The 71633-nt window shown below is 44.9% G+C and overlaps 3 protein-coding genes across 3 annotated transcripts in view; all 3 read right to left on the bottom strand.

Annotated features, from left to right (window-relative positions):
- Positions 1-3493: 3493 nt before the first annotated feature.
- Positions 3494-29960, bottom strand: LOC117495039 (nesprin-1-like; the record flags this gene model as incomplete). The annotated part of the gene is given in 29 exon segments (XM_034146102.1): positions 3494-3516; positions 4864-5181; positions 5716-5880; positions 6215-6358; positions 7738-7891; positions 9461-9633; positions 10003-10167; positions 10633-10788; positions 11594-11737; positions 12263-12445; positions 13356-13533; positions 14821-14957; positions 15377-15637; positions 15639-15734; positions 15855-16019; positions 16164-16473; positions 16788-16960; positions 18070-18361; positions 19199-19348; positions 19797-20002; positions 20318-20430; positions 21087-21294; positions 21407-21610; positions 23018-23119; positions 25464-25646; positions 26424-26582; positions 28813-28963; positions 29289-29468; positions 29619-29960. Coding segments are annotated over 29 exon segments (5225 nt in total), but the record flags the coding sequence as incomplete, so codon positions are not given.
- Positions 29961-30029: 69 nt separating this feature from the next.
- Positions 30030-42933, bottom strand: LOC117495032 (nesprin-1-like; the record flags this gene model as incomplete). The annotated part of the gene is made up of 15 exons (XM_034146095.1): positions 42922-42933; positions 42605-42769; positions 41060-41227; positions 40375-40587; positions 38547-38573; positions 38047-38187; positions 35931-36091; positions 34641-34791; positions 33794-34021; positions 33578-33676; positions 33267-33454; positions 32367-32490; positions 31316-31482; positions 30570-30723; positions 30030-30326 (listed from the first exon to the last, which is right to left on the bottom strand). Coding segments are annotated over exons 1-15 (2295 nt in total), but the record flags the coding sequence as incomplete, so codon positions are not given.
- Positions 42934-48950: 6017 nt separating this feature from the next.
- The window catches only part of LOC117495040 (nesprin-1-like), a 44030-nt gene continuing 21347 nt past the window's right edge, over positions 48951-71633 (bottom strand). The window contains exons 6-24 of the mRNA XM_034146103.1: positions 71124-71216; positions 70412-70584; positions 69875-70071; positions 66580-66689; positions 63404-63511; positions 63041-63178; positions 62472-62636; positions 59573-59685; positions 58955-59123; positions 57958-58054; positions 56330-56532; positions 55796-55960; positions 54459-54611; positions 53958-54101; positions 53357-53521; positions 52473-52631; positions 51485-51649; positions 50318-50453; positions 48951-49040 (exon numbers count right to left, since the gene is read on the bottom strand). Of these exons, the coding sequence (XP_034001994.1) occupies positions 50397-50453; positions 51485-51649; positions 52473-52631; positions 53357-53521; positions 53958-54101; positions 54459-54611; positions 55796-55960; positions 56330-56532; positions 57958-58054; positions 58955-59123; positions 59573-59685; positions 62472-62636; positions 63041-63178; positions 63404-63511; positions 66580-66689; positions 69875-70071; positions 70412-70584; positions 71124-71216 (2574 nt within the window). The 3' untranslated portion in view covers positions 48951-49040; positions 50318-50396. The remainder of the gene's footprint in view (positions 49041-50317; positions 50454-51484; positions 51650-52472; positions 52632-53356; positions 53522-53957; positions 54102-54458; positions 54612-55795; positions 55961-56329; positions 56533-57957; positions 58055-58954; positions 59124-59572; positions 59686-62471; positions 62637-63040; positions 63179-63403; positions 63512-66579; positions 66690-69874; positions 70072-70411; positions 70585-71123; positions 71217-71633) is intronic.

Consider the following 71633-nt stretch of genomic DNA (forward strand, 5'->3'; position numbering starts at 1 on the left):
GCGTCACAGAGCAGCAAGTAGTCCTCCTGCAGCGTCCTCATGTTAGTATCTAACATGTTATATGATATGTACCTGAGCAGCGTCACAGAGCAGCAGGTAGTCCTCCTGCAGCGTCCTCAGGTTGTCTCTGATGGACGGGTCGTGCACAGAGTCCAGCAGAACCTCTCCTTTCTCCAGAACCGACTTCAGAGCAGAGTCATGAGACTGCACTGTCTGCAGGATCGTCTGCACAACAACAACAACAACAATCATATCAGAAACAAACATTTGAAAGTATTTCCTCCCTTCCTCAATTTGCATTTTGCTAACTGACCCTTCTTCTGGTACAGATACCAGAGTTTAATATAATAAATAAAGATGTTTCTTCACCTTGTATTTGGCCAGTTGAGCCTTCTTCTGGTACAGCTCGGCCTTGGGCTCCACGCTGGAGGCCAGCAGGGTCCTGGTCTCGCTCAGCCACTGGTTCTGGGACCTGTATTTGTCGGAGAAGTCTTTGGAGAGAGCGATGCATTTCTCTGTGGAGGTGTGCTGAACCCTCAGAGCCTCCATCAGCTGCTCCATCTGCAGCAGGCCCTCCTCCACCTCCTCCTGCAGCCTGCCAGCCTCCTCCTCCTCCAGGAAGCCCAGCGCCCGCTGAGTCTTCTCCCTGAGGGTCTTCATCAGAGAGAGGCCCTGCTCACAGTCCGCCTGCAGGGTCTGGGGGGTAAGATATCAAATATGAAATAGATTGACTGACAGGCTGATAGTAATGCTGCTGGTTGCACTGATAACACACGGTAAAGCCTAGCAATGTCTCAGAGCTCCTGCAGGTTAATGCAAACTTAGGACCTTTTAATGCAACCAACTTTACCTTTACAGAGTTAGGGACAACATTAGCCAATTAGTTAGCTAGTTTGTTAGTACATGTTCTGGCTAGTTAGTTAGTTAGTTGGTTAGTAAGCTGGCTACTTTGTTGGCTAAATGGCCAGTTTGTCAACTAACACACAAGCTAGCCATTTATTAATTTGGTTAGTTATAAGATATACAATTACAAACATTGAAGTAAAAACTGATTTCTCAGGGGACAAAATTGCCTAATTGGCTAGTTGGTTGGTTGGTTAGTTAGTTAGTTAGTTAGTCGGTCGGTCAGTCAGTCAGTTAGCTGGTTAGTTAGTTGGTTAGTTAGTTAGTCAGCCAGTTAGCTGGTTAGTTAGTTGGTTAGTTAGTTAGTCAGCCAGTTAGCTGGTTAGTTAGTTGGTTAGTTAGTCAGTCAGTCAGTTAGCTGGTTAGTTAGTTGGTTAGTTAGTTACTCAGTCAGTTAGCTGGTTAGTTAGTTGATTAGTTAGTTACTCAGTCAGTTAGCTGGTTAGTTAGTTGGTTAGTGAGTTACTCAGTCAGTTAGCTGGTTAGTTAGTTGATTAGTTAGTTACTCAGTCAGTTAGCTGGTTAGTTAGTTGGTTAGTTAGTTAGTCAGTCAGTTAGTTGGTTAGTTAGTTGGTTAGTTAGTCAGTCAGTTAGTTGGTTGGTTAGTTAGTTGGTGAGTTAGTTACTCAGTTAGTTGGTTAGTTAGTTAGTCAGTCAGTTAGTTGGTTAGTTAGTTGGTTAGTTAGTTACTCAGTCAGTTAGTTGGTTAGTTAGTTGGTTAGTTAGTCAGTCAGTTAGTTGGTTAGTTAGTTAGTTAGTCTGTTAGCTGGTTAGTTAGTTGGTTAGTTAGTTACTCAGTCAGTTAGTTAGTTAGTTAGCTAGTTAGCTGGTTAGTTAGTTGGTTAGTTAGTTGGTTAGTTAGTTAGTCAGTCAGTTAGCTGGTTAGTTAGTTGGTTAGTTAGTTACTCAGTCAGTTAGTTGGTTAGTTAGTTAGTCAGTCAGTTAGCTGGTTAGTTAGTTGGTTAGTTAGTTACTCAGTCAGTTAGTTGGTTAGTTAGTTAGCTAGTTAGCTGGTTAGTTAGTTGGTTAGTTAGTCACTCAGTTAGTTGGTTAGTTAGTCAGTCAGTCAGTTAGTTAGTTAGTTAGTTGGTTAGTTAGTTACTCAGCCAGTTAGCTGGTTAGTTAGTTTGGTTAGTTAGTCAGTCAGTTAGCTGGTTAGTTAGTTAGTTGGTTAGTTAGTTACTCAGCCAGTTAGCTGGTTAGTTAGTTGGTTAGTTAGTCAGTCAGTCAACTACTGGTTAGTTAGTTGGTTAGTTAGTCAGTCAGTTACTGGTTAGTTAGTTGGTTAGTTAGTTAGTCAGTCAGTTAGCTGGTTAATCAGTTGGTTAGTTAGTTAGTCAGTCAGTTAGCTGGTTAATCAGTTGGTTAGTTCGTTAGTCAGTCAGTTAGCTGGTTAGTTAGTTGGTTAGTTAGTTAGTCAGTTTGTTAGCTGGTTAGTTAGTTGGTTAGTTAGTTACTCAGTCAGTTAGCTGGTTAGTTAGTTGGTTAGTTAGTTAGTCAGTCAGTCAGTTAGCTGGTTAGTTAGTTGGTTAGTTAGTTACTCAGCCAGTTAGCTGGTTAGTTAGTTGGTTAGTTAGTCAGTCAGTTAGCTGGTTAGTTAGTTGGTTAGTTAGTTACTCAGTCAGTTAGCTGGTTAGTTAGTTGGTTAGTTAGTTAGTCAGTCAGTTAGCTGGTTAGTTAGTTAGTTACTCAGTCAGTTAGCTGGTTAGTTAGTTGGTTAGTTAGTTACTCAGTCAGTTAGCTGGTTAGTTAGTTGGTTAGTTAGTTAGTCAGTCAGTTAGCTGGTTAGTTAGTTGGTTAGTTAGTTACTCAGTCAGTTAGCTGGTTAGTTAGTTGGTTAGTTAGTTACTCAGTCAGTTAGCTGGTTAGTTGGTTAGTTAGCTAGTTAGTTATTTTTCAAGTGTTGATAGACATTTTAAACTAGTTTTAGTAACAGTTTTATAGTTTCTTTACTGATCTGTTTAAGGGGTCCAGAGTGTTGGAGGTGAGGTGATATTAACTGGTCTGCAGAGCAGCCTGTGGTAGGTTAACCACTGGTTATTAAACTGGTCATTAAACTGGTTAGTGGCTCACCTCCAGCCTCTTCATCTTCCTCTCCATGGGCAGAGCGGTCCACAGCCTCCAGGCTGCAGGAGGAGCTGAAGTTACTCTGAGCCGCTCTGAGCCACTCTGAGAAGCTGATGGAGACACTCTGAGCCTCCTCCATCAGCAGCACCTCCTCCGTCAGCTGCTTGATCAGATCCTGAACCAGGAGGACACAACAGAGTTACAAACTACACACAACAAACTATACACAACAAACTACACACATGAGGGGAGGCTCTGCAACCCAGACCTGAACTGGGATCCTTGCAGCTCCTATAAATCACATCTGTGAGTGTGAGTGTGAGTGTGAGTGTGAGTGTGAGTGTGAGTGTGAGTGTGTGTGTGTGTGTGTGTGTGTGTGTGTGTGTTACCATGAGGTGCAGCAGCAGCTCGTGGTACCGGGCTGTGATCTGAGTGGCTCTGGTGCTGATCCGCTGCTGATGTGAGTCTCGTCCAGAACCTGCTGAGCCAGCAGAGAGAGGCCCCCTCAAATCTCCTCCTGTACACCAGAACCTCCTCCTGCCAGCCCTGAGACAACCAGTAGAAACCAGACACGTTTTACGCTGCTATGGACAGTCTTCACACAAACACCGTCACTAAGACAGCTCCACAGCGGCTCTTCTTCCTCCGCAGGCTGAGGAGGTTCAACATGGACTCCAGGATACTCTGCAACTTCTACAGGTGCTCCATAGAGAGCATCCTGACCTTCTACAGGTGCACCATAGAGAGGATCCTGACCTTCTACAGGTGCACCATAGAGAGCATCCTGACCTTCTACAGGTGCACCATAGAGAGGATCCTGACCTTCTACAGGTGCACCATAGAGAGCATCCTGACCTTCTACAGGTGCTCCATAGAGAGGATCCTGACCTTCTACAGGTGCACCATAGAGAGCATCCTGACCTTCTATAGGTGCACCATAGAGAGTATCCTGACCTTCTACAGGTGCACCATAGAGAGGATCCTGACCTTCTACAGGTGCACCATAGAGAGTATCCTGACCTTCTACAGGTGCTCCATAGAGAGGGTCCTGACCTTCTACAGGTGCACCATAGAGAGGATCCTGACCTTCTACAGGTGCACCATAGAGAGTATCCTGACCTTCTACAGGTGCACCATAGAGAGCATCCTGACCTTCTACAGGTGCTCCATAGAGAGGGTCCTGACCTTCTACAGGTGCACCATAGAGAGCATCCAGACCTTCTACAGGTGCACCATAGAGAGGGTCCTGAGCTTCTATAGGTGCACCATAGAGAGCATCCTGACCTTCTACAGGTGCACCATAGAGAGCATTCTGACCTTCTACAGGAGCACCATAGAGAGCATTCTGACCTTCTACAGGTGCACCATAGAGAGGATCCTGACCTTTCTACGGTGCACCATAGAGAGGATCCTGACCTTCTACAGGTGTCACGCATAAGAGAGCATCCTGACCTCCTACGGTGCACCATAGAGAGGATCCTGACCTTCTAACAGGTGCACCATAGAGAGCAATCCTGACCTCCTACAGGTGCACCATAGAGAGGATCCTGACCTTCTACAGGTGCACCATAGAGAGGATCCTGACCTTCTACAGGTGCACCATAGAGAGGATCCTGACCTTCTACAGGTGCACCATAGAGAGGATCTGACCTTCTACAGGTGCACCATAGAGAGTATCCTGACCTTCTAACAGGTGCACCATAGAGAGGATCCTGACCTTCTACAGGTGCACCATAGAGAGTATCCTGACCTTCTACAGGTGCACCATAGAGAGGGTCCTGACCTCCTACAGTTGCACCATAGAGAGGGTCCTGACCTTCTACAGGTGCACCATAGAGAGGGTCCTGACCTTCTACAGGTGCCTCCTTGGTGTCTCTCTCTCTTTCTCTTTACCTTAACGAGCAGCAGCTGGGCCTCCTTGGTGTCCCTCTCCCCCCTGCGGTGAGTCCTGATCTGGGCTTTGGCCTCCATGCTCCTCAGCCAGCTGTCCAGCCTCTGGAACTTCTGCTCCATCTGCCTCAGTTTGGCCAGGGTGCTGTTGAGCTGTGAGCGGGTGTCCCCCAGCCGAGCCTGGTACCCCCCCCACTGCTGCTGCAGGGTCTCCAGGACACGGTCCTCCGTCTGAGGGACCCCCCAGGGGACCACATGCCCCCTGCTGAGCAGCAGCATGTTGAGCAGGGCCTGGCCCTCCGAGCACCGCAGCTGCAGCTCCTGGAGGACATCAGGGGGGGTTAAGATAAGATAAGATAAGATAAGACTTTATTTATCCGAAGGAGTGAATCAGACTCTCTCAGGCTGCCTGGAGAATTAACCAGCAGTTTCTTTACGATGTAGGAACGCTGCAGTAACTGATGAAGTGTAGAAATACTCCGTTACACTAAAGGTCCTGCATTCAGAAGCTAAAGTATTGGCCTAGTAATCTACCTTAAGCATTATGCTGACAAATATAAAGGATATTGTATTAAATGATATGAGTCTTGAAGTCTTAGAGAACTTAGAGTTAGGGGGGGGGGGGGGGGTAGCACTCTCTTTTCAAACTTTAAAACAATATATAACAGTTTCTGGTGAGATTTGGCTGAACTCTTAGAGGGTTAAAGTTAGCTTGTTCTCACAATATAGTTCACGATCCCATCATTGCATGTGTCCACAAAGAACTACAGTTACTACATTCTTAGTCAAATTCTCAAACTTTTCCCATCTGTCAGACAAGGTAAAGACGTTCTGCTTTAAAGAGTCCTCTCTGACCTGCAGCCTCTGCAGAGTGTCCTCCAGGATCTCCACGTCTCCCTCCAGCTGGGTGTAGCAGCCCAGCGTCTCCTGCTCCTCCTCCAGCCAATCCTCGAAACTCTGGAGGTCCCGCTGGTACTCCAGGTGGGACTCCACCAGCTCCTCGGCTCTGCACACCGCACTCTGAGCACCACAGGGAGCACAGGATATCAATTATTTTCCAGCAACTTCTGTGTTTACTGCAGCCAATGCTTTGGAAAGATTAAACTGCAATATTTTACTTTGTATTTCAATGACTCTAATGCTATGCACTTACAGTATTCCTTGTTTGTAAAAACTACCCGACAAAACTGTTTTAAATGTGATCTAATTTAATATCCTGCTGATGGATCTCACCTGCCTTCTGTCAACATGTGTTTACACCCTGTGTTGTTGTGTAAATATATGATTTTAAAACAGCTGCACAACACTTTATCTAACACTGAACATGTTGTATATGATATATATATATGTGTACTCTGGCGTTGTCCCTGGCGGCCTCGTAGCGCTCCTGCAGCTCCTGCAGCTCCAGCTGGTTCACGTAGTTCTCAGAGAGGTTCCCACTCTTCACAGAGATGGTGTCCAGCAGAGCGCTGTGACTCAGAACCTCCTCGTGCAGCAGCTGCAAACACACAGACATAAGATCACAAATGAAATTCTCTGCCACCAACTTCTGAATGACTGAAAATGGTGACGATTCATATTCTTGTGTTTAAGTGTTTTTGAGGATATCATGAAGAAGAAGAAGAAGAAGATGGACCTTTATTAATCCCCCGAGGGGGAAATTCAGTTTCCACTCTGTCGTACACACACATGCGTTTTTATACAGGTCATACAGTACACACAGTACACACTTTTTACAACATGCACATACAAATACACACACAGTTATATGCACACATGCACATGCAGTTGAGAGGTCAGAGCGGTCTAGCCGGCGCCAGTGAGCAGTTGGGGGTTAGGTGCCTTGCTCAAGGGCACTTCGGCAGTGGCCCAGGAGATGAACTGGCCCCTCTCCAGTACCAGTCCACACTCCGTATTTTTTGGCCCGATCGGGACGTGAACCGGCAACCCTTCGGTCCAAAGTCCAATCCCCTACAGACTGAACCACTGCCGCCCCTTGAAGCCTTGTTCCAGTAAAAGGAAACTAAATGATACTTATTAAATATTACGGAACTTAGTGGACTTGAAACGGGTGGCCCATTCTGAGGGTTTTAATAGAATCACGCATCCAAAATATTGGATTTTACAATTATGTAATCATGGTATTGCAATTAGGGCAAGTCCAATGGATTTCTAGGCCCCCGAAACATAAGTTTAGACAACAAAGATGACTTGTCTAGAATAAATGATGAAGGAGTTAGGGTATTTCTCTATCTTAATAATACATATACCTTTCTTTCACAGTTTACATTTTTACTTTACAGTTTAAAAAAGACATTTCTCACACAATGCATTCAAGAAAATGTGATGAAACTGGCTTGGCCTTATAGAGGAAGGACCAACATGGCAGGCATATCTATCAAAGTCTACAGGCTGCTGGGGCTAAACCATCGCCAGCTGGAGGTGAGTAAAGTATAAACTTATCAAAGTGAGAAATAAAAGCTGTTTATTTAAAAGGATGTTCTTTGGGGACACCAAGCTAATCAACTCTTCCTCCTGGGTGAAAGGATGCATGCGGTAGAGAGTGACGTGATTACAGTACGAGTGAAAGTGTATTCATTCAGCACCTTTCAACACGAGGCAATTCAAAGTGCTTTACACACATGAAAGACAGAGCATGAAGAAAGAGTGCAGCTGAAACATATCATAAAATGGCATTAAAAAGCAAAGATAATGAAAACATGAATAGTTACAGTGCAGTGTGAGATGTGAATAGTTCAATTCAAAGCAGCGGCAAAAAGAAAAGTCTTCAGCCTGGATTTCAAAGTAGTGAGAGTTGCAGCGGACCTGAGTTTGATATTTGGAGCATCATAACTGAATGAGTGAGGGTTGCAGTACCTTTGCTTTGCTCAGGTTGGCAGTCTTATCTCTCATCTCGGGACACAGTTTGTCCACGGGGTCCAGACTGTCCTCCACCCGCTCCACCCAGCTCACAAACTGCTGCACGTCCTCCTGGTAGCTGGTCCACTGAGACAGGGAGCCCTCCAGCTGGCTGTGGGTTACAGTACAGTGTGATCTTCAACATTCAATTCAAGGCTCTATCAGCGTGTGCTCAGCAGCTCCAGTGGAGATATGGCAATGAAAAACGTAGCTTCTATAACTTTAAATGGAACCTGAAACGGTATCTTAACGGTTAAAAACTGTCCCTTGAAGGAGTCTTTCTGACAGGTTGCCCATCTCTGTCTCTTTTAGAGAAGGGACTGTGGGAATTGTAGTCTTTTATGTAGTTGACTACAGATGTCACGACCAGGTGGCCTTTTTTATCAAAACTAAATACAAGCTCTAACAACTTCATTACTTTAAAGTGGACCTATCATGCTATATTTGAATAATATAGTGTAGGACCATACCTATATAAGGCATATTTATACTTTTTTTTTTTCAAAATACCAAACAGATCATGCATTTTAGCCATGCCTCATTTCGCTCAATTTGACATTTTTTATCCCTGTTTTAGCAAGGGCAGATTCAGTGAGAACAGCACCATCAACAGGCCTGGCATATGTACTACAGCGTCTCCAGCGCTTTCGAACGGCAATGGCCGTCGCTGTCTCCTCCTGATTGGTGGAGTTGGCCCAATAGCCGTAGCGCCACCGTCCTGACGTCAGGACAGTGTTCAAATCTGGATCAGTTTTTATCAGATCCGTTGCAGCCCCTTTTTTAGAGATTTGGGTATGGAGGAAAATAGAGAGGGTTGTGTTTTCTGACACTTGGAACACCGGGGACACATATTCATGTATAAAAGACGTACAAAAGTGCATTTTGCATGATAGGTCCCCTTTAAATGATCCGTTGGTCCACACACAGTTATAAGAGATAGTTGAGATTTTCTTTATCTGATGACGGCTCTAATTCAAGATCCAAGTCTCTCTCACCATGAGCTCAGCAGCTTCAGTGGAGATGCGTCAATGACAAACTGAAGTCCTCCTCCAACAGAGCAACATGAATATATATAGGACAAAGAACTAATGAAACAGATCAAATAGTGTAAGAGAATGTTTTGAGATGTGCACGTTAATATAAATAAAATAGAAATAGTGCAAGAGAGTCTATAAACAAGTAAATGGAATCTGATATTAGATAAATAAGCCAGATGAATGTTTATGGATGATCTTCACATAGTTCATGTGTTTAACAGTCTCATGGCCTGTGGGATGAAACTGTCTCTGAGTCTGGGGGTTCATCGTTCATATCAATAGCTTTCTAAAATAAAAACGACTGTGAAGACCTGGCGAGACAGAGCAGCATTTAGACGCTGTGGAACTGTGGTTTTTAGACTAGTTAAACAGTGTAGGAGATATTTCCTTAGTTTATTCATTTATCATTTTAGAGTAGATTTATAGCATGAGATTGTGTGTATTTGCAGGTCGGGTTTTGCAGCATAAAAGGAGAGATGCTGCAATATTTTACTTTTCAATCGCATCTGGACATTCCTTTATTTCTCTCTCAGCAACACGCGTCTCTTCATCGGTCAGCCCACGAGTGAATCACAGACTAAAGGATACAACAAATGGATATGGTGGTCACTACAGACAGTGCTGTCAGTATCTTCAGCGCTCACCTCTTGCAGTGGATGGAGGCGCACAGCAGGTGGTCCCAGGACTCCTTCAGCTCCCGGAGGTTCTCCTGCAGGACAGGAACCCCCTCAGCTGAGGTGTTCCTCTGCACGGACTCTCCTCGAGTGATCAGCATCTTCAGCTGGATCTCCTTCTCCTGACGGGCACTCAGCAGCGCCTGCACATTCACTGCATGTCACTACTTACAGTACATTTTCCAGATTATACTTACATAATGTTACCTAGGGACCAGTTTCAATGAGGACTTGTACAGGTAACGGATTGGTGTTGGTAGAGTTAAATTAATGATATGGGTGTTAAACGTTATGTACTGTACATCGGGTGCAGTACATAAGAAAAGAAAACAGAGGAGGCAGTTTGTTTTGTTCCTATAGTGTTGATATAACTTTATTATAGAAACTGTTGATGCACTGCAGTCAGAAAGAGTGTGTGTGTGTGGTTTGTGTGTGTGTGTGTGTGTGTGTGTGTGTGTGTGTGTGTGTGTGTGTGTGTGTGTGTGTGTGTGTGTGTGTGTGTGTGTGTGTACCTCCAGCTTGATCACCCTGCTGTCCAGCAGCTGCTTGTCTGCAGTGGGGGTGCAGTAGGTGGTCAGAGTGTGTCTGGTGTCAGAGATCCAGTCCTGAAGCCCCTCCAGACCCTCAGAGAACATGTGGTGCTCTGAGGAGATACGCTCGATACGGGAGGCCTTCTCCTGCACACACACACACACACACACACACACACACACACACACACACACACACACACACACACACACACACACACACACACACACACACACACACACACACACACACACACACACACACACACACACACAGTTATTCCTGTTTATACATACAGTTATTGGCTGTGAGTTTTTGGTGTCATTTTGGTGATTTTTTAAGACGTGCAGTGAGAAATCAGTGTCGTTATTCTACAGGTGCTTTTTACAGTTAGTGTCTCAATCTCCTGCAGCTCTATCCCCAGAGAAGCAGTAGAAGAACCCCCCCCCGTGCACAGCAGGCTGCAGGTTGCATGCTGCAGGTTGCAGGCTACAGGTTGCAGGTTGCATGCTGCAGGTTGCAGGCTGTAGGCTGCAGGTTCCAGGCTACAGGTTGCAGGTTGCAGGTTGCAGGCTGCAGGCTACAGGTTGCATGCTGCAGCAGAATTGTACCTTGGTGAGGCTGGTCAGCGCCAGGTACTGAGCAGAGAGCTGAGACGCTCGGTGGATGAAAGCCTTCCCCGCAGCGTGGTCGTCCCACAGCCGCTGGGCCTTCTCTCTGAGAGACCTGAGCTGAAGATCCACGGAGGACAGATCCTCCAGGACACTCTGATCAAAGCAAGCAGAGGAGGAGAGCAGACAGCAGGTTACACAGAGCAGACAGCACAGAGCAGACAGCAAGTTACACAGAGCAGACAGAGAGCAGACAGCAGGTTACACAGAGCAGACAGAGAGCAGACAGCAGAGCAGACAGAGAGCAGACAGCAGAGCAGACACAGAGCAGACAGAGAGCAGACAGCAGAGCAGACACAGAGCAGACAGAGAGCAGACAGCAGAGCAGACACAGAGCAGACAGCAGAGCAGACACAGAGCAGACAGAGAGCAGACAGAGAGCAGACCGAGAGCAGACAGAGAGAAGACAGACAGAAGACAGCAGGTTACACAGAGCAGTCAGCAGGTTACACAGAGCAGACAGAGAGCAGACAGCAGGTTACACAGAGCAGACCGAGAGCAGACAGAGAGCAGACAGAGAGCAGACAGAGAGAAGACAGAGAGAAGACAGACAGAAGACAGCAGGTTACACAGAGCAGTCATTTAAAATATTTAATTTGAAAGATGAAGCAGGAGCTATAGACACAGTTAGAGGTACATGAGAGCAGCAGACAGATGGCAGCGTGTCAACAGGAAGCACATGGCTGTTAGTCAGCTGATGGCAGAGCTTTCTAAAGATTAGCAGTGATTCTCTAACACTGAAACAGCTGGATGGAGACTCTGCAGATGTGGGCACTCTGTGGTTTCTGCAAGCTGAATCTGGCATTTTAAACTTGCAGAAACCGTTCACTGATGATCTGAGGTTCTGATGATCTGAGGGTCTGCTGCACCTGAACATGATGATGATGGGGGGGGTTATTACCTGCAGTTTGTGCAGCTCCTGCTTCTTGGCGCTCAGGTCGTGCAGCCGGCTGCAGCTCTGATGCACCGACAGCTCTGTGGCGTCCAGGCTCTCCTGCAGAGGCTCCGCACTCTCCTCGAAATCCCTCATCTGAGACAAGACAGTCTGAGAGACACAACACAACGTTAAGATACCAACTAGGGAAATCATCTCGGGATTAATTGAGGATGGATAATCATGCAGCTCTTTAATATCCTGCATGTGACCAAATACATCAGAATAAACCCTGGATATTTACAGTAGAACAACGTTTACACCTTCACAATCAGGGATCTTATGAAAAATGGACAAAGATTTAATTTGACAAGACTCAATGTATGCCAAGATCTGCAATAACAGGCACAGCTAATCCTAAAATCCTACTCTAGTCTCTCATTCCACGTGTATAAGAAATAGTCAAATGTGCAATGGACTCTGAAGTGAACAGTCGCCTGAAAGCTGACGACAGGAACATTGCAAAGAAGTATTTAGTTTAAAGAAATAGATGTTTCCCTGACTTAAACTGTATAAAAAAAATGCTTTTATTCATATCGACAGGTGTGTATTCAGGTGTGTATTCAGGTTTGTATTCAGGTGTGTATTCAGGTGTGTATTCAGGTTTGTATTCAGGTGTGTATTCAGGTATATTACCTGCAGGCTGTTCTCCCGGTGGTGCAGGCTGCTCATCATGTTCCTCCAGTCCTCTCTGAAGGAGCTCATCTTCCCTCGGACCGCGTCCACCCTCTCCTTCTCTGCAGTGCTGCAAAGGAGCTCCCCGCTGCGCTGCACGGCCCCCAGCTGCTGCTGCCCCGCATCCCTGTCGCTCAGGAACTCCTGGAGCATGGGGAGGAACACACAGATGAAGCATGGGGAGGAACACACAGATGAAGCATGGGGAGGAACACACAGATGGAGCATGGGGAGGAACACACAGATGAAGCATGGGGAGGAACACACAGATGGAGCATGGGGAGGAACGTACAGATGGAGCATGGGGAGGAACACACAGATGAAGCATGGGGAGGAACACACAGATGGAGCATGGGGAGGAACGCACAGATGGAGCATGGGGAGGAACACACAGATGGAGCATGGGGAGGGACACACAGATGGAGCATGGGGAGGAACACACAGATGAAGCATGGGGAGGAACACACAGATGGAGCATGGGGAGGAACACACAGATGGAGCATGGGGAGGAACACACAGATGGAGCATGGGGAGGAACACACAGATGAAGCATGGGGAGGAACACACAGATGGAGCATGGGGAGGAACACAGGTGGAACAGGAAGGTAAACATCTCTGAGGTCAGGACAGAGGTCGAGGCTTTACGAGGCTGCAGTTAGCGCCTCGTTCACAGCATGAATCAATCCTCCAGGTTGATCCATACCTCCAACACTAACAGTATGAAACAGATGCAGGAACCAGGGCCTGGATGCATGAATGAAACATGTGAAACACGAGGCTCCACTAAAGTCATTCTCAGTTATATTCTGGAAGGATCGCACACTGACTGATCTGTTGGCTTTCTTCACAAAGACATCCTGCCTCTGATATAATGAGATTAGAGCAGTTCTGCAGCTAGGGGAACATTGGATCAGTGGTGACACACCTGTGGTTCCTGCAGAGGGTCTGAGTTGTGTACCTGGATCTTCTGCAGAGTGTGTGTGTGTGTGTGTGTGTTGTCTCTGAGTTACCTGGATCTTCTGCAGAGTGTGTGTGTGTGTTGTCTCTGAGTTACCTGGATCTTCTGGAGGCTGGCGATCGCCTCGCTGAGGTTCTGGGGAACGTCGAAGCACTTTGCCGTGTTGATCTTGGCGTTGACGAGCCACTGCTGGAAGTCTCTGCAGGCGGAGCGGAAACCCTGATCCAGAAGCTTCTGTTTGCTCTGACACTCCCTGCCCGCCTGCAGACTCACACTGCGCACACACAGCAGCAAGCAAAGTTACACACACACACACAGTTACACACACCACTGGGAATCCATATGAAATCATACATCTGTGTTCTGGTAGCTGTAGCATTTTCCTTAAATATGCCTCTTTCACACCAACCTGGTTCCCGTTGTAGCTCCTCTAGAGCTTTTCTGGTTCGGAACCGTTTTTTCTTTTCAGCCCCCGTTTTGTTCCCACCACCCAGAGCCCGACTGGAGCTGCCGCTGCTGCGTCATGACGTCACCGTTTACGTCGCTGATTTTCTCCCCAACGGCGTTATGGCGCTCACAACAACAACAATAACAACTGGGGACTGCGTCGGGTCGATGATCGTGTTGCTTTTAATCATACGAAGCCAGATTAAATTAAATAATGACTTCTCCAACCTTATACTTTTCTCCAGAGTGCCGTGGTTCATTGTTTATTAATGTGTTTCAGCGGCATTTATCGACCGCTGCAGTGCTGGCTGCTCTTCCACGGGAGTGTATTCTCCCGTTAGCTCCGGGTTAGCTCACACGGCTCTAAAGTATTCACTGTCTGACTGTCACACAAGCAGCTGATACATATCCCCAGTTCCCCTTAAGTGAATGTGTGTCAGTCTGAATTGACGGTGTTTGGCATCACAACGCTGTTATGAACGTTTCTCTGGTATAACATGGGTGATGTTAGCATAGCAACCGAAGCTAAACTGACTACGTGCTAAGCCGTTTTCTACAGGCACATTTTACCGGCGTATTTTTCATTATGATTCTACTTGTGATAGTCGGACATGACAACCTGTGCAGCCCATGTATTGATTCCATCCGATAGCTGCTATAATAACAAACAAAACGTCTGCCTGCTCTCCACAATGATCAATAACAGCGAACGGATGGTCAAAGTAAGGTACAAATAAACAGAATCACACACGAAGCCTGGTTAGTGTTGCCTGACTTTATAAAGTGTGGTTTTGTATAAGTGTGTGGTTGCCTTCTAGTCACTTTGCTCAGCGCTACTGCTTGTTACAACTTTCATTTGCCGTACTCGCCTTTAACTGTTAGCTCAGGTTAATCTCGCCCCCCTCAGACGTAAGCGTGACGTAAGAGTGACGTATGCGGTTCTTGCTTCTAGACCGACAATTTTTTGGTGCTTGAAAAGCACCGGGTTTCGGAGCTTAGAGGCGGCTCCGCTGCGGTGTGAACAGGACAAACCGGTGCTTTTCAGGCTGTAGCTCCGAACCGGCCCTGGAACCGCGTTGGTGTGAAAGCCGCAATAGTGTATACTTTATCCCACCTGTTGTACTCCTTGATGAGCGCAGAGACCCTCTCTGACTGCGCCCCCACGTCTCTGCTGAATCTGCACAGGTCGTTCAGCTGAGTCTTCAGATGCTCTGAAGCCGGCTCCGCCTTCTGCAGCTCCTCCACTACGTCCTGCACAAAACACATATAATGATTCTACAAAACATGTTTCCTTTATGCACCCTGAAGACCCTCAGCAGCAGTGTGTGTGTGTGTGTGTGTGTGTGTGTGTGTGTGTGTGTGTGTGTGTGTGTGTGTGTGTGTGTGTGTGTGTGTGTGTGTGTGTGTGTGTGTGTGTGTGTGTGTGTGTGTGATCTAACCCCCACCTTAGCGAGGGTCCAGCCCCTCACCGCCTCCTCCCCTCAGATATACAGTATTTATTATTATATTTAATGCTACTTTATTTCTATTTGAGATGTTTACATGTTGGATTGTTTATTTATAGTCTTTTAATTTCAGTGCCTTGTGTTTTTATGCTGCAACGCAAACATTTCCCAGATTGGGATCATTAAAGTACTTCTTATCTTATCTTATCTTAACTTCAGACGTACCTTAGCGAGGGTCCAGCCCTTCACCGCCTCCTCCCCCTCGGTCAGCCTCTCGGCCTGGGTGATGCGCAGCCGGCAGTCTTTGAGCAGCCGGCTGAAGTCGTGCAGCTGCAGCTCCATCTGCGCAGACAGGCTGCTGAACTCCTGCTCGGAGCAGCTGATCTGAGACAGAGCGGTCTCCAGCGAGGCTCTGGTCTGCAGGGCAGAGCGCTCCCACTGCTCCCAGCAGGACACAAGCCCCGCCTCCTCTCTCTCCAGAGCCTCGAACCCCCCCCGCCCCCGTGTGGTCTCTGCACACCGCCCCACACCTCTGCACACGGCTCAGACGCTCCCTGCCGCGCTGCTTACTGTCCAGCAGCTCCTGCAGGGAATCAAGTATTACACACGTCAGATCTGATCAATGGTGAAGGTATCAGTCCTCTGGCTCTGTGGATTCATGAGAGGGCAGAAGAGCCTGCAGGAAATATGAAACTCTCTTTACCTGGACTTTGCACAGCTTCCTGTGCACGCTGGCAGAGTCTCCGCTCAGCTCGCTCCAGCGCTGCAGCTCCTCTCTGGCCGACAGCAGCCAATCACTGAAGTCCCTGACAGCGTCCAGGTACTGCTGGTGCTCCGACACGATGCTCTGCATCACCTGCACCTTGCCCTTTCATGAGCAAAGAGACATGGTAACCCCAAGGACTGGATATATAACCTGCTTGATATATATATATATATATATATATATATATATATATATATATATATTTCTATATCTTCAGCGACCTCCAGGACCCCCGTATTTCCTCACCTTCACACTGGCAGAGATGTCGCTGTACTTGGCGCTCAGTTCTCCTCGAGCCTCGGGTCCAAACGTCTGATCTCCCGTCTTCTCGTGCAGCTCCAGGGCCTGCTCCATCAGGCGGGAGAGGGGGGGGGCGTGAGCCTCCACGTCACTCTGCACCCCCCTCAGACGCTCCAGCAGAGAGGCCTTCTCCTTCAGACCCACCTGAGGAGGGAGCGCCCCCCCCAGCTCCTGCTCCACAGACTGCATCCACTGAAGGAGCTGCTGATGGGAGGCCAGGAAGAGAGTCCACTGAGAGGAAGCCATCTCCAACCGGCTGGAGAGAGAGAGAGGGTTAGATACTGTGTGTGTGTGTGTGTGTGTGTGTGTGTGTGTGTGTGTGTGTGTGTGGCAGCTGATGGAGATTAGTGTTGTTTGACCCCTAACCCATTTTTTTACCCTTTTTTCTTTATTATTTGCCCTTCTTGTTTGTTTGTTTGTTTGTTTGTTCACTCATGTAAAGCGGCCTTGGGTTCCTTGAAAGGCGCTACAGTACAAATCTTATCTATTATTATCAGTGTGGGTGGGACACTGTTATATACTGTACTACTGTGTGTGTGTGCGTGCGTGCGTGCGTGCGTGCGTGCGTACCTGTGACAGCTGATGGAGATCATCATCATGTTGCTCCAGTTGTCCTTGAGGCCCTGCAGCTGGGAGCAGATATTCTCCCCCTCCTCTCCCCGGTTGTGCTTGAGAACCTGCTCTCCTTTCCCCAGAGTCATGTTGAGCTTCACCTCCCCCTCCCCCTTCATCAGCAGGATGTCCTGGAACGCCAAAATAAAAGCATCACCACATGTCCACAGTCATCTTAAACCTCAGTCTATCCTATTTCACTTATTTTCATTATACATGCATTTTATTTATATTGCATTTCATCATTGTATATACAATTGTCTTAAGTGTATATATACATATACTGTATGTATTTGTATTTTATTTTATTATTACCAGAGGTGGGAAGTATTGGAGTACAAATACTTTGTTACTGTACTTCAGTACATGTTTCTGGTATCAGTACTTTACTCCACTACTTATTTTTCTGACCACTTTTTACTTTCTACTTCTTACATGTTGAACACAAAGGATGTGTGTACTTCTACTTGAGCAAAGGATGTGTGTACTTCTACTTGAGCAAAGGATGTGTGTACTTCTACTTGAGTAAAGGATTTGTGTACTTCTACTTGAGCAAAGGATGTGTGTACTTCTATTTGAGTAAAGGATGTGTGTACTTCTACTTGAGCAAAGGATGTGTGTACTTCTACTTGAGTAAAGGATGTGTGTACTTCTACTTGAGTAAAGGATGTGTGTACTTCTACTTGAGTAAAGGATGTGTGTACTTCTACTTGAGCAAAGGATGTGTGTACTTCTACTTGAGTAAAGGATGTGTGTACTTCTACTTGAGTAAAGGATGTGTGTACTTCTACTTGAGTAAAGGATGTGTGTACTTTAACATCTCTGGTTATTACTGCTTGATGATTGTAAGATTTGCACTGAAAGGATTTCTTTTTTTGATCTCGCTGAACCTTCTGAAGTCCTAACCTTCTGAAGTCCTAACCTTCTGTAGTCCTAACCTTCTGTAGTCCTAACCTTCTGAAGTCCTAACCTTCTGTAGTCCTAACCTTCTGTAGTCCTAACCTTCTGAAGTCCTAACCTTCTGTAGTCCTAACCTTCTGTAGTCCTAACCTTCTGTAGTCCTAACCTTCTGAAGTCCTAACCTTCTGAAGTCCTAACCATCTGTAGTCCTAACCTTCTGAAGTCCTAACCTTCTGAAGTCCTAACCTTCTGAAATGACACTTCAAATAAACTACTTGCATATAAAACATATATAAAACATTGTAATTAATTTGAGGAGCTCCAGGGAGGGTGTTCTCACCTGCACGGCAGCCAGCCTGCTCTCCAGCGCCTCCTTGCTGCCGGTGGTGGAGCTGAGGAGGTGCAGGCGCTCCGTCACGCTGCTCAGCCACAGCCTGGAGCTCTGCAGTGCCTCCTCGTACCCCAGCGTCTCCTGCAGAGACACCTGAACGCAGCGCAGCTTCTCCTTCGCCCTGCGCAGCAGAGCCTGCGACTGCGACTGCAGCTGCGCAGACACCCGGGTCTCACTGCCGTCGCCCCGCCCCCCCTCGTTCAGTGCCTGCGCCTCCTGACACAGACGCTCAAAAGAGTCCCTGCAGGGGGAGGAAGGGTTAATAAATATCTAAATGAAACCATTGATCACAGACAGGAACTGAAAAAACAGGAATTATTATTATTGTTATATAAGTTCATATTTAACCGTTTACCATGAGAAGAAAGGATTCATTGAACAGATCAAACTAATTTCACTTTAATTTAGTTTAAAACAGAAACGTTTGTTATTGAGTTTAAAGTTTCTGACGGTCCTTGAACACGTCTTTAATTAAACTAATTGGAAAAGGGACTAATGTAATTTATGGATGTTTGTATATAAACGTGAAATGAGTTCCTGCAGATGGGAGGAAATGCTTTTAAAACATCTCTAGAATGAAAACATTGATCACAGACCGGAATGATCTTCAGAGTTTCAACTGTCCGACGGTCCATGAACACATCATCCGTCAGGAAGCGTTTTATCAGGAAAAATAACCCAAACTAAGTTTATATTTCACCGTTTACCACGAGAAGAGAAGGAATTATTTATTGAACAGATCAGAATAATGTAACTCATTTGATTTACTTCGAATATTGACATTTCTTAAATTGTATAGTTTCTTAAAAAAAAGAAAACACCTAAAATGACATAATTCATCACAAACAGAAACTGTAAAAACAGAAATATCTGTCAGGTTTTAACCTTTCGGACGGCTCTCAAACCAATCATTTGTGACCCACGCTTTGTTCAGGAAAAATAACCTAAATATAATCTTAAAATAGCGATTTTTACGTCCAAATAGCTTTATTCTACTTGCCTAAATCAGCAGATAGAGCCTGAGCACGTGACAAAAACAGATTTGGAGACAATCTGAGTATCTCCAAACACTCCTCACCTCTCCTTCAGCACCTCCTGCTGGAACTCCTCCACCTGCTGCAGCGCTGCTCTCTCCGGGCCGCGCTGCAGAGCCTCCATCAGGTCGGAGGTCATCCTCTGCTCCATCAGGTCCAGCCACCAGCGCAGCTTCTTCAGACGGCCGTCCAACCTGCACACAGCGGGGGGGCGTTACACTACAAACACTAGAGATCTTGCCCAGTATCTGTGTCTGATATCTAGTCAGAACATGTCTCTCCTGATATGAGACGTACTAACTCCAGAAATATCACTGCAGTGAGTTTAGACATCTTGTTCAGTCAAAACATCTCACTTTGAGTTGTATCTCAGATGAAACACATATTCTTTTACATATTTATTAGAAATCACCGACTAACATCAGAACACAGAAACCTTTGAGCGTTTGAGGCTCATATTGAAACACAGCATCTCCTGATTCTGGTGAAATATAGCTCAAAATGAGTTGAGTGAATAAGGAACTTTCCAGAACGTTTAAATGTCCTGTCTGTGTCAGCGTGGGTTATTATGGGTGTTTATCAGATCAGGGTCTCCCCCTTAAAGGTTTAAATAAAGGTGTTACACACCCCCCCCCCCCTCACCCGCGCAGCAGCGAGTGTCCGTCCTCCAGGATCTGCTGGTTCTGCCTGCACGTTTCCACGAAGCCGTCCCAGTCCAGCTGCAGAGAGGAGAGCTGCTGCTGCACCTGGCCCGCGCTGCCCTTTGGGAGGTGGAGGAGCAGCTGCTCCCCCTCCTCACACACCTCCGTGAGGCGCTGCTCCCCCTCCTCTACCCGCTGCATGGCACCCTGCGGAGAGCACAGACAGATATGTTACAGCTCCACACTGACACCTGTTGGCAGGTAGGAGGTCACTGCATTCACACACACACAGCTGGCTTTGGTGCAGAGGAAATGAAATGAAAATAAAAGCAAGTACAAAAATCTCATATAAAATAACAAAACTAAAATAATATAAATAATTATCGTAATTTAAATCAAAGCTTTACAGAAGAAACATGAAGGAAAAATGATGTAAAATATATTCGTATAGTTAAATAGAAATGTGTAGTTTAGTGACAGTGCAGATATCTTTAATAAAGTATAAATATATCTTGCAGTGACCTTGAGTTTCTGCAGCTTTCTCTCCACGATGTTCGTGTCTCCGGACCGGTCCGAGCACTCCTTCACGATCTCCTTCTGCTCCGACAGCCAGCGGTGGAACTCCTGCACCAGGTCTGAGGAGAACCAGGAGAACCAGGAGAACAGGGAGAATTAGGAGAAACCAGGAGAAACCAGGAGAACAGGGAGAATCAGGAGAAACCAGGAGAACCAGGAGAACAGGGAGAAACCAGGAGAACCAGGAGAACAGGGAGAAACCAGGAGAACCAGGAGAACAGGGAGAAACCAGGAGAACCAGGAGAACCAGGAGAACAGGGAGAACCAGGAGAACAGGGAGAAACCAGGAGAACCAGGAGAACAGGGAGAAACCAGGAGAACCAGGAGAACAGGGAGAATCAGGAGAAACCAGGAGAACCAGGAGAACCAGGAGAACAGGGAGAAACCAGGAGAACCAGGAGAACAGGGAGAAACCAGGAGAACCAGGATTAACATCAGGTCTCCTCCTGATGGATCATCTCCACTCAGTGACCCTGCAGCAGGAGCAGCTTCTCCAGAGGGGGACTGATCGACTGAAACTAATGTGTATTACTGAGAGCAGCAGCTCCGGGGAACAGAGCTCTTTCAGGATCCAGAAAGGGTTATTCTGTGAGATTGAGTGACTCTGCAGGAAGGACAACGTCTCACCTGTGAAGTGTGTCTGCAGGTGAGTCTGCAGCCCCCCCCCTCACCTGTGAAGTGTGTCTGCAGGTGAGTCTGCAGCCCCCCCCCTCACCTGTGAAGTGTGTCTGCAGGTGAGTCTGCAGCCCCCCCAGGGTGCGGGCACTCAGCTGGTTCAGGCTCTCGAAGGTCTTGATGAGGTCGGTGAGATCTGACCCCAGATCAGCCAGCTCCTGGGAGGGGAACTTCCTGCAGAGAGAGTTCAGAGCCTCTCTGCTGGAGTCCAGGCCCCCCTGCTGGGTCTGCAGCTCCTTCTGCACCTCCTGCACCATGGGGTGGGGGGGGGGGACACGTTAATAACACACCAGGGGGGAGGAAACACAGGGGAGTAACATGCAGGTTTACACACAGAACAGACTCTGCAGTCTGACCCACCTTCACCCTGCAGATGTCCTCGGGGGCGGAGCCGCTGGGCGATGACATCAGAGAGTCCTCCATGCTCTTCAGCCACAGGGACATCTGGGTAATGTAGTCCTGCAGCTGCTTCCTCTGGGACAGGAAGTCCTGCAGGTTGGCTGAGGCCTGGTCCTGCAGCTTCTGCACGCCGAGGAGCTTCTTCCGGAGGTCCGTCTGCAGCACCTGGAGAATATATAACATTAATAACTTTACATAAATATATAACATTAATAACTTTACATAAATATATAACATGAATAACTTTACATTAATATATAACATTAATAACTTTACATAAATATATAACATTAATAACTTTACACAAATATATAACATTAATAACTTTACATAAATATATAACATGAATAACTTTACATTAATATATAACATTAATAACTTTACATAAATATATAACATTAATAACTTTACATACATATATAACATTAATAATGTTCAGTACCCGGGGGGGACATAAAGGGTCATGCATATGAGACATACATAACTTTATATTCATTGGGTTGGGAACCGAGACTCGGTTCCAGATGAGAACCGATAACAAAACGCTTGGTACAATACATAATTTGGGTTCTGCTTAAGGCTTCCTAAACGCGGTAGACTAACCCTTTAGTATTGCAAAGAAAGCCTACATATCTGCACGGACGTAGGCTAAGGCTACGTAGCTATCTGAAAGGACCTGTATAGTAAAGTGAGGACTACGTCACGCATCAACGGAACAGCAGCGTATGATTTGTTTTGTTTAGATACCAGCATGCACGGCTCAGTCACGTCATAACACCAAAGATGGATCGCGGTAAACGCTCTAAAGTGTGGCTCCACTACATTGAAAAAGAAAAGACAAGGCACAGAGCATTGCCTGTGCAAAGTTAATAACTTGTTCGTCAGGTTGCCCTTCTAGATAGATAGATAGATAGATAGATAGATAGATAGTACTTTCTAATGGAAGCAAACAGACAGCACGGCATCGAGATAAAAGAATGTACAGTCTTTGATGGCTTGCGGTCTCCGAGCCCGAGTATGGCATCAACAGCCAGCACTAGCACCCCGCAGCTTGCATGTCCAGAAGTGCCAGGTGCAGCTCGCCGCGACACACCGTTCTCTTTGGCTTTAAAAGGAAAGCTGACGGAGGAGTGTCACAGAGCGGTAACAGCATCTGTAGTCAAAGGGCTACATCCCTTCTCGGTTGTCAAATCTCCGTCCTTTAGGTCCATCTTGGAATCGAAATGGGGAATCGATAAGAACCGGACTCGATAAGAACCGGACTCGGTACATTTCAGACGATACCCAACCCTATGCATATGTGACATACAGTATCACTTTATATACATATATAATATTCATAATGTTCAGTACCTGGGCGGGGACCATAGAGAGTCATGCACACGTGACATACAGCATAACTTTAGATATATATATTAATAATGTCAGTTTCTTTATCACTTTATTTTTGCTGTATTATTATTTTAATTAATGTTCTACATTATCTTAATTGTTACCTTGTGTGAGTCCTGTGTTTCACTCCGACCTGTTGCTGCTATAAAAGGGGATGAATAAAGTTCCATCTGATCTTACCTGCAGCTTGGCGGGCGTCTCCTCGCTCTGACTGCACCTCCTCAGCTCGGACACTTTGCTCTGCAGCGTCTCCACCCTCTGCTCCTTCTCCAGCAGCTCCACCTGAGCAGGAGACCTTCATTAAAGCTCCGTGAGAGGCTTCTCAGGGTTACTCTCAATATCTGGGAGTCACTATAGTGTGTGAATGACTTTAAAGTAATAACGTGGGAGATTTACTTTAAAGGTGGGGTAGGTAAGTTTGAGAAACCGGCTCGAGATACACTTTTTGTTATATTCCATGGAATGCTCTAAACATCCCGATAGCAATGAATATCTGAAGTGCTTTGACAAAAAATCCATAAAAATATCTCATCTGTGGAAGCTGTAGTACTGTAAAAAGCACGACCAATCATTTTAGCCGGCCCGGCTAAAATAACTGGATGGCCTACCTGCCTGTCAGCCTTCGTGCACAAACTTATCTCGTGCCCTCATTGGTCATGTGCGCGTTCGTGTGTGTTGGAGGAGGGGCTCTGTAAGGAAGTGGCAGATTTTCTCCGGTTGTGTATTTTCAAATTCTAGCGATCTCGAGCCGGTTTCTCAAACTTACCTACCCCACCTTTAAATCAATGGCTTCTAAAGGCTGTCACACACTTTTTACACTAAAGTGTGGAGAGCAATGGTTTATCCTAGAAAGCACAAATAACTCTAAGACTCAAATAAATCCAGAAGTTGAGAGGAAACAAACATGGCAACAACACGCAGGAACATGTGATGTTGTTAGTTTTAAAGTCTGGATGAAGTATTGCAAAGTGTCTCTGTTGACAGGGAAGGGTTCTGAGCCCTGATGGTGGAAGAAGTGCAAACCCAAAGAGAAATACAACTAATGGACGTTCAGAAGAAACAGCTGAGTCAGGCACGTTGAATGCACCAAATGTGTTTTGCATTGAAACGTAAAGAAACATACTTTAGAAAGAAACTAAAGAAGGTTAAACTAGTTTCATCCCAACATTTGATATCTGTTGTTTTGATGAAGTCTGTCACGATGCAACACAAACACATATATATTTAGAATGCAACCAAAATACAAATTGACCATTTTATCTTCCATGCATTTGAACAAGATCACGCTGAAGCTCTTTGAGCAGCTCTCACTGATCCTGCTGGGATGTTACATGTTGTTGTTTGTTTCTCATGAGTGTTGATGTTTGTCTGTTGATGTTACACATGGAGCTGCTGGGATGTTACACGTGGAGCTGCTGGGATGTTACACGTGGAGCTGCTGGGATGTTACACACGGAGCTGCTGGGATGTTACACGTGGAGCTGCTGTGATGTTACACGTGGAGCTGCTGGGATGTTACATGTGGAGCTGCTGGGATGTTACACGTGGAGCTGCTGGGATGTTACACGTGGAGCTGCTGTGATGTTACACACGGAGCTGCTGGGATGTTACACACGGAGCTGCTGGGATGTTACACACGGAGCTGCTGTGATGTTACACACGGAGCTGCTGGGATGTTACACACGGAGCTGCTGTGATGTTACACACGGAGCTGCTGGGATGTTACACGCGGAGCTGCTGGGATGTTACACGCGGAGCTGCTGGGATGTTACACGCGGAGCTGCTGGGATGTTACACACGGAGCTGCTGGGATGTTACACACGGAGCTGCTGGGATGTTACACGCGGAGCTGCTGGGATGTTACACGTGGAGCTGCTGTGATGTTATACACGGAGCTGCTGGGATGTTACACACGGAGCTGCTGGGATGTTACACACGGAGCTGCTGGGATGTTACACACGGAGCTGCTGGGATGTTACACACGGAGCTGCTGGGATGTTACACACGGAGCTGCTGGGATGTTACAACACGGAGCTGCTGTGATGTTACACACGGAGCTGCTGGGATGTTACACACGGAGCTGCTGGGATGTTACACACGGAGCTGCTGGGATGTTACACACGGAGCTGCTGGGATGTTACACACGGAGCTGCTGTGATGTTACACACGGAGCTGCTGGGATGTTACACACGGAGCTGCTGTGATGTTACACACGGAGCTGCTGGGATGTTACACAGGGAGCTGCTGTGATGTTACACATGGAGCTGCTGGGATGTTACACACGGAGCTGCTGGGATGTTACACACGGAGCTGCTGGGATGTTACACACGGAGCTGCTGGGATGTTACACACGGAGCTGCTGGGATGTTACACACGGAGCTGCTGGGATGTTACACATGGAGCTGCTGGGATGTTACACATGGAGCTGCTGGGATGCAAGGAGCATCTCAGATCTGACCAGTAAAGTGTTATCCTATCGTATCGTAAAAACAATATTAAAATAATTGAAGTAGACCTCCTGTTGTTCATTAAACTGTCACGTGTCTCAAGTTGAAAAGGAGGTGACAGAGAGGTGGGATTTCAGAATAAGAGCGTAAAGAGAGGATTAAAGAGGACATGCTGTCACCCTGAGCGTGGCGAGGCGCTCCTCCACCCCCCGGCTGTGGTTCAGGTTGTTCAGACTCTCGTTGAGCTCCATCACCGCTCCTCCGCTCCAGCTCTCCACCTCCTCCCCGATCCTCCTCACCTCCTCCCACAGAGAGAGGCTCTGGTTCAGCTGCAGGAGGTTATCGTCCAGCTTCTCTGACACCTGGGGGGGGGGGGGGGGGGGGGGGGGGAGACAGGTGTTTAAAGGTCACCTATTATGCTAAATCCAATTCTTCATGTCTCTTCTTCATCAACATGTGTCCCCTCTGTGTAAAGAGACTCTGAACATTTCAGGAACAAAGATTCTCTCTCTTTTTGATCCATTTTTATAAAAACCTGTCTGAAAATGAGCTGATCAGATTTTGGACACTTTATGATGTCATCACGATGTTTTGTCTTGTGTAACCATTAGATCAATAATAATGATCACGCCACCAAACACGGATTCAAACTAAAGGAACCAGCCTGTTTGGAAAATGTAAGAAGTAGAAAGTACAGGTATTTGTGTTTCAACATGTAAGAAGTAGAAAGTACAGGTATTTGTGTTCAAAGTGTAAGAAGTAGAAAGTACAGGTATTTGTGTTCAAAGTGTAAGAAGTAGAAAGTACAGGTATTTGTGTTCAAAGTGTAAGAAGTAGAAAGTACAGGTATTTGTGTTCAAAGTGTAAGAAGTAGAAAGTACAGGTATTTGTGTTCAAAATGTAAGAAGTAGAAAGTACAGGTATTTGTGTTCAAAGTGTAAGAAGTAGAAAGTACAGGTATTTGTGTTCAAAATGTAAGAAGTAGAAAGTACAGGTATTTGTGTTCAACATGTAAGAAGTATAAAGTAAAAAGTGGTCAGGAAAATAAGTAGTGGAGTAAAGTACTGATACCAGAAACATGTACTTAAGTACAGTAACAAAGTAATAACTAATGGTGACCCTAAATAAAGTGTCCTCACATCCAGCCAGTGGTCCACCAGCGTCTCCATGTCCCTCTTCAGTGTCTCTGAGGGACACTCAGGGATCTTCTTCAGCTCCATCACCAGCTGCTTCCCTCGCACGGAGAGCTGCTCCACCTCCTGCTGCCGGCTGAGCATCTCCACCTTCAGAGCCTCGTGCTGCAGGGGACAAGTTTAAGGTCAGGACAGAAGATAGGAGATAGGAGACAGGAGACAGGAGACAGGAGACAGGAGACAGGAGACAGGAGACAGGAGACAGGAGACAGGACTCATGCAGACAGAGCAGTGGCGGTTCTAGCCCCATGTTACTGGGCTGGGGCCAGTTATTTCATGAGAGGGGGAGAATAAAAGCGGGTTAAAAAGACAAAGACAGTAGAAACTAATTGTGTAAAATAAACATAAAATACAGTAATTGGTATTTGTTTTTGTAAAGTTATTTGTTTTAGTAAATGTAAGTTACAGTCCTTTGTTTCAGTAGTTTTTTTCAAGAGTATTTGTTTTAGTAACTTTAAAGGTCTCCTATCATGCGAAAGTTACTTTCTGATGTCTTTTATCCATAACTACATGTCCCCGGTGTGTCCCCGGTGTGTCCCCGGTGTGTCGGGGAACTCACGCAGCGTCAGAAAATAAAACCCTCTCTCTTTTCCTCCGTACCCAAATCTCTAAAAACGGGGGAACAACGGAGCTGATCCAGATTTGCGTCCGATATGACGTAATATCTGAAATGTGGACCCACGGCCCTATCAGAAACGTTGCTATCAGAAACAATGCCCGACTGTTTTGGACGTAATATGGTCGGTGTTTACATTAGCATGGCTAACACTCAGAGCTAACCTGTACTGGAGAGCATGTGTGTGAAGAAGCAGGAAATAAAAAGGAACTCACCTTGTGGTATAACCGGCAAGAGAGAAAGCCTTTGAGCTCCATACTGTTTCAGAGAGAATCCTTGATAATCCATGATATGGCGTTTCATCACGGCAGTATTTAGTTTAGACAGTAGCTGCCGGGTCCCGCATGAGCTCAGACCCCTCCTTTTTTATTTTGTATCAATTTCTTTTCTTTTTTTAAAGCTTTATACCCCAAATCAGCACTTTTGAAACAGGAAGTGAAATAGAGGGATATGAGGCATGGCTAGAATGGGTGATCTGTTTGGTATTTGGAGCAAAACACTTCATAGACATGTTTTTTATATATTTTGTATATATCTGAGACCTATGCTATTGCCTGAACAAAGCATGATAGGTGACCTTTAAGTGACAATTTAATTAAAAAACATAAACAGTATTTGCTTATATATAAGGTAATGAACAGTTTAATCTCCGCTGTACATCCGGGTCTCTGATTGGATTTAGTTCCAATAAATCGGAATATTGTAACCTTTTTTTTGTAGGGGGGCCACAGGGGGGTCTCTGGTCAGTGTTACAGGGGCACTGAGACGGGACTCTTTTCTGTCTCTGGATGTATGCACGGTGAAACTCTGGATGTGTGCACGGTGAAACTCTGGACGTGTGCACGGTGAAACTCTGGACGTGTGCACGGTGAAACTCTGGACGTGTGCACGGTGAACTCTGGACGTGTGCACGGTGAAACTCTGGACGTGTGCACGGTGAAACTCTGGACGTGTGCACGGTGAAACTCTGGACGTGTGCACGGTGAAACTCTGGACGTGTGCACGGTGAAACTCTGGACGTGTGCACGGTGAAACTCTGGACGTGTGCACGGTGAAACTCTGGATGTGTGCACGGTGAAACTCTGGACGTGTGCACGGTGAAACTCTGGATGTGTGCACGGTGAAACTCTGGATGTGTGCACGGTAAATCTGGATTGCCGGTAGGTGTGCACGGTGAAACTCTGGATGTGTGCACGGTGAAACTCTGGACGTGTGCACGGTGAAACTCTGGACGTGTGCACGGTGAAACTCTGGATGTATGCACGGTGAAACTCTGGATGTGTGCACGGTGAAACTCTGGATGTGTGCACGGTGAAACTCTGGACGTGGGCACGGTGAAACTCTGGATGTGTGCACGGTGAAACTCTGGACGTGTGCACGGTGAAACTCTGGATGTGTGCACGGTGAAACTCTGGACGTGTGCACGGTGAAACGTTAGTTATTTTGGTTGTTTTGTACAAAAACATGATTTGTTTAAAACAATTAATCAAATCTCACGGATGCTGATGACGATGACCTGAACTTTGATTTTCATGAACAATGTACGCTAGAGGAGGACCAGAAACGTTTTGAGGCTTCTTCTTTTGAACATGACTATATTTTTTTATACCTTGAAAGTTTTTTATTTTGCTTCTCTTTGTAATAATAATTATTATTATTATTGTTTTTTTTGTTTCTAACATGTTCAATAAATGGACTAATAATAGTTCAGGCACAGACCTTGGTGAGTGCTCTCCGTGTCTCCTCGTGGTCTCTGAGGACAGATGTGATGTCCATCAGAGTCTCACTGCTGTCCGTCACGCTGCACAGAGACGTCTTCAGACTCTGGTACTCCTTCATCAGCTCCACCAGCAGGTGGCACTGCTCCTGTCTGCAGCACAGGAAGTCACATCATGTATGAGAAATACACTGAGAACAGAGAACAGAGAACAGAGAACAGAGAACAGAGAACAGAGAACAGAGAGCAGAGAGCAGAGAGCAGAGAGCAGAGAGGGTCCACATCAGGGGGTGCTGGGGATATGGTGTTGTTGTTATACTCAATTCAGCCACAAGGGGCTGAATTGAGTATAACAACAACAGACTAGTGACCCTGACAGAAGATGACCACTCCCCTCAGGGTTTCTCTGATCAGCTGTTCTCTTCAGGATCCTCTTAAGCTTGAACCCTTTAGATACCACAATGTTCCCCCTCAGTACCTCTCAGTGATGAGGGTCCTGGTCTCCCCCCAGGTGTTCTGCAGCAGGCTGATCTCCCTCTGCACCTCCCCTCCCAGCTCCTGGTCTCTGAGGGCCAGCTGGCCCCCCCGCTCCTGCAGCCACTGCAGCTCGTGGAGGTGAGACTGCAGCTCGTCCTCCAGCTGGGAGAAGAACCGCAGCCTGAGGCACACAGGGGGGGACGGGGACGGGGGACGTTAGAAAAACATGTTGAAATTCAACTTCAAAATGTAATGCAGCGCCTGCTGCTTTAGGTTACACTGACTGTGTGTGTGTGTGTGTGTGTGTGTGTGTGTGTGTGTGTGTGTGTACCTGTTCTGCAGCTGGCTCAGCGTTGCCTCCCTGCAGCTGCTCCTCTCCGCCTGCTCCTCCAGCTTCTCCACAGTCTGCAGCAGCGTCTCCCTCCTCCTCCTGAAGGAGCTCCACAGGGAGCCCAGAGCCTCCGCCTCACTCTGCTTCTCCCCCAGGAGGCTCCTCACCGAGTCCAGCTGCGAGGAGAGGGCGTCAGCCAGCAGGCGGCAGGAGGACACCCTGCTGACCCCCCCCTCGGACCCCCCCAGGTGGAGGTGGCTCTTACAGAGGCTGCTGTCCAGATTAACAGCGAGTGTCTCCAGCTGCAGGATATCTGACCCGATGGAGGTCATTTCTCGCTGCAGTTCCTCCACCCGCCCCCGGTCCCAGCTGCCCCCCCCCCTCCAGGGTCTCCCTCAGGACCCCCCCACCCTCCAGGGTCTCCCTCAGGACCCCCCGCCCCTCCAGAGTCTCCCTCAGGCCCCTCAGGACCCCCCCTGCCTGGCTGTGTTTCTGCAGGAAGCTGTGCAGCCGCTGCAGGCTCTCTGTCTGCAGCTCGGCCGTCTGCAGAGCATCCAGCTGCGGCTGCAGACCCCCCGCGGCTCGGCTGCGGAGGAGCTGCGCCTCCCCGCCCTCTCCCCCACCCTCACAGCGCAGACACAGATGCTCCAGCTGCTCCTGCAGTCGCCGCATCTCCCCGCTCTGCTGCTGCAGCGCCGCATGGCTCTCCTGAGGGGAGAGAGGGGAGTTTAGAGTCTCTGAGCTCTAGGGAGAGCGCTATAAAAATCAGCAGAAGATGCTTATCATTTAAAAAAGTTATATATTGAAGTGTGTGTGTGTGTGTGTGTGTGTGTGTGTGTGTGTGTGTGTGTGTGTGTGTGTGTGTGTGTGTGTGTGTGTGTGTGTGTGTGTGTGTGTGTGTGTGTGTGTGTGTGTGTGTGTGTGTGTGTGTGTGTGTGTGTGTGTGTGTACCTTGCAGTGTGTGTGTGTGGGCTGCAGGTCTCTGATGTTGACAGCAGGAGCAGAGTGCAGTTTGCACAGCAGCGTCTCGCTCCTGGAGGAGAAGAGGAGCAGATCCTGGTCGAACTGATCCAGCAGAGAGAGGTGTGTCTGGAGAGCAGACACTCTGAGGAGGAGGAGGAGGGGGGGAGGAGGAGGAGGGGGGGGGAGGAGGAATAATAACAATACACTTTATTTATATAGCACCTTTGATGCTGGACGCAGCCCAAAGAGCTTTACAGAGTGTGACAGAACATGACAATAACACATGAGGAACATCATTACAAACAAGGTATAAACAAACAGAAAGAGTGAAATCACTGAACCATAAAACAATAAAACTATAAAACCATAAAACCATAAAACAATAAAACTATAAAACTATAAAACTATAAAACTATAAAACCATAAAACTATAAAACTATAAAACTATAAAACCATAAAACTATAAAACCATAAAACCATAAAACCATAAAACTATAAAACCATAAAACCATAAAACATGAACAGTGATTTTACTGCACAGGCTAAATGTGGTCTCTGTTGTGTTAGTTTAAATCCTGGCCGCAGCATTCTGAACTAATTGTAATTTCTTTATTGGTTAGTGAGAGAGACCAGTAAACAGAGACTTGCAATCATCTCCAGTGCTCTTGTGATGCACTCTATGCACTTCTAAAAGGGAAACATGGGAGGATCTGAGTGTGCTTGCAGGAGTTTACCTCTGAGGCAGGTTCTCCCTCTGCTCCTGCAGCCTCCTCTGCAGACTCTGTATCTCGCCCTGCAGCTGCTGCTCTCTCTCCTCTGACGCAGACACACTCAGAGACTGACCCAGCGTCTGCAGCTCAGAGAGAGGCGTCTGCAGGGAGAGCAGCTCCTCGTGCACACCCTGAGAGGAACACAGTATACTCTAATAATCATGACTTCAATCTGCAGCCCACAGTGCAAGAAAACACACACACGTTAACTCATAATAAAAAAAACAGACCTCAGTCACAATGCACTGAATTACACTTTACTTTAGAAAACAAAAGCGTATAACAGGGGTGTCAAACTCAATTTCATCACGGGCCACATCAGCATTATGGTTGCACTCAAAGGGCCGGTTGTAACTTTAAGACTATATCATTAATTAATATAACTTCATAATTAACTACGTCTGAAAGCAGAAGTCTAGAGCAAATAATTGCAAGTCTCTTCAGTAAGAATGTCACAATATGATTTTAAAAGAAAAGCCACATTCTGGAAAAACATTGATTGTGACATTTTGAAAAAGAGAAGGGACATTTTGAAAAAAAAATCTATTTATGAGAAAAAGGCTAATTCTAAGAAAAAAGGCATATTTGGACAAAAAAAGTCAAATTCTGAGAAAAAGTCAAATTTGAGATGCATTGTGGGACATGTCGTTTATGGGCAATGTGCTTCTGTAAAGTAGCATGTAACCATATAATAAACATATTATATTCTTTGCAAGCTCTTGTGGGGCCACATAAAATGAAGTCGCGGGCCGGATTTGGCCCCCGGGCCTTGAGTTTGACACCCCTGGCGTATAAGAACAAAACTGCAGCTTTCAGGATATCTTCTGCAGGGAAATAAATCAAACTGGAGCTCAAAGCAACCCCTGCAAAACTCACTGCTTTATGCTTCATGCTTTTCCTCACACATACATCTGTTTCTATTGGCTCTTGTTGGCATAAGTGGTGATTATGCATTTTAATGTGTGTGCAGGTTATTGAGGGCAGTCTGTGTTTCAGATGTGTTAATGCTGTGTACCTGCAGATCCTGTATCTCAGCGCGCAGCTTGGCTCTGTCCGCTGACAGCAGCTGGCTCTCAGGGTGAGACGCTGCCTCACTCCTCTCCAGACAGGAAGTCAGGTGAGAGCGCTGCTTCTCAAACCTGGAGACACAGAGAGGTTCATCAGACCCTCATCAGACCCTCATCAGGACCCTCAGACCCTCAGGACCTCATCAGACCCTCATCAGACCCTCATCAGACCCTCATCAGGACCTCACCAGGACCCTCATCAGACCCTCATCAGACCCTCATCGGGACCCTCATCAGACCCTCAGGACCCTCATCAGACCCTCATCAGACCCTCATCAGGACCCTCATCAGGACCCTCATCAGACCCTCAGGACCCTCATCAGACCCTCAGGACCTCATCAGACCCTCAGGACCCTCATCAGACCCTCAGGACCTCATCAGACCCTCATCAGACCCTCATCAGACCCTCAGGACCTCATCAGACCCTCATCAGACCCTCATCAGGACCCTCATCAGACCCTCATCAGACCCTCATCAGGACCCTCATCAGACCCTCAGGACCCTCATCAGACCCTCAGGACCCTCATCAGACCCTCAGGACCTCATCAGACCCTCATCAGACCCTCATCAGACCCCCATCAGGACCCTCATCAGACCCTCATCAGACCCTCATCAGGACCCTCATCAGACCCTCATCAGACCCTCAGGACCCTCATCAGACCCTCAGGACCCTCAGGACCTCATCAGACCCTCATCAGACCCTCATCAGACCCTCATCAGGACCCTCATCAGACCCTCATCAGACCCTCATCAGACCCTTAGGACCTCATCAGACCCTCAGACCCTCATCAGGACCCTCATCAGGCCCCTCATCAGACCCTCATCAGGCCCCTCATCAGGACCCTCACCTCCTCCACAGGGTCAGCAGCTCCTCCAGGTCCCTCTGAGAGTCTCTGGCCTCCTGCAGGCTCTCCTCGTATCTGACGTTCAGCTCCGTGACGCTCCTCTCTGCAGCCGGACGCTCCCTGAGCCTCCGAGCGGACGCCTGGAGGGAGAGGAGACCCCCCCGCAGAGCCTCCTGCTGCTGGAGCACCTCCTGCAGGAGAAACAACAAGAGAGAGTCACACACACCTCACACACACCTCCTGCTGCTGGAGCACCGCCTGCTGTAGAAAACAAAGTCACACAGTTTAATAACATGAGTAGGGGTCCCCCTTACCATGTGGTCCTGCAGGGCTCTGTAGGTCTCTGAGGAAGAGGAGCAGGACTTCAGAGGAAGATGCAGCTGTTTCTGCAGATCACTGAGAGAGGAGTCCATCTGGAGGGGGGGGGGGGGGGGGGGGGGGGGGGTGCAATGAGAAGATAGGAAATGCATTATTATTCATATTGTATCAGAGGTCTAAATGTAATATGGAGCCCCAGTGAGAGTGCGTACCTGCTGCAGGCTGCAGGTGAACCTCTGCAGGTAGGTGGCGCTCTCCTGCAGCGCCTCCTCCTGCTGCTGCACGCTCTCCTGCAGCTCCTCCCAGTACCGCCCGATCTGGGTCAGCCGGGCCTTGATGCGGGACCCCTCCCCCGAGGAGACGAACTGAGAGAGAGCCTGGGACCCCCCCTCCAGCTGAGAGGAGACCCCCCTCTGGGCCTGCAGCTCTGCAGACACAGCCTGTAGAGAATAATCATAGTTTTATATTTAGTGTTTGTTTTATAGAATATAGTGAATAATAATAACAGCTGATATGAAACATGCTGTAGACCCCCGGCCCCCAACCCCCCGGACCCCTGCTGGAGAGACGCTTCTGGAGTTTTATAAACAACCAAAAGAGCAATAACCCAACATTTGATATCAATTACTTATTTATATTTTATTTATATATATATATTTTTTTTTAATAAAATCACAATGTATGTTTTTCTTACCACTAATTTTATTATTTTTACCCGCTGTTATCTTTTATTTTCGTTTTTTGGAATTTGTAATTGTCAGTTTTTCTCTTTTATTATTTAGTTGTATTTAATTGTTTTTCTTTCTTCACTTGTGTTTGTTTAGATTACCTCTCAATTATTATTATTATTTATTTGATTATTTGTTATAATTCAACTGCATCTGAGTTTTATTGTATTTTATATGACAATGGAAAGACCTTTAGGAATATCAAAAGGTGTTTCCATTCCAGTGTAACCCTTGACCCCAGGCTTTACCCCTCAGGCCGGCTACAGCCTGCTAACACCAGTGGCTCTTTGAGTGAGAGTGATGCAGTTTGAACATCATCTCTGTGCGGTACCTTGACGGTGCTGATCTGCTCCTCCAGAGGCAGCGAGGAGGACTTCAGGACCTCCAGCTGCTTCTCCTTCTCAGAGATCCACAGAGAGAACGCCTCAAAGTCCTGAGAGAACTTCATCCAGAGGGTCTTCATCTGCTGCAGGGTCTGCACACTGAACACAGCAGGGGGCCGTTATCAGCAGGGGGACGTTATCACACTGAACACAGCAGGGGGTCGCTATCACACTGAACACAGCAGGGGGCCGTTATCAGCAGGGGGCCGTTATCACACTGAACACAGCAGGGGGTCGCTATCACACTGAACACAGCAGGGGGCCGTTATCAGCAGGGGGCCGTTATCACACTGAACACAGCAGGGGGTCGCTATCACACTGAACACAGCAGGGGGTCGCTATCACACTGAACACAGCAGGGGGTCGCTTTCACACTGAACACAGCAGGGGGTCGCTATCACACTGAACACAGCAGGGGGCCGTTATCACACTGAACACAGCAGGGGGTCGCTATCACACTGAACACAGCAGGGGGCCGTTATCACACTGAACACAGCAGGGGGGCCGTTATCACACTGAACACAGCCGGGGGCCGCTATCACACTGAACACAGCAGGGGGGGCGCTTTCACACTGAACACAGCAGGGGGCCGCTATCACACTGAACACAGCAGGGGGTCCGTTATCACACTGAACACAGCAGGGGGCCGCTATCACACTGAACACAGCAGGGGGCCGTTATCACACTGAACACAGCAGGGGGCCGCTATCACACTGAACACAGCAGGGGGCCGTTATCACACTGAACACAGCAGGGGGGCCGTTATCACACTGAACACAGCCGGGGGCCGCTATCACACTGAACACAGCAGGGGGGCGCTTTCACACTGAACACAGCAGGGGGCCGCTATCACACTGAACACAGCAGGGGGTCCGTTATCACACTGAACACAGCAGGGGGCCGCTATCACACTGAACACAGCAGGGGGCCGTTATCACACTGAACACAGCAGGGGGTCGCTATCACACTGAACACAGCAGGGGGCCGTTATCACACTGAACACAGCAGGGGGTCGCTATCACACTGAACACAGCAGGGGGCCGTTATCACACTGAACACAGCAGGGGGCCGTTATCACGCTGAACACAGCAGGGGGCCGCTATCACACTGAACACAGCAGGGGGCCGCTATCACACTGAACACAGCAGGGGGGCGCTATCACACTGAACACAGCAGGGGGCCGCTATCACACAGACACCATGATGAATATTAAATCATAATGTATAAAACCCTCTTACTCTTTGTTGAGTCCGGCCTCCACGCGGCCCACCTCCCCACTGAGGGTCCGGGCCTGCTCCAGCAGCAGGTCTCTGTTGTTGGGACCCAGCTGGATCTCTTTAGCTCTCTTCAGCAGAGTGTTCATGTGAGAGGCCTCAGCTGCACTCTGCTTCAGGAGCACCTGGTGGACAGGTACACAGCAGGGTTACCCTAATGCATGTCTACCTGATTCTCCCTGATGCTCAAGCTCGAGTTGTTTCTCCATATTGGACCGCTACGTACGGCAACCCAAGTGGGACATTTGACACAGCGGCAAAGAAGAAAAAAGCCCTGACCACTTTAATCTGAAGGAGAGAGATGAGTTATTGTTATCACAACGTCATTTCCCAATTATTTGAGAAGAAATCCTTTCAGTGGGTTAAGTGCATTCTTAGAATAAGTGAGACATGGATTTAACTTCTCACTGCTATCACAGTGGAGAACATAAGAAACTGTAAATATGCAATCATTTATGGCATTCGTAATTCATATCTAACTCTTAACTGTGAATGGTTTTCATTTATTTAACATTAGGAATGTTTTATTCTAGCCAAACTTTTTCTCTTGAGAGTCCTGGAAAAGGGAAAATGCTTTTCGTAAAAAAAGTTGATTCAAGAAGAAAGCTGTTATTAGATCAGTACGGACGTCAAATGTCCTGTTTGGGTTGTGGTAGAGATGACAAAAGTACACACATCCTTTACTCAAGTAGAAGTACAGATACTTCATGTTTAAAAATACTCTGGTGAAAGTAGAAGTACTGACTAAACTTCTTTACTCAAGTAAAAGTAAAGAGGGCTTTGAAATGTACTTCAGTAAAAAGTACCCATAACTAGCAGCTGTTTTAAAGAGTACCTGACCTCCCTTTATATTAATAGAACAATAATGTCATTGTTAGCTAATGAATGTTTCCATGCTGAACAACGGCAACATGACAACGTTTTCATTGGTCCCTCTTCTTTAGAGAAGACCAGGAAATGATGGATACACGGATCGTGTTCAAATCAATAGGCACGCAATGACTCTAAATAATAATGATCACGCCACCAAACACACATTCAAACTAAAGGAACCAGCCTGTTTGGGAAATGTGAGAAGTAGAAAGTACAGGTATTTGTGTTCAACATGTAAGAAGTAGAAAGTACAGGTGTTTGTGTTCAACATGTAAGAAGTAGAAAGTACAGGTATTTGGGTTCAACATGTAAGAAGTAGAAAGTACAGGTATTTGTGTTCAAAGTGTAAGAAGTAGAAAGTACAGGTATTTGTGTTCAACATGTAAGAAGTAGAAAGTACAGGTATTTGTGTTCAACATGTAAGAAGTAGAAAGTACAGGTACTTGTGTTCAAAATGTAAGAAGTAGAAAGTACAGGTATTTGTGTTCAACATGTAAGAAGTAGAAAGTACAGGTATTTGTGTTCAAAATGTAAGAAGTAGAAAGTACAGGTATTTGTGTTCAACATGTAAGAAGTAGAAAGTACAGGTATTTGTGTTCAAAATGTAAGAAGTAGAAAGTACAGGTATTTGTGTTCAACATGTAAGAAGTAGAAAGTACAGGTATTTGTGTTCAACATGTAAGAAGTAGAAAGTACAGGTATTTGTGTTCAACATGTAAGAAGTAGAAAGTACAGGTATTTGTGTTCAACATGTAAGAAGTAGAAAGTACAGGTATTTGTGTTCAAAATGTAAGAAGTAGAAAGTACAGGTATTTGTGTTCAAAATGTAAGAAGTAGAAAGTACAGGTATTTGTGTTCAACATGTAAGAAGTAGAAAGTACAGGTATTTGTGTTCAACATGTAAGAAGTAGAAAGTACAGGTATTTGGGTTCAAAATGTAAGAAGTCAAAGTAAAAAGTGGTCAGAAAAATAAGTAGTGGAGTAAAGTACTGATACCAGAAACATGTACTTAAGTACAGTGACAAAGTATTTGTACTCCAATACTTCCACCTCTGGGTTGCCGTACGTAGCTGTCCAATAGGAGGATCAACAGGTAGACACACCTGCAGGACCAGAGACTCACTTCCTGTCCCCTAACCCCAGAGACTCACTTCCTGTCCCCTAACCCCAGAGACTCACTTCCTGTCCCCTAACCCCAGAGACTCACCTGAGCCTGGTCCAGTTCTGCAGACAGGCTCTCTGGACTGCTGAAGGTCTGGTCCCGGTCCAATGAGGATCGAGCTCTCAGCAGGAAGTCCTGCACCGCCCCCTGCTGGCTGGTGAACTCCTGCCAGGCTGCAAGGGACACCTGAGAGGAGACAAGTGTCTTTATGGTCTTTAACCAGGGAAACAACACCTGAGTACAGTAACCTGTCTCACCTCCAGTCTCTCTCTCTCTACAGTAACCTGTCTCACCTCCAGACTCTCTCTCTCTACAGTAACCTGTCTCACCTCCAGACTCTCTCTCTCTACAGTAACCTGTCTCACCTCCAGTCTCTCTCTCTCTACAGTAACCTGTCTCACCTCCAGTCTCTCTCTCTCTACAGTAACCTGTCTCAACTCCAGACTCTCTCTCTCTACAGTAACCTGTCTCACCTCCAGTCTCTCTCTCTCTACAGTAACCTGTCTCACCTCCAGTCTCTCTCTCTCTACAGTAACCTGTCTCACCTCCAGACTCTCTTTCTCTACAGTAACCTGTCTCACCTCCAGTCTCTCTCTCTCTACAGTAACCTGTCTCACCTCCAGACTCTCTTTCTCTACAGTAACCTGTCTCACCTCCAGACTCTCTTTCTCTACAGTAACCTGTCTCACCTCCAGACTCTCTTTCTCTACAGTAACCTGTCTCACCTCCAGACTCTCTTTCTCTACAGTAACCTGTCTCACCTCCAGACTCTCTTTCTCTACAGTAACCTGTCTCACCTCCAGACTCTCTTTCTCTACAGTAACCTGTCTCACCTCCAGACTCTCTTTCTCTACAGTAACCTGTCTCACCTCCAGACTCTCTTTCTCTACAGTAACCTGTCTCACCTCCAGACTCTCTTTCTCTACAGTAACCTGTCTCACCTCCAGTCTCTCTCTCTCTACAGTAACCTGTCTCACCTCCAGACTCTCTTTCTCTACAGTAACCTGTCTCACCTCCAGACTCTCTCTCTCTACAGTAACCTGTCTCACCTCCAGACTCTCTTTCTCTACAGTAACCTGTCTCACCTCCAGTCTCTCTCTCTCTACAGTAACCTGTCTCACCTCCAGTCTCTCTCTCTCTCTCAGTATGAACCTGTCTCACCTCCAGTCTCTCTCTCTACAGTAACCCGTCTCACCTCCAGTCTCTCTTTCGCTACAGTAACCTGTCTCACCTCCAGTCTCTCTCTCTCTCTCAGTATGAACCTGTCTCACCTCCAGACTCTCTCTCTCTACAGTAACCTGTCTCACCTCCAGTCTCTCTTTCTCTACAGTAACCTGTCTCACCTCCAGTCTCTCTCTCTCTCTCAGTATGAACCTGTCTCACCTCCAGTCTCTCTCTCTCTACAGTAACCTGTCTCACCTCCAGTCTCTCTTTCTCTACAGTAACCTGTCTCACCTCCAGTCTCTCTCTCTCTACAGTAACCTGTCTCACCTCCAGTCTCTCTCTCTCTCTCAGTATGAACCTGTCTCAACTCCAGTCTCTCTCTCTCTACAGTAACCTGTCTCACCTCCAGACTCTCTCTCTCAGTATGAACCTGTCTCACCTCCAGACTCTCTCTCTCTCTCAGTATGAACCTGTCTCACCTCCAGTCTCTCTCTCTCTACAGTAAACTGTCTCACCTCCAGTCTCTCTCTCTCTACAGTAACCTGTCTCACCTCCAGACTCTCTCTCTCTACAGTAACCTGTCTCACCTCCAGTCTCTCTCTCTCTCTCAGTATGAACCTGTCTCACCTCCAGTCTCTCTCTCTCTACAGTAACCTGTCTCACCTCCAGTCTCTCTCTCTCTACAGTAACCTGTCTCACCTCCAGTCTCTCTCTCTCTCTCAGTATGAACCTGTCTCAACTCCAGTCTCTCTCTCTCTACAGTAACCTGTCTCACCTCCAGTCTCTCTCGCTCTCTCAGTATGAACCTGTCTCAACTCCAGTCTCTCTCTCTCTACAGTAACCTGTCTCACCTCCAGTCTCTCTCTCTCTGTATGAACCTGTCTCACCTCCAGTCTCTCTCTCTGTATGAACCTGTCTCACCTCCAGTCTCTCTCTCTCTACAGTAACATGTCTCACCTCCAGTCTCTCTCTCTCTACAGTAACCTGTCTCACCTCCAGACTCTCTCTCTCTCTCAGTATGAACCTGTCTCACCTCCAGACTCTCTCTCTCTTCAGTAACCTGTCTCACCACCAGACTCTCTCTCTCTGTATGAACCTGTCTCACCTCCAGACTCTCTCTCTCTACAGTAACCTGTCTCACCTCCAGACTCTCTCTCTGTATGAACTTGTCTCACCTCCAGACTCTCTCTCTGTATGAACTTGTCTCACCTCCAGACTCTCTTTCTCTACAGTAACCTGTCTCACCTCCAGACTCTGCTCCTGGGAGTCAGTGTTCTGCTCCATCTTGCTGACGGTGGTCTCCAGGAGGTGCAGGTCTGTCTGCAGCGCCCCCCCCACGCCCTCCTCCCCCTGTAGGGTCTGTCCTCTGAGGATCAGCTGCTGCACCTCCTTCCTCTTCATCCTGAGGCGCTTCAGCAGCTGCTGCAGGGGACACATTCACACTGTTAATGCACTGAGATAAATATTTACATTAACCTTTTAATGTGATACGTCCTCAAATTATAATACATTATATAATATAATTGTTGTTTTTAAATCGCAAGTTCAATTTTATTCATTTTATGAAATCACAAGTAAATATTTTGAGATTTTTCAGAATGTTTAGTTTTTCATCATTTGTAACCATTTTGTAATTTTCTCTTTTTTTCATAATTACAGGATCATTTTCTCAACTTGTTTTGCAAATTAAATGTTAATTTTGTTTGCATTTTCAAGACAAACAACTTTTACTGAGTCTTCATCACTTGTTTTTCTCAAATATAACATAAAGAAATTACACAAAAGTGCTCCTTTTTGCATCCGTGTCATTTACCAAAGCTAGGCCACACCCTCTTAAATATGGAACTGCTGAATAAAGAGCCATCAGTTTGTAATAGAAGGTGTTTCTGAGCACCTGGTGGCTGAGCAGCTGCTGCTGGGCCTCCCTCACAGACGGGCAGTCGAGGATCCTGGAGACCTCGCTCTGAGCTTCTCTCTGACCCAGAACCAGGTCCTCTAGCAGGGTCTGGACCTCCTCTCTGAATTGAGCACAGTCTCCCAGCGCCAGCAACATCTTCTCCGCCTGCAGGGGGACAGAGAGGACAGAGAGGGGACACAGAGGGGACAGAGAGGGGACAGAGAGGGGACACATAGGGGACAGAGAGGGGACACAGAGGGGACAGAGAGGGGACACAGAGGGGACAGAGAGGGGACAGAGAGGGGACAGAGAGGGGACAGAGAGGGGACACAGAGGGGACAGAGAGGGGACACAGAGGGGACAGAGAGGGGACACAGAGGGGACAGAGAGGGGACAGAGAGGGGACAGAGAGGGGATACATAGGGGACAGAGAGGGGACAGAGAGGGGACACAGAGGGGACAGAGAGGGGACACAGAGGGGACAGAGAGGGGACAGAGAGGGGACAGAGAGGGGACAGAGAGGGGACAGAGAGGGGACACAGAGGGGACAGAGAGGGGACAGAGAGGGGACAGAGAGGGGACAGAGAGGGGACAGAGAGGGGACACAGAGGGGACAGAGAGGGGACACAGAGGGGACAGAGAGGGGACACAGAGGGGACACAGAGGGGACAGAGAGGGGACAGAGAGGGGACAGAGAGGGGACACAGAGGGGACACAGAGGGGACACAGAGGGACAGAGAGGGGACACAGAGGGGACAGAGAGGGGGGACAGAGGGGACAGAGAGGGGACAGAGAGGGGACACAGAGGGGACACAGAGGGGACAGAGAGGGGACACAGAGGGGACACAGAGGGGACAGAGAGGGGACAGAGAGGGGACACAGAGGGGACAGAGAGGGGACACAGAGGGGACAGAGAGGGGACACAGAGGGGACACAGAGGGGACAGAGAGGGGACAGAGAGGGGACAGAGAGGGGACACAGAGGGGACACAGAGGGGACACAGAGGGGACAGAGAGGGGACACAGAGGGGACAGAGAGGGGGGACAGAGGGGACAGAGAGGGGACAGAGAGGGGACACAGAGGGGACACAGAGGGGACAGAGAGGGGACACAGAGGGGACACAGAGGGGACAGAGAGGGGACAGAGAGGGGACACAGAGGGGACAGAGAGGGGACAGAGAGGGGACACAGAGGGGACACAGAGGGGACAGAGAGGGGACACAGAGGGGACACAGAGGGGACACAGAGGGGACAGAGAGGGGACACAGAGGGGACGTTTAGAGTCAGAGGTTTTATCATCCTATACACAGAGCTACAGTCTTCTGACCTGAGCTCCTCCAACAATGCAATCATAAAATACAACAATACAAAATAAAAAGTAGTGCAAGAAGATGATATGTACAAGAACAGAATATGAAATTAAATAATGTACATTAAGACAAAATTAAATATGATTATGAAGAGGACGGACAGGAAGCAGCTGTGCAGGAGAGACTCCCAGAGACTATAAGATGTGAGTGACTTTAATAACTGAGAGTCTCACCTCCAGCAGAGACGCCAGCAGAGCCTTAAAGTCCGAGCAGAGTTTGTTCAGAGCGTCTCCGTTCCTCTGAGCGTCTCCGTCTGCAGAAACCTCCGTCAGAGCGGCCATCCGGGCCTTCAGCCAGGAGAGGTTCCCCTCCTGCAGCGCAGCCTCCGCCCGAAGCTCCTAAATACAAACAAACATTATTACTTTTTTTGCATAGTTTTGACCTATTTTTCTGAATTTTGATTTTTTTCTCATAATTCTGACCTTTTTTATACTTTTTTCTCAGAATTCTTTTTTTCTCAGAGTTTTTACATTTTTCTCAGAATTCTGACTTTTTTCAACATTTTACGATTTTCAATATGAATAAAAAAACACCATGTTATAACTGTTCCCTTCTTTATGGAACTACACATGATTTTGCAGCCTGAAATAAATACATTTCCTTGTATTTCTAAATAATTGATTACATATTGCTGTGGTTATTATCCTCAAAATGCGAGACTAAAACCACCAGACTCGACTTCCGGTCTGAGCGGAGCCATGTGAGGTCGCATTTCTCGAGCTCCTCGCCAGAATCAGAATATTTATATTAGACAACTACCCTCTACACTATATTCAAGTAACTTTAATCTAAGCTGTTCTTCTTTGCCTCCGCCCAACAGTTTCATTTGAACTATGTCGTCTTCCTCTCGCAAAAAGGCGTCTGCTGCGCCAGATCCGAAAGCTAATAGTGCTAGCCCGGCTAAAGGTGCTGGGGCAGGGCCCCTAGCCGCTAGCGCAGCACGAGGCGATGAGACCGCCATTCTACAGGCCATTCAATCTCTCAGAGAGGACCTGCTGAAGAAAATTGATGACAACGCCGAGATGCAGTCTAAAGAATTACGACGTGAAATAAGCCAACTGAGGGACGAGCTGAGATCCGCCGTTGACCGCGTCAGCAGCCGCACCAAGTCTTTGGAGGACCGGGTCGAGAACCTGGATACTGCCGCTAATGATCACTCGGACCTCATTACCACTCTCGAACGAGACGTGCAGCAGCTAAAAAAGGACATGAAAATCTTCTCTGACAGGAGTGAGGACCTGGAGGCGCGGTCTAGGAGGTGCAACCTCCACATCACCGGGATACAAGAAAAACGGGAGGCAGGGAAGAACCCAACTGACTTTGTAGCTAAACTACTCCAGGAAACGCTGGGCTTAGAAAAAGAGCCACTACTAGACAGATGCCATCGCACCCTACGGGAACGGCCCCAGGAGGACCAGCCACCCCGCGCCTTTGTGGTGAGGTTTCACTATTACCGGGAGAAGGAAGCGATCCTCCGCAAGGCAGCCACGGCCACAGATCCGAGAACGTCACACGGAGACAGGATCAGAGTATTCCCCGACTACACCCAAGCAGTCGCGAAGCAGAGAGCCGCCTTCAGGGATGTGAAAGGCATGCTAAGAGGCTGTGATGGTGTCAAGTACGGACTGTGGTATCCCTCAGTTTTGCAACTTAAAAATGATTTATCTATTTCTCTAATATATCATATTTCAATGACTTGCATTTAGACTCTTATTGCACTATTTCACTTTTTAAAACTATTTTCTTCTTGTATTTACTCTTTACTTGCACTATATTTTTCTGTTTATCTGTGTTTTGTGTTGCTCTGTTGGAGAAGCCTGTGACACAAGATTTTCATCGGCATAACTACACTGTAGCTATGTTCGGGGGCTCAGAGGCATGACAGGGGGGGCGCGAGAGACCAGGAGGAAAAATGGTTTTGAAAAAAAAAAAGAAAAAACATAATTTGAAAGATTATTGATTCTAAAATAATATGCTACAGTACAAGTACGTCTGGGTCTCTGTGTTTCATTCAAGCTCGGCTCTGTGTGTGTGTGGAACGAGCCATTTTGTGTGCGTGCACGAGAGAGAGAGAGAGAGAGAGAGAGAGCGCACCGGTACCGGAGATCGCTGTTGTTAGCTTCTGGTGCACACGTTTATATGATCATTATAGTTATAAAAAAATAAGAGAATAAATGAAAAACAGCTTTGAAATGCTATATGACAGTAAAACAAGAATACAGTTTGAAAGGGTGATTTGGAAAATATCCATAAAGAAAAAGTAAATCTGTTTACAGTTCTGTTTCAAATGGGTGTTGAGAGATGTATCCATAGATCTCTTCATGTTGCTCTCAAAGTGCACCAGATTGATGCTTTTAACTTCAATATTTAAAAAAAAAACCTTCCCGGGGGAGCATGGCCCTGGACCCCCCTGGAGGAGGTGAGGACCCCCCCCCCCACTTATAAAAATAGCACTTTACCCCTGCTTACACCTATATGCCATGAGCTAATTATCGAGCCTTCATTGTAACTGTCGCGGGTACACTGTGTGTGTGTGTGTGTGTGTGTGTGTGTGTGTGTGTGTGTGTGTGTGTGTGTGTGTGTGTGTGTGTGTGTGTGTGTGTGTGTGTGTGTGTGTGTGTGTGTGTGTGTGTGTGTGTGTGTGTGTGTGTGTGTGTGTGTGTGTGTGTAACATTTCACATAGTGTCTGTCTGTCCTGATGTAGCTCACCGTGATGGAGGTCTTCACCTGGCCGTACTTCTTGGGGTCGCTGGCTCTGTTCCTCAGCAGCCTCAGCTGACTCTCTTTAGAGATCAGCCAGCAGGACAGCTCTGCGTACCTGAACGCACCACAACATATCAGATCAAACCCAGCAGGACAGCTCTGCGTACCTGAACGCACCACAACATATCAGATCAAACCCAGCAGGACTGCAGGAAACTTAATGAATCATCAATATCCAAAGCCCGAGCATACAACACAAATAGAGACAATTAGCATTTGAATAATTAATACAACTTAAAACTATACATCTGCACAAAACATCTTAAAGGGGACCTATCATGCAAAATGCACTTGTGTACGTCTTTTATACATGAATATGTGTCCCCGGTGTTCCAGGGAACTCACCAAGTGTCAGAAAACACAACCCTCTCTATTTTCCTCCATACCCAAATCTCTAAAAAAGGGGCTGCAACGGATCTGATAAAAACTGATCCAGATTTGAACACTGTCCTGACGTCAGGACGGTGGCGCTACGGCTATTGGGCCAACTCCACCAATCAGGAGGAGACAGCCACGGCCATTGCCATTCGAAAGCGCTGGAGACGCTGTAGTACATATGCCAGGCCTGTAGGTGGCGCTGTAGTCTGCCACAAAAGCAGCGAAGAAGACTTGGTTGCCATGGTTACCCTTCTGTTTATTCTCCGTTGTGGCTTTCTTTCTCCCTCCCCGAGGCAAGCGTTTGCTCCCGCTGCTTTAATTCAATGCAATCCCTCCCCGTCGAGGCAAGCACTGTAATTCTCTCCGGTTAGTCCACCAGCAGATGACAAACACCCACCTCTCCGCCTCTTCCAAGGAACGAGGGGACCGTGCGGCAGAGTTTCAGTTTTCTTTCGCCGGTCAAGATGTCCGTTAAAGTTTAAATCTTCCGGACAAAATTAGAAAAGTGCCGGTCAAAGGTCTTCTTTGTTATTTATTGAGCTTTAAAACAAATGAATAACAACTCTATATAATAAAACACGGAGATCTCTTTTTCTCCCCCTCTTCTGACAGCCCAGCAGCTGATCAGAGCACATCTCCCCTCTCCTGCAGGGGGTCAGCAGAATCAGACCCGTAGACAGCAAACAGCACATAGAGCGAAATGAGGCATGGCTAAAATGCATGATCTGTTTGGTATTTTGAAAACAGAAACGTATAAATATACCTTATATAGGTATGGTCCTACAATATATCATTTAAATATAGCATGATAGGTCCACTTTAAGATTTGTTTAAGTGTTCTCCTTCTGCGCTCGTTGCAGCCTCATCTGTATTTACATATGTTTTTAACTACCTTCTATCTCCTTTATGAACTTTATCTTTCCCTATCTTGTTTTATTCATCTATGTATTGTATTACTCTTCTAAACTTTTGCATTTTGTCTCTACAAATTCCCAGAATAAAGGATTTCTGATCCTGATCTGAGCACTAAACTAAGGGGAAACTGTTGGGAACATCCTGAATGTCCTCCTCCAACATGAGAGTGACATGCTAACAAAGGTATCCCAACTGTAGCTGTGTACATGACAGGATGTATGATTACCTCGAAGAGCATCAGGACTGTTTGAGGCATATGATAGCTATGTGATTAACATGATGATTCAGCCTCTATGGAGATAGACATATGACAAGCATGCTCATTTCTGACGTGGAGCTAATCTGAAGTAAACATTGAATACTGCTTTCTATTCCTCCATCTTGTGACTGTGTAACTCCCTCTCTTGGATATTAGCATGTGAAGGACACTGTTCAGGAACTAGTTGATGCTCTGTATGTGATGACTACTTCCATTCTGGAGAGGATCACAGATACATGGTTCCTGAGATTGAAGCTCAAGCTGGGGACGAGTGAGAGTGTTCTAACAGAAACTTAAGACTCTGAACCAAAACATGCCCAGCTGTTTCTTTGGCTGCACAATAACAACCATGCAGGGGCGCACCTTGCAAACAGGCAAGGCAGGCAACTGCTTGGGGCCCCGGACCAGAAGGGGGCCCCCAAAGAAGGTAGATTAAGAAGGTCCACAGCAACGACAACATGAAATCCCCTTTAATTTACTGCAATGACATGTCTGGAAACCCCCTCAAGGCGGCCCCATGCATAGCGCGCCGTCAAAAGCTGCTTCATAAGTTAAAGTGGACCGATCATGCTATATTTGAATAATATAGTGTAGGACCATACCTATATAAGGCATATTTATACTTTTTTTTTCTTCAAAATACCAAACAGATCATGCATTTTAGCCATGCCTCATTTCGCTCAATTTGACTTTTTCTCGCTCTGTTTTAGCAAGGGCTGATTCTGTGAGAACAGCACCATCTACTGGCCTGGCATATGTACTACAGCGTCTCCAGCGCTTTCGAACGGCAATGGCCGTGGCTGTCTCCTCCTGATTGGTGGAGTTGGCCCAATAGCCGTAGCGCCACCGTCCTGACGTCAGGACAGTGTTCAAATCTGGATCAGTTTTTATCAGATCCGTTGCAGCCCCTTTTTTAGAGATTTGGGTATGGAGGAAAATAGAGAGGGTTGTGTTTTCTGACACTTGGTGAGTTCCCTGGAACACCGGGGACACATATTCATGTAGAAAAGACGTACACAAGTGCATTTTGCATGATAGGTCCCCTTTAAGTTTCGTTTCTCCGCTCCGCTCCGGGGGGGGGGGGGTTGCTGCTGCCGGTTGTGCGTGGTGATGAAAAGCTGGTTCGAGGGGCCCCCAGTGAATGTTTGCCTAGGGCCCCCACTGACTCTAGGATCGCCACTGCAACCATGCTTCCCTGAACTCAAATGAACCCTAGTACAACACATTGCTGCTGTTACCTGGCGCTGTAGTCCTTCCACTTGTCCTGGTGCTGCAGCAGCTTCTGATGCGTGCTCTGTATTTCCTCCTTCAGATCACAGAAGTCCTTCCTGGCTCCTTCCAGCGTCTGCAGAGCAGCGTCTCCTTCAGGGAGCTTCAGGCACGTTTCCTCCATCATCTGCAGCCTCTTCTCACACACAGACAGAGGGCCCTGATCCCGGAAGAACGTCTGGAGGAACAATATAAAAACAGAATGAGTTACCTTAGTTTTTATACATTTTCTTATATTTATATTTTGTATTCCTCTGGATGGTGGGAAACGGTATTTTGATCTCTGTCTGTGCACACAAACTGAAAGATTGACTTTGACTTTTGACTTTGAGGTGAGCAGCTGAAGTCCTACTACAGGGCTGCTTATTGATTTAGTGGACAGATGTGTAGAACTGATTTCCACAAAGAATCGAGCAAAATCTCCACTTTAAACTGCATGTTCTCCAGAGACGTTGAAATAATCTATATTATATGATCATGTGTTGTGGGTCATGCTAGTGAATTTCATCATTTAGTTCTTTTAAAGAGACCTTTGAACCATGAATGTACACATGTCTCTTTGCAGCGTGTTATTTAGCATAGGGTCTTGTAACATGTGTAAAAGGTCCAAAGGTATAGTGCTGTGTAAACTAAAAAGAAGTGTATAAAACCTGTGAGATTCTGTTATTCTTTAGACAGAAACATCTACTGTTGGCGGACTTGACGCTAGTAGTCTGGCTCTTATACTGTTGAACAACAATATAATAATACCTGTGTGAGTGTCTAAGGTTTCAGATATCTATGACAACCTGCTCATGAATTTCTTGGAAATAACACATTTAAAAGATGGAAACAGCTGTTAATGATTGTTGTGCCCCTCCTCTCACCCGGTGCTCTCGGACCAGCCTCTCACTCCCCATGCCTGTCAGGTGTCTGTTCTCTCGGGTCAGCTCGGCCTCAGAGTCCTGCATCAGAACCTCCAGCTGCTTCTTCTCAACGTGCACCTTCAGACGCAGCAGGTGCAGAGGAGTCTCCGTCTGGACGTCCTGCAGAGAGACATTCAGTCTTACCCGTTGTCCTCGGATCAGAACAAAACACACCGAAGCTGCTTTTAGTCTTTAAGCTCCCCACAAATGGAACTTCCAGAAAACCTGAGTCTTCACCCACGCTGACTTCTTTTTTCAGCTGCTTACCCAGAAGCCTTTTAACTTGTTTTAGCATCTACTGTATTTACAATGTTGTTTTTAAACTATTCTGTGTCTCTGTTATGCATGTTTTAAATCTGTTATTGCATTGTGTTTATTTACTGGGTTCCTTTCGGTTGTCTTCTTGGTGATGATGATGATGTAAAGCACTCTGTGTCTGAAAATGTGCTTTATAAATAAACTTACCTTACCTTTCACTGTATGATGCATTAAAGGGCTCCTATTGTACTATTGTTAGGCTGATATTAGAGGTCTCAGATATATACAGATATAAGGACATGTCTCTGAAGTGTCCTGCTCCAAACCCCAAACAGATCCTTGTAGCCCCCCCCCCCCTCTCTTCCAGCTGTTACTAAGGACATGTCTCTGAAGTGTCCTGCTCCAAACCCCAAACAGATCCTTGTAGCCCCCCCCCTCTCTTCCAGCTGTTACTAAGGACATGTCTCTGAAGTGTCCTGCTCCAAACCCCAAACAGATCCTTGTAGCCCCCCCCCCTCTCTTCCAGCTGTTACTAAGGACATGTCTCTGAAGTGTCCTGCTCCAAACCCCAAACAGATCCTTGTAGCCCCCCCCCCCTCTCTCTCTTCCAGCTGTTACTAAAGAGCTGACTCTGGGTCAGTAGCTTTAGAGAGAGAGTAGATCTCATCAGGAGAACTCTCCCAGCAGAAACTCAGCTAAATGCTGCCGTGATGAAACCCCATATCATGTTCCAAACCACATCAAGGATTCTCTCTGAAACTCCATATCATGTTCCAAACCACATCAAGGATTCTCTCTGAAACAGTATGGAGCTCAAACTCTTTCTCTCTCTCAGGTTTACCACAAGGTGAGTTCCTTTTGATTTCCTGCTTCTTCACACCCACTCTCTCCAGTACAGGTTAGCTCTGAGTGTTAGCATGCTAATGTGAACACAGACCGTATTACTTCCAGAACACGTCTCATTGTTTCTGACAGTAACGTTTCTGAATGGCCCGTGGATGTAAAGCCCGCCCACATTTTAGTAATGTGGTCATGATGCAGCAAATCTGGATCAGCTCCGTTGTTCCCCCGTTTTTAGAGATGTGGGTACGGAGGAAAAGAGAGAGGGGTTTATTTCCTGACACTTTGTGAGTCTTTACCTTCCAGTGTTTGTGAAGCCGTCGGACCGTCTCCTGCAGATCCTGCTGCTCCAGCTGAGGCAGGATGTCCGTCAGCTCGTCACACGCCTTCAGGAAGGAGTTCAGGACGCGCTGGTCCAGCTGACCCCAGGAACTCCTGCAGACACACACACTTTAATATCCTCCTCATCATCTGGGATCACACTCAGGTGTTCATGCACTGCTCAACTTCAGACTTCTTTCAGACTACTGGAAGATAATCCACATCCAGGAGTTTATTTGACTAACTGTGTCTGTTTGTGTCTGCAGATTTCTCCTAAATTCAAGAAACTTGTAATATAAGAAATTATTGTGCGGCCCGTCCACACAGCAGCGTTAAAAAAATCTTCCAACGCTTCTGCCCATTCACTTTGAATGGGGTGACGTCACTTTGCCTCACTTTTCGCCGAACTGCATTGTGGGAAGCAGAGCGGAGATTTCCAGGCATCTCAGGCTTCAAAAGTTGAGCAATGTTCAACTTTTGAAGCTGAGGTGGAAGCGTCAGCCAATCAAATCCTGTGTATGCAAATCTGACAGTTCAAGCGCTAGCCAATCAAACCGCGTGTATGCTGGGAGAGACATACCGCAGGTCATTTCCTCATATTCCAAAACATGGAGGAGAAATTAGCGGTAGGGAATCACCCGGTGCTTTATGACCAGTCGCTATTTACCTACCGGGATACAAACCGGAGGAGCCAGGCATGGAGGGAGGTGGCAGAGACAGTGGTAGGTTTTCGCCTGTTTGGGGAGTTTATATCCAGTTTACTTCGGGCTTTTTTGCTTTGTATGTCGGGGGCGGGAGATTCATGTGATTGGTTGTTGGTCGCGTTGCTCGCAAAGAATCCCCAAGCTTCAGATACGCCCACCTCCAAGATTTTTTAACGCTGCTGTGTGGACGCACCGTAATGTCAGTAAGGAAGTGGGGAAGTTATATATCTACACCTGCAGTGTGTACAACCTCTATGAATTTAGCAAGATCTTTAAAGGTCTCCTCTCAGCAGAATGCTTTCATGCACTGCTACAATCTGACAGTCTTCTTTGAAACTAGTGAAAGAAAACCTCCAAAATCGAAGAGTTTATTTGACTAACTGTGTCTGTTTGTGTCTGCAGAATGGTTCTGGATGCACATATTGATTTCTCTGTTCTCACCGTGTGTTTCCTCAGCAGCTCCTCTGGCTCTCCTCTCTCAGTCAGACAGCTCTGAGCCGTCTTCAGGACTTTCTCCAGCTCCATGCGGGACTCTTCAAACCTCTTCATCAGACAGCTGTTCGCCTCCTCGTGCTTCCTCCACTCTGTAGACTCCTTGATCATCACCTGCACACAGAGAGCCTTTATTCATTAGTCATTAGAATATAAACAGGTCACCTGGAGGTCAGCGTACCTGAGTATAACAGGTCACCTGGAGGTCAGCGTACCTGAGTATAACAGGTCAGTCGGAATTTTAAAAAATGTCTTCAGAATTCTGACTTTTTTCAGAATTTACATTTATTTGAAAATAACCTGGATGTCAGCTCTCTGAGTATAAACAGGTCACCTGGACGTTAACGTACCTGAGTATAGACAGGTCACCTGGACGTTAACGTACCTGAGTATAAACAGGTCACCTGGACGTTAACGTACCTGAGTATAAACAGGTCACCTGGACGTTAACGTACCTGAGTATAGACAGGTCACCTGGACGTTAACGTACCTGAGTATAGACAGGTCACCTGGACGTTAACGTACCTGAGTATAGACAGGTCACCTGGACGTTAACGTACCTGAGTATAGACAGGTCACCTGGATGTTAACGTACCTGAGTATAGACAGGTCACCTGGACGTTAACGTACCTGAGTATAAACAGGTCATCTGGACGTTAACGTACCTGAGTATAGACAGGTCACCTGGACGTTAACGTACCTGAGTATAGACAGGTCACCTGGACGTTAACGTACCTACAGGTTAGTCGGAATTTTAATTCTAACTTTTTTCTCGAAATGTTGACTTTCCTCGCAGAAATGTTGATGTTTTCCGAATTTGTACCGGAGTATAGACAGGTTACCTGAACAGGTAAACAGGAAGTTGTGTACCTGAGTATAGACAGGTCACCTGAACAGGTAAACAGGAAGTGAGTATAAACAGGTAAACAGGAAGTACCTGGGAGGAGGCCTGCAGGTCGGCCACTCTCTTCTGCAGCAGGTTCAGGTCCAGGTGCTCCAAGGTGCTGCTGCTGCTCAGAATCTTCTGGATGTTCTGGTGGTTCCTCTCGATGTTGGTCAGACACTTCTTACAGCTGTGAGTGAAGGTCACCAGCTCCTGCAGAACAGCATCAGATTCATTATATAAAGAAGCAGAAAAATCATCAGCTTCACCAAAAACTCTGCTAGAATTATTCATTTCTATGCTTTATATATAGTACAGTATTTATTTACACGGAAGAGGATCAGGGACATGTGAAAACGTTTTTGAGATCTGATCAAGACAGAATTAATTTTTTTGTTGTGAGATTTTAGAAGTCTGCGAAACTTTTTTGTCAAATTCAGAATTTGGACTTTTGTCTCAGTTCAGACATTTCTCATCATTTTTGTTTTTTTCTCATCATTTTCAGAATTGTTTTGAATTTTGACATTTTTCAGAATTCTAACGTTATTCTTAACATTTTGTACATTTTTCAAAATGTTGAAATGTCTCTCAGAAATTTGACATTATCTGGTAAAAACATTTCAAAATATATATTTTTTTTTCTCAGAATTCTAACTTTTCTTTATTTTTGACATTTTGAGTTTTTTCTAATAATATTGAAACCTTTTCTTTAATGTTGACTTTTTTCAGAATTCTAATGTTATTCTCCAAATGTTTATATTTTTCAATATTTTGCCTTTTTTTTAAATAATTTTGAGGTTTTTTTCAGAATTCTAACTTTTTTTTTTACGTTGACTTATTCAGATTTTCTTTTTTTTTTGGTCATTTCTCAGAACTCTAACTCTTTTCCCAGAGTGTTGTCTGAGTGAATCTCCTCTTAACCTCCTGTAGTTGTTTACCTGGCACTTGATCTTGAAGTCCCCCCCCTCCGGGCTGGGGGTCCCTGTGATGTGACTGGCCTTCTCCAGAGCCTGGTAGAAACCTGAGATGTTCCTCTCCATCTCCTCCAGGGGGGGCAGCAGGGACTGGGACTCCCTCAAGAGGGGCAGGGACCGCTCCCTCACCTTTAAGATCACATGTTACATATGTTTAATCTAACACAGTGACCACTAAAGTCAGCCTGAAGCATCCTCTGTGCTCCAGTCAGCCTGAAGCATCCTCTGTGCTCCAGCCCTCTCAGTGAACACAGAGCTACAGATCAGATCACGCTGAAGGCTCTTTGAGCAGCTCTCACTGATCCTGCTGTGATGTTACACATGGAGCTGCTGGGATGCAAGGAGCATCTCAGACTTCATCTGATCAGTAAAGTGTTATCCTATTGTCTATCGTATCTCAGTCTAACTTCCTGTATTGACACTGATAGTAAGTACTGATCCTGATAGTAAGTACTGATCCTGATAGTAAGTACTGATCCTGATAGTAAGTACTGATCCTGATAGTAAGTACTGATCCTGATAGTAAGTATTGATCCTGATAGTAAGTATTGATCCTGATAAAGACCTTGGCCAGCTGCTCCCTGACGGACCCCATCAGCTCCGTCATGGCCAACGTCTCGTCCTGAGGAGAGTCTTTGCTGAGCAGCTGGGCGGTGCGGCTCGCTGCCTTACAGGCCGCCTCCATCGCAGGCACCTTCTGCTTCACCTCCTGCACACACACACACACACACACATACACATACACACACACACACACACACACACACACACACACACACACACACACACACACACACACACACACACACACACACACACACACACACACACACACACAGGCACACACACAGGCACACACACAGGCACACACACACACACACACACACACACACAGAGGATGATATACACTGTAACTTAGTGGGTTAAAAACTGTCCCTCGACGGCTTCTTTCTGACAGGTCTCTGTCACTTTAGAGAAGGCTTCGTGGGAATTGTAGTCTTTTATACCGTGTTGACTACAGTAAATAACTAAAGATTGAGATTGAGGAAGAGGAGCAGTGTCTGACCTCCATGTCCTGGACGAAGGCTCTGACGTTGAGGAAGGAGACCTGAACGTTGGCCATCATCTTCTGGTTGGTGTTGTCCATGAAGATCTTCAGAGTGTTGATCCCGTCCTGGTAGTCCTGACGCAGCTTATCCACCTCGTCTGCTCGGGCGTACTGACAGGAAGAAGAGCAGCATTGATATACTTTATAATAACTTACGTCCCTTTGATAGTTTGGGGCCCGTTTACTCAGCTGTGAGGGAACGTTAATGTGTCTAAGAAACAACAAAGAGAATCCATGAGAGGATCTGGTTGGAAGGAAAAGTAAAGACATTCCTAAACTGCTGTGACTTGTTAGGATAATGTTAATAATAATAATGTTATTTCATTTAATGTCTTTTATTTTTATTATACATTTCAATTATTTATTTATTTCATTATGTCCCGTCTTGTCTTTGCCTCTGTTTCTCAAATGTTTTATGTAAGTTTGTGTAAGGTATGGCGTGTCTTGTAACTATGTTGTTTAAAAGAATGAAAAATGAATAAACATATTGTTTAAAAAATAAAAACAGGTCGGCCCAACTCATTGGAGCTGCGTCTCAGCTGCAGCTTCACAGAGTGTTGGAGCACGTATAAGAGACTCTACAGGTAAAGAGCTGAGAGTCAGATGGTTAGTGACTCTTCAGGTAAAGAGCTGAGAGTCAGATGGTTAGAGACTCTACAGGTAAAGAGCTGAGAGTCAGATGGTTAGAGACTCTACAGGTAAAGAGCTGAGATCAGATGGTTAGAGACTCTACAGGTAAAGAGCTGAGAGTCAGATGGTTAGAGACTCTACAGGTAAAGAGATGAGAGTCAGATGGTTAGAGACTCTACAGGTAAAGAGCTGAGATCAGATGGTTAGAGACTCTACAGGTAAAGAGATGAGAGTCAGATGGTTAGAGACTCTACAGGTAAAGAGATGAGAGTCAGATGGTTAGTGACTCTACAGGTAAAGAGCTGAGAGTCAGATGGTTAGAGACTCTACAGGTAAAGAGATGAGAGTCAGATGGTTAGAGACTCTACAGGTAAAGAGATGAGAGTCAGATGGTTAGAGACTCTACAGGTAAAGAGCTGAGATCAGATGGTTAGAGACTCTACAGGTAAAGAGCTGAGATCAGATGGTTAGAGACTCTACAGGTAAAGAGCTGAGAGTCAGATGGTTAGAGACTCTACAGGTAAAGAGCTGAGAGTCAGATGGTTAGAGACTCTACTCGACTCTGAAACAGGTGAAACAGGTGAAACAGGTGAGTGCAGGTGAAACAGGTGAAACAGGTGAAACAGGTGCGTGCAGGTGAAACAGGTGAAACAGGTGAAACCTACATGTTTGACCTTGACGAAGAGCTCCCTCCACCTCCCATTGAGCAGCAGCAGCTGTTGCTTCAGGTCTCGAGACACGGACTCGTCACACGTCTCGATCAAGAAGTTCCCGGCATCGTTCATGTCCGTGTGCTGCTGCATCCAGTGAGACAGGTTCCTGAAGAAGTCCTGAGGAAGGGGAAAGGCATTCAAAGGATACATCATACATATCAGCTTCTTTATAATCAGTGAAGTGCCCCCAGGTCATCGTCAGGGACAGTTTGTATTGATAGAATGATGTCTTCAGTGTTTCTGCATGGTTATTATATTCTGTGGTTTATTCAGAGTTGTAATGATTATACATCCCTATCTTCGGTGTGTGTCTACACTGCGAGGCCTGGCTAATGGTCAGTATATTCTATGATTCATCCAGACTTTTTGTTAATAATTATACGTTTATTCTCCACTCACGCTCCTGATGCTCTCGTTCTGGTTTCTGGTATCTCCTGTGATTTATTCAGAGTTTGTAGTAATAATAATAGAGTATTCTCCACTCACGCGCTTGCCCCCCTCGCTCTGGTTCAGCATGCTCTCGGCATCCTCCAGCCAGGCCTGCAGGGAGGCCACGGTGCCGCCGTACTTCTCCCAGTTAGAGAGCACCTCCTCCAGCATGCTCCTCACGCTGCGCACCTCCAGAGCCAGGTTCCTCCACTGAGAGGAGGCGTCACAGAGCAGCTTACTGACGCTCTCTGCCTCCTCCACTGGAACACATAGATATAAATATATATATATATCAGATAAAAACAACAAGTTCATGAGGAAAACAGATCTGGATCAGGGCTGTACCGAACACACTGAGGCTTTATTAATAACACATTTTAAATATTTATTTGTATGTGTATTGATGACGTTTGTAAAAATATGAGGTATTTATTTAACATTTTTACTTCTTATATTTATTTATTTATTATTTTAACTTTTATTGCTAATGTTTGCTTGCTTAAATATCTTGTGTTTATAAAAAGAAATTGTCTGTTATTTTGTATCTGTTTATTGAACATTTCAACAAAAACAATCTATTTAATTTGATATAATTGTAATTATTTGAAATGGAGCAAATATCAGAAAACTTTTATTCATCCTGATTTCTCAGGATGTTTTTTGTTTTTATTGACATCGAGCGTTAAGTCCACAAGTTACATTTAAAAAATATATATCGATTTTCTTATTTCCAAAAAGAGTAAAATCTTGACGTCAGACTTTCTAAGCTCCGTTTCAAAACTAAACATTGCAGCCCTGCTCTGATCCTGTTCTGGAGGCTGCAGGATGGGGGAGGGGCTTTCAGGAGGGGGAGGGTCTCTCAGGGGGGGGAGGGGCTCTCAGGGAGGGGGGAGGGGCTTTAATATCATTCTCATTAGTCTTCATGCAGAGTGCAGTGATTGGTTCAGGTGAGTTGATTAAAGATTGTTAAAGGAGGAGCAGAGACAGGCAGAGGTCAGGGGTCAGAGGTCAGGGGTCAGACTCACCTCTGTTACAGGTCTGAGACCCTGCATCAGGAAATCAATAACACTGTTTACACTCTGCACAAGATAAACATTACATATATACCTTTATATATACAGTCTATGATACATATGAAACATGATGGAAGCGCACGGGGACCTTTATAACCTTAGACTATATTAAAGTGAAAATATATATTTCCACAAAAGCGTCATTAAGTTTCACTTATTGACGTGTTATCTGAGATCAAATTAAAAAAGATAATTTTTAAATAATAATGATAATAATAACAATGTCAAGAAAATATTAAAACGTTATTTAAAAAAATAAAGAAAATAATAATTAATGATAAAAAAATTAAAAACGAACATGAAAAAATAAATATATATTTCCAATGGTGCACAGTGCACAATATTCAAATGTTGAATCAAATGTTAAAATAAAAATGAAATACTAACAACACTTCCAATTCATGCAAACAATATTTCAGTCAATGAAGAACATTTTCTAAAGCCTTTACGAGTATGTGAAAATGTAAATGCAAATGTAATTATTGCACATTTTTCCATACAGAAAACATGTTTGTAAAATCATGATGCTATTGTGGATTTACATTTGTAAGTTTAAAAAGTCCCTCCTGGGCTTCCATAGTTGATCCTACAGACAGGTGATGGAGGACTCACCTGCGCTGTCAGACTTGATGTAAACCTCCGCAGATCGTTTCAGGTCCGAGTAGATCATCTCGTACTGATCGAAGAACCGCTGGCCTTCCACAAACGTCTGCATGAGAATCAAAGAGATTAAGATATTATCATTTACAGAGTTACCTAGAAGTCCATTCTTTCTTATCTTTTTACATTTTCACTTTAACTTCTTCTATTTATCTATTAATTATTTTTACTTTTATTGCACATTTTTGCTTAAAGGTCTCCTATCATGCAAAAGTCCCTATCTGATGTCTTCTCTACATCCCCGGTGTGTCAGGGAACTCACGCAGCGTCAGAAAATAAAACCCTCTCTCTTTTCCTCCGTACCCAAATCTCTAAAAACGGGGGAACAACGGAGCTGATCCAGATTTGCGTCCGATATGACGTAATATCTGAAATGTGGACCCACGGCCCTATCAGAAACGTTGCTATCAGAAACAATGCCCCGACTGTTTTGGACGTAATATGGTCGGTGTTTACATTAGCATCGCTAACACTCAGAGCTAACCTGTACTGGAGAGCATGTGTGTGAAGAAGCAGGAAATAAAAAGGAACTCACCTTGTGGTATAACCGGCAAGAGAGAAAGCCTTTGAGCTCCATACTGTTTCAGAGAGAATCCTTGATAATCCATGATATGGCGTTTCATCACGGCAGCATTTAGTTTAGACAGTAGCTGCCGGGTCCCCCATGAGCTCAGACCCCTCCTTTTTATTTTATAAAGCTTTATACCCCAAATCAGCACTTTAGAAACAGGAAGTGAAATGGAGGGATATGAGGCATGGCTAGAATGGGTGATCTGTTTGGTATTTGGAGCAAAACACTTCATAGACATGTTTTTTATATATTTTTATATATCTGAGACCTATGCTGTTGCCTAAACATAGCATGATAGGTGACCTTTAAAACATGAGTTTATGTTGAACATTTTCACTATAACTTGATTATTTGACCCAAAGTAACCCCCCCCTTCACCAGGTAGGTCTGCAGCAGCAGCTCCACAGAGTCTCTTCGGCCGTATTTAATGATCCAGGACTTCAGTTTGGACTCGGCGAGCATCAGGAATGCCATCAGACGGTACTTCATCTCCCAGAACTCCAGGCGGATCAGGTGAGCGTGAGAGGACGAGGACACCAAGTTAAACCTGCAGAGAGACGGGTTTAAAATCATTTAATGCTGATTTCACCTGAGAAGAACCACGGGTAGATGATGTGTTATTAAGATACGGTGCAGTCACCAGGGGGATGACTCTGAATATAAGCTGCAGGCAAAACTATGCTAAATATTAGGAATAATTCATCAGAATCAGAATTATTTAAAAAGGGATTAAGTTGTAAAAGAAATAAAGAAATATTGCAAAATAAATGCAAAATTCAATAAACATAAATATACAAAAATGTGATGGGGAAATGCTGAAATTAAAAAAGCAAAATGTGAAGTCTATGCATATTTATAAGAGGTAGACTTGAACTGAAATGTGCAAAATAACCACAGCAAAGTGGCTCACATGATGAATATCTGACAGACAGATATAGGCGTTTTCACATTTTGATGCAGTGATACATGTTCCTCTGAATAAGTAATAATAATCACCGCTCTGCCAGGTCCTGCAGCTGCTCGGGGGGGACGGGGACCCCGTTCACGGCTCCGTCTCTGTGGATCTGCAGGAACGGCTGCCTGTGGTTCTCCAGGTTCTTCAGCACCTCCTGCAGGAGAACAGCACACAATAAAACCACCATTGGTGCGAGAATGTGGTTCTTATGATGCTGAACATTCTCATATGTCAGAAAATAATTGTATTTTGGGAAATGATATGTAAGGAAATACGTCAAAGAATTGGGTAAGAGGTTTCTAAAAGTAGTTTGGTACTCTATTTATGTAAATTCATTTATGAGGAAATGAGTGCAAGGGACAGATATCTGATCTAAATTCTGCTAATATCCAGCAAGAAAGCTATCACTAGGAAATTGTGGTAAGGAAGCACCGCCAACGAAAAACCAATGGGTAACAATTATGGAGGAAATCTTTTTGATGGAAAAACTGAAACATAACTCAACAGAAAGTGGGAAGAATGGACTCTATACAAGACTCAAAACAAAGACATTAGACTGGAACAATAGCTAATAAATACATGTATCATCACGAATATAACAACATGAACATCCCTAGCCTTTTATTTCATTTTTATTTTGTATTGCCTTGCTGGCCTTTTGTTACATGATTGTTATGTTGTTGTAACCAGTATGTTAATGCCATGTACAATGTGACAATAAAGATTTAAATTACACAATAAATCAGCAGATCAGGTGTCTGTGTGGACACTCCCCTTATTGTGCGTCAGCAGAGGCTACAAGTGTCTTAGGTTCAAGTTAGACGACTAATGTCTGGGTTAGTGTTCATGACTTCATGTTTATGTCATCTTAATGGTTCATCTCAATGCACACACATTTTCGGTGCTTTCCAAAAGTTTAAAATAATTGTATTCCACTGTTAAATAACCTGTTCAATACAAACATGCTTACTTATAACATTTCTGTGAACTGATATTTGTTTAGTGAGCTTATTAGAGGATGTTCCCTGAAAGATTGAAAAATGTCAGATAGTTAATAATTACATACAATTAGGGCTGTCAGTCGATTCAAATAGTTAATCGCGATTAATAGCAAATTGATCGCACAATTTTTATCTGTTCTAAATGTACCTTAGAGCAGGGGTTCCCCCCGGGGGGTCGCGGGAACCCGAATGGGGGTCGCGAGATGATTACAAAATTTAAATTTAAAATTTAAAATAATTCTTTGTTTTGAATTTTCTTTTATCCATTTTTATTTTTTTATTATTAATAATAACGTGTGCATAGACATTTTTGAGGGGCGGACTGGCCATCTGTAGAATTTCCCCGCAGCGAGGCTCCCCCCATTGACAATCCACTAGCGCAGTGTTTCTCAAACTTTTTCATACCAAGGACACTTAACCAATAAAAAACACTCACGGACCACCTGACTCCACACATATCCAGAAACAATAGGCCTGCTCACCACTCCAACAGTTTATAACAAATTACAGCCTAATAATGACAGCTTAACCTTCTCTACATCGCCTCGTTCACACATTAAATCAACAATACAAATACAACTACAGATTATATCAGGATTTAGTTCAAATAAGATTTAAAATGCTCAGGTTTTACACCTCTTATGAAATGTAGACTACATTTATTACAGAGTTTATGTCCGAGCCAACAGACTGACAGATTGTTGGCTACTGAGAGAAATGCAAAATACACCGCCTGTAGTACGACACAAACCTCCGCTGTGGATTTTCAAAACAAAATACAGGAAACTGTGGTCGCAGGCCCAAGTTGAACTCTCTGAGGTCTAAGCCCTTTTTTCACATGTTAGGCTCGCCTGGGCTTTTTTTGTAAAAATGCTATTAAAACATGAACCTTGGTGACCATCGGGCTGACCTGCATGGTCTGCCCCAACAACAGCCTCTGATCAGCAACAGACTTCATGCAATGCTTCATCGGATGCATATATTAGATAATAATCTCTATCTCACTCCTAAAACATCAAAATCTACTTTCAGCATGGATACATGTTCATCAAAGACATCCATTGTTTGTTCTATATGCTTCTTGAAATCCTAAAAAACAGATCGTTTTTCTAGAACAGATTACAAATCGCCTGAAAATGGTACAAACAAATGGCAACATGTGTGACGAAGGTGTTGCGCTGGGCTATATCATGCAATCGAAAGTGAAATTTAAGCTCGCTCCATTGCACAGATATTCCCGCGAGACTGCGGAAAACTAAAATAAAATAATGTATTCATTATCTAACAGCCCCTCGTCCTCCACAATGTTAAGCTGTAGCCACCCATTTAGCTATCGCTGTTGAAAGCTTGCTGCTCGTAGATGTGTCCAGGCGTCTCCCCGGCAAACTTTCAAGCGTGGTCTGCCGCAAGCAAACGGCAGGAGCGGGGCTGTCAGCATCAGCTGTGTGCTTGGCTTGCTGTTTAAAACACCTTTTTTTGTATCCATATCTCTCGCTAGAATCTCCCATCATCCAACTAACAACAACAACAACGTCAAGCCTTTGGGCTCTGAAACTACGGGGCGGGCCGAGGACAAATACATATGCGTTAATCGCACGTTAAAATAAATAGTGGCGTTAAAAAAAATGTGCGTTAACGCGTTAACTTGACAGCCCTACATACAATACATGGAATTTGTGTGTGTGTGTGTGTTCCAAGTGAATCTGCGGCCCCCTGGTGGCCAGTACATCAATTATGTGGCCCCACCACCATCCAAGTTGCTCATCCCTGGTCTAGAGGTAGAATGTAACAGAAATATGCAACAAAAAAAGATTGGAAACTATTTTAAAATGTCATAATTACAATAAATATACATAATATAAATATAAATATACAAAAAATGCAGGAGGGAAAGCAGTAATTAAAAAAGTAAAAAGTTGAGTAAGTGATGCCCCCCCACCTTGTGCTGGTCCAGTTTCCGGTGCAGCTCGTTGGCCGTGTCCTCCGGCTGGTTCTTCAGAGAGACGTCCTCTCGGAGGATCGTCTCCGCTCGATGCAACCACGCCCCGACCCCCCCCAGGGGGCCCGGCAGGGACTGGTCCAGGTGCAGGTGCCACTCCACCAGCTACACACACACACACACACACACACACACACACACACACGTTTATTACACATGATACACAGCAACACACACACAGTAAGATACACAGCAGAGATAATCTCCTTCCCTCCCACACACTCTCGCTCCATCCTACTCAGACAAAGAAAGCCTAACGACCACAAACTAACAGAAAATATAATTATTGTATAAAGATATTAGAGCTGCAATCACTTGTGGAATAATAGCAATGGATTTATGGTTTTAAAACATCAGAAGGCACTTGAACAATTAATAACAATAATCATTAGCTGCAGCCTTTTTAATAACCAGAACGGCCCCAGTGGTGTCTGTGGTTGTGTTATTATAATATATATATATATATATATATATATATATATATATATACAGTATGTGTGTATAAGTACCCGTGCAGAGACCCTCTCCCAGGCCTGCTTCAGGAGAGCCTGGTCCACAGAGAGCTTCCCCTCTCTGCTGATTGGCTGCAGCAGCGGCTCGCTCTGCTTCCTCTTCATCTCAAACTGCACTCTGAAACTCTTAAACTCCTGGAACAGGAAAACAGAAACAGAGTCAAACGTAATGCATTGTATTTATGTTCAAATTCATCTAAAAATAGTCTTTATTTAACTTAAAGCTGTTCTGTTAAGTTACCTATTTGAGAAATATGTGATGTATCTGACCTGGTACTTATCAGTGAGGCTCCCCTCGTGCTGTATGATGTATATATGATGTAAACATGTATATTATATATAATATGTGATGTATCTGACCTGGTACTTGTCGGTGAGGTTCCCCTCGCTGCCTTGCGCCCGCAGCACCTCTCTCTCCAGCTGGTCCAGGAACACCTTCAGCTCTCTGAGCATCTTACGCTCCTCTCGCTGTCAACAGGAAACACTATTAACACTTTCTAACCCAGCAGACATCTCTTTATGACTGTGTGTATAAACGCTGGCTGGTACATAGGACACGGGGATCTTTTATGAATTGAAGGTGCAGACGAGTCCAGAGACTCACAGCACTCTGACGTTATTTGAATACATTTGGGAAACATTGCGTGGCTGCTCCAGCAACCTCTAAATAATATGCAATCCGTCTTTCATACATTCATATTAAAAAGAGAGAATATAACTTTCATTTCATTCATTTCTTGCAGCTTTAACAAAGTCCAAAAGTCCAAACTGCATGCGTCTGAATGACTGGCCAGATCAAACTGCTGCAGCTTTCACACAAGCTATGTTCAGACAGTATGAGGGGACGTGCAGCTTCCACTAGGTTCATTCACTTTTTAATAAGCATGCAAACAGGAGGAGGAGGAGGAGGAGGAGGAGGAGGAGGAGGAAGAGGAGGAAGGGGAAGAAAGGGTCTTCATAAAAACACTTAGTTTGTTAATTCAGAGAGACATACCTCGAGCATTTGCTCTATATCTCCAGGACAGAACTATCCAGGAAGAAGCAGACAGAGAAGCGTTAGAGAAGAGAGGAGGAAGAGGAAGAGGAGGAAGAGGAAGAGGAGGAAGAGGAGCATGCAGTGTGACCCTCTTACCTGCAGAACCCTCTCTGACAGAGGGAAGGTGGGGATAGAGCCCAGAAGCAGCTTCATGTGCAACAAAATAAAAGTGATGGAGAAATTAAACCATGATGAAAAACTACATGGTGATGATTTCACTGCTGAGATCATGATGTGATGCTTTCACTGCTGAGATCATGATGTGATGATTTCACTGCCGAGATCATGATGTGATGATTTCACTGCCGAGATCATGATGTGATGATTTCACTGCCGAGATCATGATGTGAGGATTTCACTGCCGAGATCATGATGTGATGATTTCACTGCCGAGATCATGATGTTGTGATTTCACTGCCGAGATCATGATGTGAGGATTTCACTGCCGAGATCATGACGTGATGATTTCACTGCCGAGATCATGATGTTGTGATTTCACTGCCGAGATCATGATGTGAGGATTTCACTGCCGAGATCATGATGTGAGGATTTCACTGCCGAGATCATGATGTGAGGATTTCACTGCCGAGATCATGATGTGATGATTTCACTGCCGAGATCATGATGTGATGATTTCACTGCCGAGATCATGATGTGAGGATTTCACTGTTGAGATCATGATGTGGTGATTTCACTGCTGAGATCATGATGTGGTGATTTCACTGCTGAGATCATGATGTTGTGATTTCACTGCTGAGATCATGATGTTGTGATTTCACTGCTGAGATCATGATGTGAGGATTTCACTGCTGAGATCATGACGTGATGATTTCACTGCTGAGATCATGATGTTGTGATTTCACTGCTGAGATCATGATGTGATTTCACTGCTGAGATCATGATGTGAGGATTTTACTGCTGAGATCATGACGTGATGATTTCACCGCTGAGATCATGAGGGGATGATTTCACTGCTGAGATCATGACGTGATGATTTCACCGCTGAGATCATGAGGTGATGATTTCACCGCCGAGATCATGATGTTGTGATTTCACCGCCGAGATCATGATGTGAGGATTTCACCGCCGAGATCATGATGTGAGGATTTCACCGCCGAGATCATGATGTGAGGATTTCACCGCCGAGATCATGTGAGGATTTCACTGCCGAGATCATGTGAGGATTTCACTGCCGAGATCATGATGTGATGATTTCACTGCCTAGATCATGATGTGAGGATTTCACTGCCGAGATCATGATGTGATGATTTCACTGCCTAGATCATGATGTGAGGATTTCACTGCTGAGATCATGACGTGATGATTTCACCGCTGAGATCATGAGGTGATGATTTCACCGCCGAGATCATGATGTTGTGATTTCACCGCCGAGATCATGATGTGAGGATTTCACCGCCAAGATCATGATGTGAGGATTTCACCGCCGAGATCATGATGTGAGGATTTCACTGCCGAGATCATGTGAGGATTTCACTGCCGAGATCATGATGTGATGATTTCACTGCCTAGATCATGATGTGAGGATTTCACTGCCGAGATCATGATGTGATGATTTCACTGCTGAGATCATGATGTTGTGATTTCATTGCTGAGATCATGATGTTGTGATTTCACTGCTGAGATCATGATGTTGTGATTTTACTGCTGAGATCATGATGTGAGGATTTCACTGCTGAGATCATGACGTGATGATTTCACTGCTGAGATCATGATGTTGTGATTTCACTGCTGAGATCATGATGTGAGGATTTTACTGCTGAGATCATGACGTGATGATTTCACTGCTGAGATCATGATGTGATGATTTCACTGCTGAGATCATGAGGGGATGATTTCACTGCTGAGATCATGACGTGATGATTTCACCGCTGAGATCATGAGGTGATGATTTCACTGCTGAGATCATGATGTGATGATTTCACTGCTGAGATCATGATGTGATGATTTCACTGCTGAGATCATGATGTTGTGATTTCACTGCTGAGATCATGATGTTGTGATTACACAGCTGAGATCATGACGTGATGATTTCACAGCTGAGATCATGATGTTGTGATTTCACCGCTGAGATCATGATGTGATGATTTCACTGCTGAGATCATGATGTGATGATTTCACTGCTGAGATCACGCTATGATGATTGTGATTTATGAGATAAAGTATAAAAACAGCAGCAGAAAACCAGACGTAGAGACCGTTGATCTCGTTGAATCTCGTTAAATAAAGGGTGATGATTTAACTTTGTTAAATATAGAAAGCAACCACCCTAACCCTCTAAGCCGTAACTCACAGGAACATTTGAAATGCATGTTCTTTTCTTTTTCCAATCATCACAATTACACAATTTATTACAGCGAGAAACTACAGAAACAGAAATTCCTGTTCAGATGTTCAACTGTCCTTGAACTACTCGTGTGACAACAGTTTCAAATATTTCTTTATAATCACTTTACTCTAAATGTTGCCATAATAAAATCACCTCGTCCTGCTGGCCGTCCGCCTCAGAGTGCCCAGGGTTGGGGTAATGTTTGAGGAACTGAGCCACGTACGTCATGATGGACTTCTCATCCGGCTTATCCACGTCCACATCTGGAGAGACACAGAAAACATGTTCACATTTACCTGAGCAGGGAATCAAGATCCAAGTCTCTCTATCACCATGAGCTCAGCAGCTACAGTGGAGATATGCAGCCTGAGAGTAATTATCCTCCGTCTGCCCCGGTGTGTTCTGTGGATCAGGATGAAGCTCCACAGAGGTTCAGATCAGAGTAAAGCATCATGAGACAGACTGCAGAGAGGCTGCAGAGAGGCTGCAGACAGACTGCAGACAGACTGCAGAGAGGCTGCAGAGAGGCTGCAGACAGACTGCAGACAGACTGCAGACAGACTGCAGAGAGGCTGCAGACAGACTGCAGAGAGGCTGCAGAGAGGCTGCAGAGAGGCTGCAGACAGACTGCAGACAGACTGCAGACAGACTGCAGAGAGGCTGCAGAGAGGCTGCAGACAGACTGCAGAGAGGCTGCAGACAGACTGCAGACAGACTGCAGAGAGGCTGCAGAGAGGCTGCAGACAGACTGCAGACAGACTGCAGAGAGGCTGCAGACAGACTGCAGAGAGGCTGCAGACAGACTGCAGACAGACTGCAGACAGACTGCAGAGAGGCTGCAGAGAGGCTGCAGACAGACTGCAGACAGACTGCAGAGAGGCTGCAGACAGACTGCAGACAGACTGCAGACAGACTGCAGAGAGGCTGCAGACAGACTGCAGACAGACTGCAGAGAGGCTGCAGAGAGGCTGCAGACAGACTGCAGACAGACTGCAGACAGACTGCAGACAGACTGCAGAGAGGCTGCAGAGAGGCTGCAGACAGACTGCAGAGAGGCTGCAGAATGACACTGAGCAGCACGGGAACGCAGCGTCAATCTGCGACTACAACCACTTCAGAGGAAACACTACAGATATCAGCCTGAAACCCCCCCACCTCATTACAATAAAGACCTACATTGAAAGAACTGAACCGTTGACTTTCATTAATTGTATTATCAAAGTCAAAAAAGTCAAAGTCAACTTTAATGTCAATCTTACTCAGTGTGTGTTTACAGACAGAGAGATCTAAATGACGTTGTCAACAGATACTGTATTAAGTTAGTTGAAAGCAATAATATGAAGTAGAACTTCAACTTGATATTATGACTTTCATCTAACCTAATACAGTTATGTGAAATCTGTTGAAGTCAACGTTTCAGTTTTTCAGTGTATCTTTTTAACGTGGCTTATCATTTGGGTCAATTGTCATTTTCTTTTAGTATCACTGTTCATGTTTTATTCTTTTATTGTTTTATAGTTTTATGGTTTTATAGTTTTATGGTTTTATAGTTTTATGGTTTTATGGTTTTATAGTTTTTAGTTTTATGGTTTTTATAGTTTTTATAGGTTTATGGTTTTATAGTTTTATGGTCTTTATAGTTTTATGGTTTTATAGTTTTATGGTTTTATAGTTTTATAGTTTTATGGTTTTATAGTTTTATGGTTTTATAGTTTTTATAGTTTTTTTGGTTTTATAGTTTATAGTTTTATAGTTTTTTGGTTTTATAGTTTTATAGTTTTTTGGTTTTATAGTTTTATAGTTTTATGGTTTTATAGTTTTTTGGTTTTATAGTTTTATAGTTTTTTGGTTTTATAGTTTTATAGTTTTTTGGTTTTATAGTTTTTTGGTTTTATGGTTTTATAGTTTTATAGTTTTATGGTTTTATAGTTTTATAGTTTTATGGTTTTATGGTTTTATGATTTTATAGTTTTATAGTTTTATGGTTTTATAGTTTTATGGTTTTATAGTTTTATGGTTTTATAGTTTTATAGTTTTATGGTTTTATAGTTTTATGGTTTTATAGTTTTATAGTTTTTTGGTTTTATAGTTTTATAGTTTTATAGTTTTTTGGTTTTATAGTTTTATAGTTTTTTGGTTTTATAGTTTTATAGTTTTGTGGTTTTATAGTTTTATGGTTTTATAGTTTTTTGGTTTTATAGTTTTATAGTTTTTTGGTTTTATAGTTTTATAGTTTTTTGGTTTTATAGTTTTTTGGTTTTATGGTTTTATGGTTTTATAGTTTTATAGTTTTATGGTTTTATAGTTTTATAGTTTTATGGTTTTATGGTTTTATGGTTTTATAGTTTTATAGTTTTATGGTTTTATAGTTTTATGGTTTTATTGTTTTATGGTTTTATTGTTTTATAGTTTTATAGTTTTATGGTTTTATGGTTTTATAGTTTTATAGTTTTTTGGTTTTATAGTTTTATAGTTTTGTGGTTTTATAGTTTTATGGTTTTATAGTTTTTTGGTTTTATAGTTTTATAGTTTTTTGGTTTTATAGTTTTATAGTTTTTTGGTTTTATAGTTTTATAGTTTTGTGGTTTTATAGTTTTATGGTTTTATAGTTTTTTGGTTTTATAGTTTTATAGTTTTTAGTTTTATAGTTTTATAGTTTTTGGTTTATAGTTTTTTGGTTTTATAGTTTATAGTTTTATGGTTTTATGGTTTTATAGTTTTATAGGTTTATGGTTTTATAGTTTTATAGTTTTATGGTTTTATGGTTTTATAGTTTTATAGTTTTATGGTTTATAGTTTTATGGTTTTATTGTTTATGGTTTTATTGTTTTATGGTTTTATAGTTTTATAGTTTTTTGGTTTTATAGTTTTATAGTTTATGGTTTATAGTTTTTTTGGTTTTATAGTTTTATTAGTTTTATGGTTTTATAGTTTTATAGTTTTATGGTTTTATAGTTTTATGGTTTTATGGTTTTATAGTTTTATGGTTTTATTGTTTTATGGTTTTATAGTTTTATAGTTTTATTGTTTTATGGTGTTATAGTTTTATTGTTTTATGGTTTTATGGTTTTATAGTTTTATTGTTTTATGGTTCAGTGATTTCACTCTTTCTGTTTGTTTATACCTTGTTTGTAATGATGTTCCTCATGTGTTATTGTCATGTTCTGTCATACTCTGTAAAGCTCTTTGGGCTGCGTCCAGCATCAAAGGTGCTAAATAAATAAAGTGTATTATTAACATTATTATTATTATATTATTACTGACTAACACAGTTATGTTTCTTCCAACAAGCTTTCTGACATGTTGTTAATATAGATGAATGAGATATCTGCAGACACAAACAGACAGATTTCATGGAATAACCTCCTGGATGTGGACTTAGATGAGTTCTTTCCACTCGTCTGAACAAAGAGCATGTTATGAAAGCTATATATTTGATGAGGTGTACCTTCGGGGTCCAGCAGGCGGGGGATGCCCAGCTGGTTCTCTGCCAGAGAGAAGGCCTCCTCCAGGTTCTCCCTGTTGCTCCTCCTCCTCACCTCCTCCATGTCCACCAGGTCAGGTCTGATGGAGTGGACCACGGACTGGAAGAGCACTCCGTCCCTCCAGCTGGGCCCGAAGTCCTTCACCTGGAGACCGTGGAACCTGAAACACACACACAGAGGAAGGTTATGACACAACACACACACCTCAGCTTACCTTAAAGAACACACACACAGAGACGTTATGTTCTGTTACCTCCTCTGTTACCTCCTCTGATATCTATAATCCCACAGTGAGTGAATCTTACTGAGCGGCGGTGCTCTGGACCCATCGCAGCAGGGCCTTCTTGGCAGAGTTACCTCCTCTGATATCTATAACCCCACCGTGAGTGAATCTTACTGAGCAGCGGTGCTCTGGACCCATCGCAGCAGGGCCTTCTTGGCAGAGTTACCTCCTCTGATATCTGATAGTTGAACCCCACTGATAACTGAAAGCTTCTTACTGAGCGGCGGTGCTCTGGACCCATCGCAGCAGGGCCTTCTTGGCGCCGCCCTGGAAACGCTGCACCACCTTCCTCTTCATGGGGGGGGGGCTGCCGGCCTCACTGCTCTCCACTGAGGAGCTGCTGGTGGAGAGGGGCTGCAGGGAGGTCAGGTTACTGGTCAGCTCCTCGATCTGAGGAGAGGAGGAGAGGAGAGAGGAGGAGAGAGGAGACCTGGTCAGCAACAGGAGACTTCTTTCACAGAAGTTTGGGGTTTTTCTAAGAAATTGACTTTTTTCAGTGTTTTGACTTTTTTATGAATTCTTAAGTTTTTCTAAGAATTTAGATTTTTCTCATATGTTCACTTTTTTCAAAGAATTGTGTTTTTCTCATATTTAGACTTTTTTCAGAATGTTGATATTTTTCCAAGAATTTATTTTTTTTCTCAGATTTTTACAATTTTTACTTTTCTCAGATGTTTTTTCCCAGAAGTCTAACCCTATAAAAATTTTTACTTTTTCTCAAAGAATTTTAGCAGATTTTTTTACAGAATTAGTCATTTTACTTTTTGTTCTTGAAGTTGAATTTGATGCTTATACTTTTATTATATCTTAATTTAAATCAAATTGACTTTGCTATTTTGTTGAGATAAAAGCTCAGCATGAAGTGATTAAAGCCTCAGTATTCAGAGTTTCTAATAACCGGTTTACTCCGGTTTTTAATCTGTTTGTACCTGGAAGTAGAGGATGACGGTCCATATCAGCCCGAGGACGATGGACGGGCGTCCGTCTGCGATGTCGGTGGCGTGAATGTTCACCAGTTTGATCTGAAACACAAACAAAGAGGGTTATTCTGGGAAATGCAACACATGCACACATTATCATAACATGAAAAACCAGTCCCAGACAAGCAAGCTGCTTTCTTTGTTTGCTCAAAACTGAGGGAAAACATCAGAAATATGAAAAAAGAACTAAATTCTTAGAAAAAAGTCAAAATATGAGAAAAAAGTCAAAATATGAGAAAAAAGTAAAAAATCTGGAACATTTTGAATTTCTGAAAGAAAAAAAAAATTCTAAGAAAAAAGTCAAAATTCTTAGAAAAAAGTCAAAATTATTAGAATAACGTCAGAAATGGAAATGTACCACATGCACACATGATCATAACATGAATAACCACCCTCAGAAGTGTCACACAGTCCCAAACATATTGCAAGCTGCTTTCTTTGTTTGCTCAAACTCATCAA

The sequence above is a fragment of the Trematomus bernacchii genome, unplaced genomic scaffold (genome assembly GCF_902827165.1).
Source record: "Trematomus bernacchii unplaced genomic scaffold, fTreBer1.1, whole genome shotgun sequence".
NCBI classification, from domain to species: Eukaryota; Metazoa; Chordata; class Actinopteri; order Perciformes; family Nototheniidae; genus Trematomus; species Trematomus bernacchii.